This window comes from Erythrolamprus reginae, chromosome 8, assembly GCF_031021105.1.
Source record: "Erythrolamprus reginae isolate rEryReg1 chromosome 8, rEryReg1.hap1, whole genome shotgun sequence".
Classification (NCBI taxonomy): domain Eukaryota; kingdom Metazoa; phylum Chordata; class Lepidosauria; order Squamata; family Dipsadidae; genus Erythrolamprus; species Erythrolamprus reginae.
In genome coordinates this window covers 54998204-55070292 of record NC_091957.1, presented here as the reverse complement: position 1 = coordinate 55070292, position 72089 = coordinate 54998204, and the positions used below count along the sequence as shown (strand labels likewise).

The 72089-nt window shown below is 42.0% G+C and overlaps 1 protein-coding gene across 4 annotated transcripts; it reads left to right on the top strand.

Annotated features, from left to right (window-relative positions):
* The first annotated feature begins 31374 nt into the window (after positions 1-31374).
* FMR1 (fragile X messenger ribonucleoprotein 1) lies at positions 31375-54200 on the top strand. Of its 4 annotated transcripts, none has more exons than XM_070759959.1 (15): positions 31375-31568; positions 35127-35179; positions 36155-36248; positions 38606-38677; positions 39153-39301; positions 39798-39891; positions 39985-40101; positions 41203-41373; positions 41465-41543; positions 42919-43028; positions 45268-45354; positions 46287-46482; positions 47561-47743; positions 49144-49223; positions 51350-54200. In XM_070759959.1, the coding sequence occupies exons 1-15, from the start codon at positions 31518-31520 to the stop codon at positions 51509-51511; spliced, it is 1698 nt and encodes a 565-aa protein (XP_070616060.1). In that variant the 5' UTR covers positions 31375-31517; the 3' UTR covers positions 51512-54200. The 4 variants fall into 4 exon arrangements, with proteins under 4 accessions (XP_070616060.1, XP_070616058.1, XP_070616059.1 ...); XM_070759957.1 differs by having other exon boundaries at positions 31390-31568; positions 51401-54200; XM_070759958.1 differs by having other exon boundaries at positions 31396-31568; positions 47597-47743; positions 51401-54200.
* Positions 54201-72089: the final 17889 nt, after the last annotated feature.

The window sequence follows — 72089 nt, the reverse complement described above, 5'->3', positions numbered from 1 at the left end:
CTATTTGGACCGGGAGTCACTGCTCACAGTCACTCATGCCCTCATCACCTTGAGGCTCGACTACTGTAATGCTCTCTACATGGGGCTACCTTTGAAGAGTGTTCGGAAACTTTAGATCGTGCAGAATGCAGCTGCGAGAGCTATCATGGGCTTTTCCAAAAATGCCCATATAACACCAACACTCCGCAATTTGCATTGGTTGCCGATCAGTTTTCGGTCACAATTCAAAGTGTTGGTCATCACCTATAAAGCCCTTCATGGCACCGGACCAGGGTATCTACGAGACCGCCTCCTGCCGCACGAATCCCAGCGACCAGTTAGGTCCCACAGAGTGGGTCTTCTCCGGGTCCCGTCAACAAAACAATGTCGTTTGGCGGGGCCCAGGGGAAAAGCCTTCTCTGTGGCGGTCCCGGCCTTCTAGAACCAACTCCCCCCGGAGATTAGAATTGCCCCCACCCTCCTTGCCTTTCGTAAGCTCCTCCCCTGGGCCCCGCCAAACGACATTGTTTAGTTGACGGGACCCGGAGAAGGCCAACTCTGTGGGACCTAACCGGTCGCTGGGATTCGTGCGGCAGAAGGCGGTCTCGTAGATACCCTGGTCCGGTGCCATGAAGGGCTTTATAGGTGATAACCAACACTTTGAATTGTGACCAGAAACTGATCGGCAACCAATGCAGACTGCGGAAAGCCCATGATTGCTCTCGCAGCTGCATTCTGCACGATCTGAAGTTTCCGAACACTTTTCAAAGGTAGCCCCATGTAGAGAGCATTACAGTAGTCTGTCTGTCCTTTCCCAGTTGTGCTGGGGAGATGTTTCTCTATTATCTGGGTATCCTTGGCTGCGGCTGGTTGCTCTATTCCGGGAGTTAATGGACCACAGCTGACAAAGTCAACATCCCTGTGGGTTTTGCCCAGCAGAATGTGTCTTCGTTAGAAGTGCCCCAGTCAGCTTAGCACACGATTCCCACCAGTGGCTTGATGCTGCTTGACAGACAGTCAAGGGCCTTGCCATGTCTACTCAACTTCTGTGTCTTTCAGACATCGCTTCTAGTCGCTCAACCAGCACGCTGCTCTTCCTTTGCCGGAAGCAGAAACCCCCATCTTCCTTCATCTTCAGCTGTCTTATATCTTACGTAAGATACGAGAGAAACAACCTAGAAGGAAGAAGAAGTAACCAGCGGAACAGCTTGCCTCCAGAAGCTGTGGGTGCTTCATCACTGGAGGTCTTCAAGAAGAGACTGGACAACCATTTGCCTGGAATGGTATAAGGTCTCCAGCTTGGGCAGGGGGTTGGACTAGATTTAGTCTGGGGGTAGGCAAAGTTGGCTCTTCTATGACATGTTGACTTCAACTCCCAGAATTCCTGAGCCAAACATACTAACTCAGGAAACCTGGGAGTTGAAGTCCACATGTCATAGAAGAGCCTTCTTTCTTTCTTTCTTTCTTTCTTTCTTTCTTTCTTTCTTTCTTTCTTTCTTTCTTTCTTTTTGATTGATTAATTGATTGGATTTGTATGCCGCCCCTCTCTGGAGACTCGGAGTGGCTAACAGCAATAATAAGACAGCGTATAACAATAATCCAATATTAAAAACAATTTAAAACCCATTATAATAAAAAACAAACATACATACAGACATACCATGCATAAAATTGTAAAGGCCTAGGGGCAGAGGTGGGTTTTAAGTAGCTTATGAAAGGCAAGGAGGGTGGGGGCAATTCTAATCTCTGGGGGCAGTTGGTTCCAGAGGGCCGGGGCCGCCACAGAGAAGGCTCTTCCCCTGGGTCCTGCCAAGCGAAATTGCTTAGTCGATGGGACCCGGAGAAGACCCACTCTGTGGGACCTAACTGGTCGCTGGGATTCGTGCAGCAGAAGGCGGTCCCTGAGATAATCTGGTCCGTTGCCATGAAGGGCTTTATAGGTCATAACCAACCAACTTCGCCTAACCCTACACTAGAAGAGCTTCAAGATTCTTTCCAGCTTTATTCTGATTGACTGACTGACTGACTGACTGACTGATTGATTGACTGACTGACTGCTTTTTAAAAAAAAATATTCTGAGAGATTAACAATGAAAGAGCTGGGAACATAATTAGCACCTGGAAAGAAACAGCCTGAGCAAGTAGAGCAATGGAAAAAAACCCTGCAAAGACTTGGAAAACATTCTTCTTTGCAGAGTAACAATGAAAGAGCTTGCAAGACGGTAATAGCTGGGAACATTGTAAACATCTGGTTAGATTGGAAAGAAACTTACTCAGAGCAAGCTAGAGTAATGAAACAAACCCTGCAAAGACTTAGAGCTTGGAAAACATTCTTCACAGAGAGAAACAATGAAAGAGCCTGCAAGGTAAGAGCTGGGAGGATTGTTAGCAGCTAGTTAGGGCTGGAAAAAAGCTACATTTGGAGTATGCTAATTATCAGCCTCTTTTAGGGAGGAAAAAGGTGCATTTTATACACCGAAAAATACGGTAGTTTCCATCTGTTGCTTCTTCTCCTGCTTTGGAGAATAGGTTGACCCCCTCTTCTTTGTGGCAGGCCATCAGATATTGGACGGCTGCTCTCGTATCACCCTTCCATAATTCAGACATGATCCTCGGGTGCAGCAAGGGAACATAGTTGACATGTCACACAACGGCACAACCCTTTGTTAAAGAGGCCCTCTTGAAATTAATGTTTCACATCGAAGCGGAGGAAAATAATTACAGAGAAATAAGCATTACTATGGCAACAAATAATCCCTTCTCTGTATTTTGAAAAGGCTCCTCCATTGATTTCTCCTCTCGTTCTCTCACTTGGGCACAAAGCTGTCTCGGAAATCATGAAGCTAAGAGGGAAAGACGTGAAGCCATTAAGCTCCTTCGCTTCCAGCAGACGCTCAATTTACTTGGGAGTGCACAAAGTTTCCAAGCCAACCGAAAACCTTCGTGATCTTCCCTGGCTCCTTCTTATTCTAGCAGTCCTTAGGGAGAGAAGACCAGAGAGGTCTTCCTTGTCCTTAACCAAGCACGTTGGCACCAGAAATTTTGAATAGAATGAACGGGCTGTGAACAGGGTGTCCAGTGGGAAAGGCATTTTGAAAGTCCCTGACATTTCCCTGTAACTTGCAATCTAGTTAAGGCACGGTCTTAGATGACGTCATACCAAACGGCTAAGCCATGGAGATATATCAGTAGCTGAGGAAGGAAGTTGTTGCCAGTTATGCTCATGTTTGCTTGACTCTGCCAGGCAGCGCGATCCAGGGTTTTTTTCATGATTTTTCCTTGACTTTTAAACATTTTAATACAGTTTGTTCTTTCCCCCCTGATTTATTCCATTTTTTTCATGATTTCCCTGATATTTCCCAAACCGCTGATTTCCCTGATAATTCCCTGATTTCTGTTTTCCAGGTTTGCTGGACACCCTGTGGAAACAGACCTTGGTGTCAGCGGTCCAATTAACATCCGAGAAATAAATCAGAGTCCAAACCCAGAGTCCCCTTGGCTCGATTTAATATGTTTGTGAGTGACATAGGGGAAGGTTTGGTAGGGAAGGTTGCCTATTTGCCGATGACTCTAAAGTGTGCAATAGGGTTGATATTCCTGGAGGCGTCTGTAATATGGTAAATGATTTAGCTTTACTAGATAAATGGTCAAAGCAATGGAAACTGCAGTTTAATGTTTCCAAATGTAAAATAATGCACTTGGGGAAAAGGAATCCTCAATCTGAGTATTGCATTGGCAGTTCTGTATTAGCAAAAACTTCAGAAGAGAAAGATTTAGGGGTCGTGATTTCTGACAGTCTCAAAATGGGTGAACAGTGCAGTCAGGCGGTAGGGAAAGCAAGTAGGATGCTCGCTGCATAGCTAGAGGTATAACAAGCAGGAAGAGGGAGATTGTGATCCCCTTATATAGAGCGCTGGTGAGACCACATTTGGAGTATTGTGTTCAGTTCTGGAGACCTCACCTACAAAAAGATATTGACAAAATTGAACGGGTCCAAAGACGGGCTACAAGAATGGTGGAAGGTCTTAAGTATAAAACGTATCAGGAAAGATTTCATGAACTCAATCTGTATAGTCTGGAGGACAGAAGGAAAAGTGGGAACATGGTCGAAACATTTAAATATGTTAAAGGGTTAAATAAGGTTCAGGAGGGAAGTGTTTTAATAGGAAAGTGAACACAAGAACAAGGGGACACAATCTGAAGTTAGTTGGGGGAAAGATCAAAGGCAACATGAGAAAATATTATTTTACTGAAAGAGTAGTAGATCCTTGGAACAAACTTCCAGCAGACGTGGTTGGTAAATCCACAGTAACTGAATTTAAACATGCCTGGGATAAACATATATCCATTGTAAGATAAAATACAGGAAATAGTATAAGGGCAGACTAGATGGACCATGAGGTCTTTTTCTGCCATCAGTCTTCTATGTTTCTATGTTTCTATAAATCAGAGTCCAAACCCAGAGTCCTCTCGGCTCGATTCTTCGCCTTTAAACTACCCACATTTTTTTTAAAAAAAATCCAGCCAAGACACATGCATGGAATAACTGGGCCGACCATTTCATTCCCCCTACCCCTTCCCACTTTGCAACGTGAGCTGCTTGCCGGGCAATCCCTTCAAGCCACGTCATCGCCCGGCAAGTAGCTCTCGATGGATGAAGAGCTGGTCCTCCTGGCTCCAATGCCATCTCCAGCCGCCATTCAAGCCGCCGACTGGTATTTCTTTCAAAAAATCGGGACTTTTTGAAAACGCCGAGGGACGTGGGACAAATGGCTCAAAAGCGGGACTGTCCCACCCAAAGCAGCACATCTGGTCACTTTATCTATGGCTAGAGAATATTCCTTCCTATTACCTGTTGTGGTTAGCTCTGGCCCAGCTCCTGCCCCAAGGACTGTGGATGTGGGGGAGACATCCACATGCTGCAGGCCTGTTTTGCCCCCGGTGGAATCTGCTGATGAAGGCTCCTCTAACCAAGAAGACATGAGTGACAGGGAGGAGGAGAGTGTGGCAGACAGCTCAGAAGGAGATCAATTCTCTAGCTCCTCCTTGGATTCAGAACAAGAGTTAATGATACAGCCACACATGCAGAGAGCGATGCAGAGGCAGCAACAACTGAGAGATTATTATCAAAGAAAATGAGGCCACCTGTGGTTGGGTGGGGCTGTGGTCATTAGTGAGGCTGCTATAAAGAGCAGCCTGTGGGTTTGGCCATTGTGGAGGATTATCTGATTGTTGTGTTTCGTGACTGCTTTACTGACTTTGACCTTTTGTGTGCTGATTTTTCCCCACTTTGAAACTAAACCAGAGCAAAGTGTGTTTCACTTTGTGAAAGAAGAAAGACTGTGAATTGCCTCACAGCTGCAAGCTAAGTATCTCAGAACTGATAAGGGACTTGTACAAATTACCAGTTTGTTTGGAGACCAGTGCTCTTTGCTATACAAAAAGAGGGCTTAGTTTAAGTGAATTTTCGTTATAAAGAACATTGTTTTGAATTTTCAATTGTGTGTGTGTCTGAAATTTGTATCTGATTTTTCGGGAGCATTCTGCGAGAGAGCTCGACAGAACATTACCGTAGGATAGGGTTGTTGTCTTTTTACCCCGTGGCACACTCAAGATACTTAAGTCATATCTCAGATGAGGGGTTTTTTTTACACCATGCATGAATACAAACATCTAACTCAGCAGATATACTCGAACAAACAACAAAGAAATCTCCCTTGGCAGAGGGAGAAGGCACGCATAGCAACTCCGGACTAACTACATTGGAGAATTCAAATTGGCCCGCAGTTCCATGCAAAATGAAATTTTAAATAGCGCAGAGGAAAACTCTTGCACTTAGAAAACGATCAGAAATCTATAAGAGGGTCTCTCAAATGCCATTTTACAAATTGCCTGTTGCTCCAGCAATTGTCTGGCTTGGGAAGGGGAAAAAAAGTAAATTAAATAAATTCCGCAAACTTGTTTTAGCTTTTTTTCCCTTCCTGATGTGCAGTTTTGGCTCTGTGAACATGAAGGGGGTTTATGATTGGAAGATCGGCTCACTCACCCTTCCCGTCTTTGGTTAACAACTGTTATTTCTTGTGTTGATTAAACTCGCAGTTTTAGTCTTTAATTAAAAGTGGCACGGATCCCTTTGCTTTGTTTGAGGTTTTATTCCTCTTCTACTTCCTAAGTGTTGTGGTTAGAAACAGGCATTTTAAGATGACTGGGCATTACCGGACTCAATTGTGTCAACCCCTAACCCCCAACACTTCTCCCTCAGACTCTCCACGATTGACCTCTCCAGGTTCCTAAGAGGCCAGTAAGGGGCATACATAAGTGCACTGGCGTGCCTTTCATCCCCTGTCCAATTGTCTTTCCTTTCTTTCACCTATCTTAGATATTCTCTTCCTTCCATATATCCTCTCCTCTAAGTCCACTTTTACCCTCTTTTATATTATCACATGTCTATTTTTCTTCCTATGTATTTGTGTATTGGACAAATGAATAAATAAAATAAATAAATAAAGGCTGCTTCCTCCCCTTAGAACAAACAGTGTGGTTCTCCTGATAATCTTCTTCCAAAGACCCACAAGAAGGGTAGATTTTTCTTTTAACACGGACACCAACCAGATACAGTATATGGATCATCATAACCCTTCAGAGAAATGAAAGAGAGAGAAAATGACACAAATGAAACGAAAATTCAGAATATATAAAAATTTAGCTGTCCCTAGGTCCTCTGGACAGGAAGGGGAGGGAGGGAGGAAGGGAAGGAAGAAGAAGGAAGGGAGGTAAAAAGGGGGAAGCGAGGGAAGGGAGGGAGGGAGGAAAAGGAAGAAAGGATGGAATAGGGAGGGAAGGAGGGAAGGAAGGAAGGAAGGAAGGAAGGAGAAGGAAGAATATGATCCGGGATGGCGCAGCAGGTAGAGTGCTGTACTGCAGGCCACTGAAGCTGACTGTAGATCTGAAGGTCAGCGGTTCAAATCTCATCACCGGCTCAAGCTTGACTCAGCCTTCCATCCTTCCGAGGTGGGTAAAATGAGGACCCAGATTGTGGGGGGCAATAGCCTAGCTCTGTTAAGAAAGTGCTACTGCTAACATGTTGTAAGCCTCCCTGAATCTAAGAAGGGCGGCAAAAAAAATCGAATGAATGAATGAGTGAGTGAGTGAGTGAGTGAGTAAGAAAAGGAAGGGAGGGAGGGAGGAAAAGGAAGAAAGGATGGAAGAGGGAGGGAAGGAAGGAAGGAGAAGGAAGAAAAGGAAGAAAGAGGGAGGGAAGGAAGGAAGGAGAGGGAAGAGAGGGAGGGAGGAAAAGGAAGAAGGTAAAAGGGGGAGGGAGGGGAGGGAAGGGAAGGGGAGGGAAGGGGAGGAGGAAGGAAGGAAGGAAGGAAGGAAAGGAAGGAAGGAGAGGGAAGAGAGGGAAGCAAGGAGAGGGTGCTTATGTGGTATTAGCTTTTACCTAAAGCCAGGCGCCTGTTATTTGCTAAACGAGACCTTCCCTTCTTTTCCTCCCTTGCGCTGAGCCCTGATTCTGAAGGGAGTGTTTATACTTAATACTTAAATGGCTTTTTATCTCTGTGTTACTTAATGCTCTTTCTACGCTCTTCTTAGGCGCTGTCATTCATACGATAGGAATTTCTTTTAATTAGCTGCAGTATTTAAAGTGCTTTCTTTTCATTTTTTTAAAAAATATCTTTCATTATAACCATTTAGGACATTTTGAACATTGTAAAGGGGGGGGGAAGCGAATTATTTCAGATACGGCTGAAACGAGAACACGCAGCTTTGCCGCCTTTCAGAACTTCGCACCCGCCTGGTCGTGGGAAACAGAAACGGTTGTGTATTTTTATTTTTTATTTTTTGGGCAATAGCTTAGGGCCAAGACTTTGAAAACGTCTCTTGGAGCACAGCCAGCAGTTCCCAATAACTGCACTTCAGCAACACAACCTGCCATTCAAAAAGCAGATCCAGGAAGAAACATCAATCGCCTTATTTAAAAAAAAAAAAAAAACTAGAGTTCCCAGAAGCTCAATTTGCTCCTCTAAACTGAAATAAAGATATAACTGCTGACTTGCAGAAAAAGTTACAGACATGACAGATTAATGTACAGAAACCACAAAGATGGTGGGGTAGGATGGTTTTTTAAAAAAAATTTAATGACCAACAGTGGTACCTCTACCTAAGAAGGCATCTACTTATGAACTTTTCTAGATAAGAACCAGGTGTTCAATATTTTTTTGCCTCTTCTCAAGAACCATTTTCCACTTGCAAACCTGAGCCTCCAAAACTGTAACCGGAAAAGGCAGGGAGAAGCCTCCGTGGGGCCTCTCTAGGAATCTCCTGGGAGGAAACAGGGCCGGAAAAGGTGAGGAAAAGCCTCTGTGGGGCCTCTCTAGGAATCTCCTGGGAGGAAACAGGGCCGGAAAAGGTGAGGAAAAGCCTCTGTAGGGCCTCTCTAGGAATCTCCTGAGAGGAAACAGGGCCAGAAAAGGTGGGGAGAAGCCTCCGTGGGGCCCCTCTAGGAATCTCCTGAAAGGAAACAGGGCCGGAAAAGGTGAGGAAAAGCCTCCGTGGGGCCTCTCTAGGAATCTCCTGGGAGGAAACAGGGCCGGAAAAGGTGGGGAGAAGCCTCCATGGGGCCTCTCTAGGAATCTCCTGGGAGGAAACAGGGCCAGAAAAGGTGAGGAAAAGCCTCCATGGGGCCTCTCTAGGAATCTCCTGGGAGGAAACAGGGCCTCCACCGTCCCTGTGGTTTCCCCAATCACATGCATTATTTTCTTTTACATTGGGGAAAAAATTGCTTCTTCTTACAAACTTTTCTACTTAAGGACCTGGTCACGGAACGAATTAAGTGCCACTGTATTTTGATGCAGGAGTTAGCAGGGAAGATCTGTGTTATTCTGGGGTTATAAAACGGACCGTGGCCTCATCTCAGATCAGAAATCTAATTGACAGCTGAATAAAATATGATCAATATTTACAAGGACCGGGGTACATACGCTAATCCTCTCGTAGTATGGCGGGTAAGTTAAGAAAAGACTTCTTGTCCCGCATTAAAGCTGCCTTCCTCTGGAGAGACGGAGGGAGGGGAGGGCCATTTACTACGCTTTGTAAAAGGTTATTAAAGACACCACACAGAAACACTCAAAGAAAATAAATTAGAAACCCGAATGAAAAGAAACATCAAAGCGTTGGCGGCGCCGTCTTCAAGGAAGGCAACATTAAAAGGCCCTTTCTTTCTGAGAAATTTCTACTTGCCACCGTGATCCTAAGCAAAAGAGGGAAGACAATATAAAGGGAGACAAATGATTTTCCAAGCCAATTATGCCAAATGCATTCAACCCTTTGTGTCACCTTTAATTTTCAATTCTCTCTTTTAAAAAACACGATATAAAGTATGGATGTTACCCATTTGCATTAACTCTCTCCTGAACTTGGAAGATGAGGAAAAGGAGAGAGGAAGAGAAGGAAAGGGAGGAGGAGGAGAACAGGAGGAAAAGAAGGAGGAGGAAGAAAAGGAGGAGAAAAGGAAAGAGGAAGAGAAGGAAAAGGAAGAGAAGAGGAGGAGGAGGAGGAGGAAAAGGAGAGAGGAAGAGAAGGAAAAGGAGGAGAACAGGAGGAAAAGAAGGAACAGGAGCAGGAGGAAAAGGAGGAGGAGGAGGAAGAAGAGGAGGAGGAACAGGAGCAGGAGGAAAAGGAGGAGGAGGAGGAAGAAGAGGAGGAGGAGGAGGAGGAGGAGGAGGAGGAGGAGGAAAAGGAGAGAGGAAGAGAAGGAAATGGAGGAGAAGAGAAGGAAGAGGAGCAAAAGAAGGAAGAGGAGGAGGAAAAGAAGGAAGAGGAAAAGGACGAGGAGGAAAAAGAGGAGGAGGAGGAGGAGAAAAAGGAGAGTGGAAGAGAAGGAAAAGGAAGAGAAGAGAAGGAAGAGGAGGAGGAGGAAGAGGAGGAGAAAAAGGAGAGAGGAAGAGAAGAAAAAGGAGGACAACAGGAGGAAAAGAAGGAGCAGGAGGAGGAGGAAAAGGAGGAGGAGGAAAAGGAGAGAGGAAGAGAAAGAGAAGAGAAGAGGAGGAAGAGGAGGAGGAGGAGGAAAAGGAGGAGGAGGAAGAGGAGGAGGAAAAGGAGAGAGGAAGAGTTGGATAAAGAAATGTCTGCAACTAAACAACCAAGCTCGGGAAGCACCAAGGGTTTAGATTTATGTTGTAATAATGTTAATGTTACACGCCACCCAAAGTCACTTATGGGCGAGCTGGCCGGCCATATATAAATTCACCAAATAACCAATATTCAATCAATAATTCCCCAAGGATCTACCACATTATTTTCTTCTACAGGATGCCACCAAACTCACCTGTTCGACATACAAGCTCCCTTCTGGAACGAATTAAACTTGTATCTAGAGGTACTACTGTATTTAAAAATCTAGATTACAGTTTTAGATTAAAAAGTCCAAGGCTTGTATTGAAGGATTCCTTGGAGACTTTTGATGCATTCGCTCATGGAATAAAGTTGGCTTCTTCCGGCCAGCTCATCCGATGTGCGACCTTACGAAGCGGACGGTCCGAAGGAAACGGGGAACCAGCTGCCTTTGACATGCGTGTTAACCCGGGGCCACACGGCAGGGAAAGGAGAGCTCCATCTCTGTCCCAGATAAAGGGAACGAGGTTTGACACGTCCTTCGGTTCTGAGATGCAGCACGACCCTCCTGGCCGCGCTTATCATCCGGTCCATCAAACGTTCATTTGACAGGCTTAGACATCTGACATCAGGATAAAGGCGGCCAATGTTTACATGACTTAATGAGCAAACGAGAGGCTGAGTAGGAAGCCGCCAGCCACGAGATTATTTCAATTTTTCTCCAAACCTTTTTGGCAGCCTTCCCCGAAACTAAACACCCAGCCTTAGAATTAAAAAAAGGGAGGTGGGATGGGATGGGATGGGATGCGATGGGTTGGGTTGGGATGGGATGGGATGCGATGAATAGGATAGGATAGGATATTGGAATGAAGAATAGAATAGAATGGAATAGAATAGGATAGGATATTGGAATGAAGAATAGAATAGAATAGAATGGAATGGAATAGGATAGGTTAGGATAGGATATTGGAATGAAGAATAGGATAGAATAGAATAGAATGGAATAGGATAGGATAGGATATTGGAATGAAGAATAGAATAGAATAGGATAGGATAGGATATTGGAATGAAGAATAGAATAGAATAGGATAGGATATTGGAATGAAGAATAGAATAGAATCGAATAGGATAGGATAGGATATTGGAATGAAGAATAGAATAGAATGGAATGGAATGGAATGGGATAGGATAGGATAGGGTAGGTTATGATATTGGAATGAAGAATAGAATAGAATAGAATAGAATTGTTTTTATTGGGTATAGTATTAGAAAAAACGTGATAAGAAAAGTATGTATTTTATATTACATGTTTTAACAGCAACGAGGATTATTTTCCCACAATATTGGAAAAAGGAAGATATACCACGAGGCGAAGAAATAATCAAGAAGGTGCAGAAATGGATCAATCGACATTGAAAATGAAACCGGACGTAGAATATTATCAAACATGGAATTTATTTTAGCAATGGTTAGGGGAGGGGGGGAAGTGGAGATTAAGAATTTAATTTCTAATGTTAAACAATTTAAATACCCAGACTAGACAATGTTTATAAAGCACTAAGAAATGTATTTAATAGAAAATCTTAAAAAAAAAAAAAAAAAAGAACAGAATAGTGAAATCCAGTGGCACAAGGAAGCCGCTGGTGTTTGGGGGTTTGGGGTTTGTTTGTTTTTTTGCAAATTTCTAGGAAACTCTTCCAAGGGGTCAATCCATCCCTTAACAAAGTTCATCTTTTGCAAAATAAAAACGACTACGGAAAAAACCGGATCATTCATTTGAAAAAAAAAAAAATCAGATCGTGCAGAATGCAGCTGCGAGAGCAATCATGGGCTTCCCCAAATATGCCCATGTCACACCAACACTCCGCAGTCTGCATTGGTTGCCGATCAGTTTCCGATCACAATTCAAAGTGTTGGTTATGACCTATAAAGCCCTTCATGGCACCGGACCAGATTATCTCAGGGACCGCCTTCTGCCGCACGAATCCCAGCTGCCAGTTAGGTCCCACAGAGTGGGTCTTCTCCGGGTCCCGTCAACTAAACAATGCCGCTTGGCGATACCCAGGGGAAGAGCCTTCTCTGTGGCGGCCCCGGCCCTCTGGAACCAACTCCCCCCAGAGATTAGAATTGCCCCCACCCTCCTTGCCTTTCGTAAGCTGCTTAAAACCCACCTCTGCCGCCAGGTATGGGGGAATTGCGATATACCTTCCCCCTAGGCCTTTACAATTTTATGCATGGTATGTCTGTATGTATGTTTGGTTTTATAATAAGGGTTCTTAACTGTTTTAGTATTGGATTATTATTATATGCTGTTTTATTGCTGTTGTTAGCCGCCCCGAGTCTGCAGAGAGGGGCGGCATAAAAATCCAATCAATAAATCAATAAATCAATAAATCAATAAATGTCTCACGCATCAAACCATGGATTTTATTTTGCTTTCTTTTTTCTTTTTTCTTTTTGCTGGCTTTGCTTCTTTGTGGACAAAACGCTGACGAGGGACGCAACCTGTATGATCAGCAGAAACAAACCTGAATCCCAAATAAGCCAGAGGAGCTCGAGTTCAGATTCTCAGTGTATCTTCATTTCCTCTCCACCCACCTTTTAAAATTGCAGATCCAAGCAAACTTCTGGTGCCCTCTCCCAGATGTGTCTTTTCTCTCTCTCTCTCTGGGGTTTATTCATTTATTTATTATTAGAGTTGGAAGGGACCTTGCAGGCCATCTAGTCCAACCCCCTGCTGGTGCATGATACCCTACATCACATCTGCCTCCCAAGGACAATTCCATCTGTCCGTCCATAACCCTGGGGGGGGATTATTGACCCCCTCAGAGAGGGTGCGCAACTTGGGCGTCCTCCTCGATCCACAGCTCACATTAGAGAAACATCTTTCTGCTGTGGCGAGGGGGGCGTTTGCCCAGGTTCGCCTGGTGCACCAGTTGCGGCTCTATCTGGACCGGGACTCACTGCTCACAGTCACTCATGCCCTCAACACCTCGAGGTTCGACTACTGTAATGCTCTCTACATGGGGCTACCATTGAAAAGTGTTCGGAAACTCCAGATCGTGCAGAATGCAGCTGCGAGAGCAATCATGGGCTTCCCAAGGTATGGCCATGTCACACCAACACTCCGCAGTCTGCATTGGTTGCCGATCAGTTTCCGGTCATAATTCAAAGTGTTGGTTATGACCTCTAACGCCCTTCATGGCACCGGACCAGGATATCTGCGAGGCCGCCTTCTGCCGCACAAATCCCAGCGACCGATTAGGTCCCAGAGTTGGCCTTCTCCGGGTCAAGTTGACTAAACAAAGTCTTTGGCGGGACCCAGGGGAAGAGCCTTCTCTGTGGCGGCCCTGACCCTTTGTAACCAACTCCCCCCAGATATCAGAGTTGCCCCCACCCTCCTAGCCTTTCATAAGCTCTTTAAAACCCACCTCTGTCGTCAGGCATGGGGGAATTGACATGTTCCCTCCCCCTAGGCTTATAAAATTTATGCATGGTATGCTAGTATGTATGATTGGTTTTAATTTGTGGTGTTTTTTAAATTAACTTAAATATTAGATTTGTTTTACATTGTATTGTGTTGCTGTGAGCCGCCCCGAGTCTGCGGAGAGGGGCGGCATACAAATCTGATTAAACTCAAACTCAAACTCAAAAATAATATAACAGTGAGACAAATCTAATATTAAAATAAAACATATTTAAAACCCCAACAATTTAAAACCATACAACACATACATACCAAACGTAAAATATAAAAGCCTGGGGGAGGATGTCTCAGTTCCCCCATGCCTGGCGATAAAGGTGGGTCTTGAGTAATTGGTGAAAGACAAGGAGTGTGGGGGCCGTTCTAATCTCCGGGGGGAGTTGATTCCACAGGGCCGGGGCCGCCACAGAGAAGGCTCTTCCCATGGGGCCCGCCAGACGGCATTGTTTGGTCGACGGGACCTGGAGAAGGCCAACTCTGTGGGACCTAACCGGTTGCTGGGATTCATGCGGTGGAAGGCGGTTCCGGATGTATTCTGGTCCAATGCCATGTAGGGCTTTAAAGGTCATGACCAACACTTTGAATTGTGACCGGAAACCGATCGGCAGCCAGTGAGTCCTTCCTTCTCATATTATGTGGCCAAACAAAATGGTTAACCCACCTCAATCAAAACAACTAAGTTACTTGAAGTTTATGGACTTCAAATGAGTTTGTAACTTCAAGCGAAAAGTATTATTTCAAAGGAAATGCTATATAGGTTTGTGTCCCTGGCTTAAATGCAAGAAAAAAATCAGAGGCAGTAGGAAATTAAGCAAGATGATGTAAAAGAGAGATGTTTTGCAAAATAAAGAAAAGGACAAGTGGTTTTTGAATTTACTGAATTTCTGGTGATGAAAAAGAGATCATTTGCAATGGAATAGCACCTCCACGTGGCTAATAAGCTAAGCTTTAAAAGAAAAACCTGCCAGAGAAGATGGGTCAGCAATAAATTGGATAAATGATTTAAATTTAGCCCTTTTGGGAATCCCGTCCTCGCCTCTTCTTTTTCACAACACAACTTTGAAAGGGCTAAAGAGGAATAGGAAATATATATATATATATAATTTTCGGCTATCAATAAAATTAACTGCCTTGGAAATGGCCCTGGGTTGGGCCGAGAGGCAAATAAGGAGCTGTGATGTTCCCTCAATACACCAGGGTGATTCGACACAAAAATATGTAACCCTTCCCTGGTGCAGAGCTGAAGGGATTGGATACTGTGGCCTAGAGGACAATTCTCTGCCTTACAAGGCAAAGGTTGCAGGTTCAAGTCCCAGTAGGTATGGCTAGTGGATGAGGCCAAAATAAGGCCGAAATAGATCTATCCTAGTCTCCCTTAATTTTCAAATTCAGCAAAAAAAACCCCACACATGTGACACATACAGATAGAATTGTCGGCTATCAATAAAATTAACTGCCTTGGAAATGGTTCTGGGTTGGGCCGAGAGGCAAATAAGGAGCTGTGATGTTCCTTCAATACACCAGGGTGATTCGACACAAAATATGTAACCCTTCCCTGGTGCAGAGCTGAAGGGATTGGATACTGTAGCCTAGAGGATAATTCTCTGCCTTACAAGGCAAAGGTTGCAGGTTCAAGTCCCAGTGGGTATGGCTAGCGGATGAGGCCAAAATAGTCTCCCTTAATTTTCAAATTCACCAAAAAAACATATGACATATATATATGGAGTGATTCTGTGGGGGGGTTTTTATTGCGAGAGCTGAAGGATTCAACACAATTGCCTCAAACTCCAAAGCAGCCAGAAGAAAATTGACCTGGCATTAATAACTATAGAGTGGCTAAGATGCGAGGCTTGTCAATCAGAAAGGTCAGCAGTTTGGCGGTTCAAATCCATAGCACTAAGTAACAGAGTGAGCTCCCGTTACTTCTCCCAGCTTCTGCCAACCTAGCAGTTCAAAAGTATGTAAAAATTGCAAATAGAAAATTAAGGATCACCTTTGGTGGGAAGGTAACAGCGCTCCATACACCTTTGGTGTTTAGTCATGCCAGCCACATGACTACGGATACATCTGGGCTCTTTGGATTTGAAAGGGGGATGAGCACCGCCCCCTAGAGTCAGGAACGACTAGCAAGTATGTACGAAGAGGCGAGTACAAGTGGACTAGAGTGCCTTCTGCCCCTGTCCTATTGCTCTCCTATACCTTTCTTCTACTCCTATATCTCTTCTTCTATTCTTTCATTGATATGTTCTATTACTATATCTTCTTTTCTATTATTTCTTAGATATATTTTACTATGAGTATCTCCTCTACAACCTTCATCATGTATTTTACTATGTGTATATATATATATACAGTATATATGTGAATGATGAGGCAGCAGCCATCTCGATCACCGGAACATAAAACTTTAATAAAACAACTTAGCTTTCGTTAGCGTGCTGCTAACTTCGTCAGAGTATTAAAATGCCATGGGAGACAATCACATTTATAAAGCATTACTCAGTCTGCTCATAGCCCGCGTCACTGGGCCACACCCTTCCCTCCCCTCTGCAGCAAGCCTAATTGTAGGCTTAATCATGCTGGTTAAAGGGGGAACTACCGCTTTTACTCGTGTCTGTTGCCTATTTCCCTCCCCAAGGGAGGAGGTGGAGTTACAAGGCAATGCTTTGGAGGTATTTGATATTTCTTTCTTCCCCCAATTATCGTTGTTACTTTCTATGGTGGTACATGTCTGCTCTTGCAATTTTTTTGCCCATGCCCTCGTCCTAGGTCTGCACTGTTCTAATCCCCCCTTGTCCCCTGCGTTAAACCTGCATTGTGCCCCTCCCCCTCTACCTCCGTGTTGCTCCAGTATGTTCCCTTGTTTCCCACTAGGGGTTGCTCCACCCTCATTTAGCTGGTTTCTATGCCTGACCTGGAGAATTCTGTTAGGGGCTTTATCCAATCCTAATGACCTATCTCCTTTAAGTCGTTGTTGGTGCCTTAAAGCCTGGTATGCTGATGGCATATCAATATGTCTATTTAAAGAATTTTCGTTGGAGAACCAGGCTTCTTTTAGGAGGCGACCTCCCTTGGTTTCATCTCGCGCCAGAATCTGGGGATTAGAACAGTATATATATATATATACAGCCAAATGAGGGTGGGATAACCCCCCACGAGAAACAAGGGAACATACTGGAGCAATACGGAGGTAGAGGTGGAGGGGCACAATTTAAGTCTAACATAGAGGACAAGGGGGGATTAGAACAGTGTAGACCTAGGACGAGGACATGGGTAAAAAAATTGCAAGAGCAGACATGTACCATTATAAAAAGTAACAACGACAATGGGGGGAAGAAAGGAATACCAAACACCTCCGAAGCATTGCCTCACAACTCCACCCCCTCCCTTGGGGAGGGAAAAAGGCAACAGACACGAGTAAAAGCGGCAGGTCTCCCTACAGCCAGCAGGATTAAGCCTCACAATTCCACCCCCTCCCTTGGGGAGGGAAAAAGGCAACAAACACGAGCAAAAGAGGTAGATCTCCCTTCAGCCAGCATGATTAAGCCCACAATTAGGCTTACCGCAGGGGGGAGGGAAGGGTGTGGCCCCATGACGCGGGCAATGAGCAGACTGAGTAATGCTTTATAAAGATGTTTGTCTCCCACGGCATTTTAAAAACTCTGACGAAGTTAGCAGCACGCTAACGAAAGCTAAGTGATTTTATTAAAGTTTCTATGTTCCGGTGATCGAGATGGCTGCTGCCTCATCATTCACGTATGTACCTGGAACTCGCATTTTTAGGACTATTCTTGATACAGTATATATATATACCCACTAAAAACCTCATTGTGTATTGGACAAAATAAATAAATAAATAAAATAGAGATAATTTTATAGGAAATAGGAAAATAGGAAAGTGAACACAAGAACAAGGGGACACAATATGAAGTTAGTTGGGGGAAAGATCAAAAGCAACATGAGAAAATATTATTTTACTGAAAGAGTAGTAGATCCTTGGAACAAACTTCCAGCAGACGTGGTAGATAAATCCACAGTAACTGAATTTAAACATGCCTGGGATAAACATATATCCATCCTAAGATAAAATACAGAAAATAGTATAAGGGCAGACTAGATGGACCATGAGGTCTTTTTCTGCCGTCAGACTTCTATGTTTCTATGTTTCTAACCTTTACCTTTAACTAATAACTATATAAAACATAATTTAGGAAATAGCCGGATCTGAAAAGTTGTGATATATTTTAATTATAAGGAGAAAAAATTACTTCAACAGAAGACTTCCTGATTTATAAATCGGTTTGGTTCTTGGTGTGCTGATTTTCTATCTGTTCAAAGATTTTTACTTAAGGCATTGGTTCTCAACCTCAGGGTCGGGACCGCTTTGGAGGGTTGAATGACCGTTTCACAGGGGTCACCTAAGACAAAAAGACAAATTTCACAGGAACTAAAGCTTCTATTCTGGCACCTTGGAACATATTTTTGCAATCCGACCAATAGGTGTTTACAGTGGGGGTGTCCCTCTGACCTTCCTGCCAATCAGCTTCAAACTCTGTTGGGAGAATTTGCACTAGATTTATGGTTGGGGGTCACAACATGAGGAACTGTAATATAATAATAATAATAATAATAATAATAATAATAATAATAATAATATTCGGTCAGACTTCAGACTGACCGAATTCTGAAGCATAACACACCAGACATTGTGATTGTGGAGAAAAAAAAAAGTATGGATCATCGACATCGCAATCCCAGGAGACAGCAGAATTGAGGAGAAGCAGCTGGAGAAATTAGTGAAATACGAAGATCTAAAAATCGAGCTGCCACGACTCTGGCATAAGCCCGTGAAAGTGGTCCCCAGTGATCCTTGGCACGCTGGGCGCAGTGCCAAAGGATCTCAGCAGACATTTGAAAACCATCGGAATTGACAAAATCTCCATCTGTCAATTGCAAAAGGCCGCTTTACTGGGATCGTCAAACATAATTCGCTGCTACATCACACAGTCCTAGGTGCTTGGAAGCGCCCGACTGGGGATGAAATACGAAATCCAGCAGAGTGATCTCGTTTGCTGTGTTTTACGGACACAATAATAATAATAATAATAATAATAATAATAATAATAATAATAATGATGATAACAATAATAATAATAATAATAATAATAATAATAATAATAATAATAATAATAATTTATTAGATTTGTATGCCACCCCTCTCCGAAGACTCGGGGCGGCTCACAACATTATAAAGCTTGAGAACCACTGACTTAAGGGAACATTTTTTTGAAAAAGCGTCAGCTTCTACCTCAAGATTAAGATTAGATGGTCTGAGTTCTTAGGGTTGTCGAGGGATTTATAGTTTTTATTCTGCTGTCTCTGCAAGTTTCAGACGTGATCTGCTTCTGAGCAAACATGCACCAGGACTTGAAATTTTGAACACAAAATTTAGAAACATAGAAACATAGAAGACTGACGGCAGAAAAAGACCTCATGGCCCATCTAGTCTGCCCTTATACTATTTTCTGTATTTTATCTTAGGATGGATCTATGTTTATCCCAGGCATGTTTAAATTCGGTTACTGTGGATTTATCTACCATGTCTGGCTGGAAGTTTGTTCCAAGGATCTACTACTCTTTCAGTAAAATAATATTTTCTCACGTTGCTTTTGATCTTTCCCCCAACTAACTTCAGATTGTGTCCCCTTGTTCTTGTGTTCACTTTCCTATTAAAACACTTCCCTCCTGGACCTTATTTAACCCTTTGACATGTTTAAATGTTTCAATCATGTCCCCCCCTTTTCCTTCTGTCCTCCAGACTATACAGATTGAGTTCATTAAGTCTTTCCTGATACGTTTTATGCTTAAGACCTTCCACCATTCTTGTAGCCCGTCTTTGGACCCGTTCAATTTTGTCAATATCTTTTTGTAGGTGAGGTCTCCAGAACTGGACACAGTACTCCAAATTTCCACTAAAGACCTCAAATATTAGCCTGAGACAAAAAGGAAGGGGAAATAATGAGCTCATCCATCATTATTTTCAGGGGGGAAACAGAAGCCCCATCAACAGAGCAAATGGCTGGTTTAAAAAATAAATAAAAATCTTCCAGTGTTCTTCCATCAAGTCACATGGAACCTGAATAGGAATTGGGGTCTCATCCTTTCGGTCTTCTCCTTGTTTATTTGCACCTTCTCGGAGGAAAGAAATTAAGCATGAAATTAACTAATCATGTTGCTTCCATGCTCCGTATAAATCAACACTGTCACCACTGCCCTTGGTGTCCAAGGATGGTGAGCGGAAGGAAGCTTTATGTCCTTCAAAAATGTTCTGTCGGGCTCTCTGGTAGAATCCTCCCCAAAATTCACAGGTACAAATTTCAGACACACACACGTTTGAAAATTCAAAACAATGTTCTTTATAATGAAAATTCACTTAACCTAAGCCCTCTTTTGGTATAGCAAAGAGCACTGGTCTCCAAACAAACTGGTAATTTGTACAAGTCCCTTATCAGTTCTGTGATACTTAGCTTGCAGCTGTGAGGCAATTCACAGTCCTTCTTCTTTCACAAAGTGAAACACACTTTGCTCTGGTTTAGTTTCAAAGCGGGGGAAAATCAGCACACAAAAAGTCAAAGTCAGTAACGCAGTCATGAAACACAACGATCAGATAATCCTCCACAATGGCCAAACCCACAGGCTGTTATTTATAGCAGCCTCATAATGACCACAGCCCCACCCAACCACAGGTGGCCTCATTTTCTTTGATAATAATCTCTCAGTTGTTGCTGCCTATGCATCGCTCTCCGCATGCGTGGCTGTATCATTAACTCTTGTTCTGAATCCAAGGAGGAGCTAGAGAATTGATCTCCTTCTGAGCTGTCTGCCCCACTCTCCTCCTCCCTGTCACTCATGTCTTCTTGGTCAGAGGAGCCTTCATCATCAGATTCCACCGGGGGCAAAAAAGGCCTGCAGCATGTGGATGTCTCCCCCACATCCACAGTCCTTGGGGCAGGAGATGGGCCAGAGCTAACCACAACAAAAAACGAACGGCGAGCTTCTCTCTGGGTTGCCACAAGTCTACGCCTGGAATGTTTGACGAAACATCTGGTGAAGGTGATGTCAACAGTCTGGCTCCATCAATGGATTTGAGATACTGACTACCAGTAACGGTTTGCAGCCTGTGCAGTCCAATGTGGCGTCAGGTAGCGTTACGCGGTGATGACCTTTCTGATTGACAAGCTCACCTTACCCACTATATCAGTGATGGTGAATGTTTTTTCCCTCGGGTGCCGAAAGAGCGTGGGCGTGCTTGTTGTTTAGCTTGTCATTGTAATTTAGCTCATTTTAACCCCAGTTGTGTTGTGGTTGGCTCTGGCCCAGCTCCTGCCCCAGGGAATGGGGAGGTGGATGCAGGGGAAACTTCACCATGTCACAGGCCTGTGTTATTGCCGACAGAGTCAGTTCAGAGTTTAGTTTCCTCGGACGAAGAAGAAGGTGGGAGTGACTCAGCAGAGGAAGGCTTGGCACACAGCCAAGGCAGTCAATCTCCCTTATCTTCCGTTGATTCAGATGATGACGTTTTGGACCCACGCAAGCGCAGAATTATGCGTAGAAGAGACCAAGTAAGAACATATTGCAGGAAATAAGGGAGGCCACCTGTGTTTGGGTGGGGCTCCAGTAATTAGGGCTGCTGCTATAAATAGCAGCATGTGGGTTTGGCCGTTTTGGAAGAATATCTGATCGGAGTTCGTCAGGAATCTTGTGTTGCTGGACTTTGTTGCTTTTTCACGCCTTTGAAACCAAAGCAGAGCAACGTGTGTGTGTGTGTGTCTCACTTCGTTGGAAGAAGAAGGGGTGTGAAGTTTCTTCACAGCTGCTACGGTAGCTAAGTACTTAATGACTGCTTAAGGGAAATTGTACAGACTACCCGGCTGTTTTGGGAAGAGTGCTCTTTGCAATACAAAAAGAGTGCTTTGTTTATTTTGACTTTTGGGATAAAGAACATTGTTTTGAATTTTCAAACGTGTGTGTGTGTGTCTGAAATTTGTACCCTTGAATTTTCGGGAGGCTCCTATCAGAGAGCCCGGCAGAACAAGTTGAAAGGAGCTTCAAAGCTATTGAGAAGAGAACGTCATGCAAATGGACTACCCTAAGTACCACCAGTACCAAACGCAATTATCTCGGGAAATTCATGGCCATCGAAGAAAGCAATAAAAGTCCCACTGGAAGTTCTTCGGAGAGGCCGTGTATGTCTTCATTTAAGTTAAGAGCATTTGTGGAAATAAGCATCATGGCTTTCCGTGCCTTTTCCCAAGAGACACAATAAAGCACAAGATGAGTATTTCTTCGCAAAGCTCTCCTAATAGAGAGAGATAAGCCTTTTTTGGCATACAGTACTTCAAAGCCAAGTCAATAATCCAATAAATATTTTTGTGTTAAGCGCGTGGACATGTGCCTGTGTGCGCCTGCATGTGTGATTGTGAAGGGCAGAGCGTCTGAGTCTCTTATGGAGAAAAAATTAACAGCCCAGGTTCGCCTGGTGCACCAGTTGCGGCCCTATTTGGACCGGGACTCACTGCTCACAGTCACTCATGCCCTCATCACCTCGAGGTTCGACTACTGTAATGCTCTCTACATGGGGCTACCTTTGAAAAGTGTTCGGAAACTCCAGATCATGCAGAATGCAGCTGCGAGAGCAGTCATGGGCTTACCTAGGTATGCCCATGTTTCACCATCACTCCGCAGTCTGCATTGGCTGCCGATCAATTTCCGGTCACAATTCAAAGTGTTGGTTATGACCTTTAAAGCCCTTCATGGCACTGGACCAGAATATCTCCGAGACCGCCTGCTGCCACACGAATCCCAGCGATCGATTAGGTCCCACAAAGTGGGCCTTCTCCGGGTCCCGTCAACTAAACAATGTCGGTTGGCGGGCCTCAGGGGAAGAGCTTTCTCTGTGGCGGCCCCGACCCTCTGGAACCAACTCCCCCCGGAGATTAGAACTGCCCCTACTCTCCTTGCCTTTCGTAAGCTCCTTAAGACCCACCTTTGTCGTCAGGCATGGGGGAACTGAGACATCTCCCCCGGGCCTATACAATTTATGAATGGTATGTCTGTATGTATGTTTGTTTAGAAAATGGGTTTTTTAAAATATTTTTTAAACTGTAATTTAGATTTGTTGTAAACTGTTTTCACTTGTTGTGAGCCGCCCCGAGTCTGCGGAGAGGGGCGGCATACAAGTCTAAATAATAAATAAATAATAATAATAAACAGAAGTTTAAGGCCTGAAAGAGAAATTCGTACCGGTTTATGTCTCCTTTACAAATTTGCACTTGGGCAATAAAGACAATTGTCTACCAGAAATCCATTAATATTATTGCCGTTTTTATTAGTGAATTTTTACCATGGGAGACATGATGTTATTCTTTCTAATCTCAAATATGAGGTTTAATAGGATCATTCCAAACACGTCCCCGCTGGTAGATATTTTATTACATTTGTAGCAGATGATGCAATACTCAATTATCTTCCTTCCTGTTGCTACTCCGGGCCCTTCTCTAGAAGCCAAAACCGTACTTACTGGAATAAGCTGATTTTACGACTTATATTATCTTCGACGGAGTTTAAAAGACATTCACAACCGTAGCCTTACTACCACAGTTCACAGGTGCACCGTGAATAATTTCTCTAAGCCCTTAAAAGGAGGAATGGTACAATTAATTAGTAGGATAACTTCACGGAGCTATTTTGACTACCATGGATCGCTTGGAAAAAACCTAACTCACCGTGTTCTGAAATCTTACCAAACTCACTGGTTTCATGGCACAGACAAAAAGAATCGGTTTGCACAAAACAAACAAACATACATACATACATACATACAAACATGCTTATTTGTTTGTTTGTTTGTTTATTTATTTATTCATTCATTCATTCATTCATTCATTCATTCAATTTTTATGCCGCCCTTCTCCTTAGACCCAGGGCGGCTTACAACATGTTAGCAATAGCACTTTTTTAAGAGAGCTAGGCTATTGCCCACACAATCCAGGTCCCCATTTGACCCACCTCGGAAGGATGGAAGGCTGAGTCAATCTTGAGCCGGTGATGAGATTTGAACCGCTGACCTTCAGATCTACAAGTCAGCTTCATTGGCATATTTGCATCTAGAAAATTATGAATACTCCTGAAGGGGTCTAGAATGAAAAAGGGAAGTCTTCAGAAGGCTTTTAAACTTTCTTATGTCCTTGATTTTTATGGGGAAGGAAGGAAGGAAGGAAGGAAGGAAGGAAGGAAGGAAGGAAGGAAGGATGGAATTTGTGTTCACATTGCTTTAAACATCATTCATTGGCCAAGATTCTGTATGTATTTATGGCGGACGAGGGAGGGAGGGAGGGAGGGTGGAAGGAAAGGAAGGAGGGAATGATGGATGGATGGAAGGAAGGAAGGAAGGAGAAGGAAGGAGAAGGGAAGGAAGGAGGGAATGATGGATGGAAAGAAGGAAGGAAAGGAAGGAGGGAATGATGGATGGATGGAAGGAAGGAAGGAGAAGGAAGGAAGGAGAAGGGAAGGAAGGAGGGAATGATGGATGGAAGGAAGAAAGGAAAGAAGGAAGAAAGGAAGGAAGGAATTTGTGTTCCCATTGCTTTTGCTATACCAAAAGAGGGCTTGGTTTAAGTGACTTTTCATTATAAAGAACATTGTTTTGAATTTTCAAACGTGTGTGTGTCTGAAATTTGTACCTGTGAATTTTTGGGAGGAGTCTACCAGAGAGCCCGACAGAACAGTAAAGAAGTCCCTGGGGACAATCAAATTCATTTTAAGATGCTTCACCATCCAAAGACATTTCTTGAGATGGGGAAGCCGTAGCAATGAATAAATAAAAGTTGGCCACATCTCAGCTAAGGATATATTTTGAGATGGGACCCCTTTCTTTCTTTCTCCCCACCGCCACCTTCCCCTGGATCCAGGAGAAGACCTCATTATCACTCTTTTCAAGAACAAATTCAAATGATGTGATAACATTATTGCGAGCAAAGTCAAGCTTACCAAGAAAACCTGTTTCCTTTGAATGAGCATTTGAAATGGGATTGGACTGAAGTATTTCAGCCAGATGCAATTAAAGTAAATGCCATAAATATAGATATGCAAAAATCCAACCTCATTCCTAACAGAGCATGATAACAAAAAAGACCATGGTTGCAACAGGACGCAGGTGAGAATGAAGTGCTGTACAATACATTCATATATACTGTATATACAAAGATTAACTAGTAGAGGAGGGGGATAGCTGAATGGATAATCTACGACCAGTCACAAAAGGGAGGGAGGAAGGGAGGGAGGGAGGAAGGAAGGAAGGAGGAATAGTGGAGGGAAAAAAATGAAGGCCGGAAAAACGAAAGAAGGGAAAAATGAAGGCAGGGAGGCAGGAAGTAAGGAAAAAGGGAGGGAGGTGGGAAGAAGGAAGGAAAAAGGGAGGAAGGAAAAATGAAGGAAGGACAACACGAAGGAAGAAATGAAAAAGGAGGGAGGGAGGGAGGGAATAAGTGAGGAAGAAATGAAGGAAGGAAAAAGAGAAGAAGGAAAAAGTAAGGAGGAAATACTAAGGAAAGAATGAAAAAGAGAGGGAGGGAAGAAAGAAAGGAAGAAGGGAGGAAAAAAGGAAGGAAGGAAGGAAGGAAGGAAGGAAGGAAAAAAATTAGGCCGGAAAAAGGAAGAAGGAAAAAATGAAGGCAGGGAGGCAGGAAGTAAGGAAAAAGTGAGGGAGGTGGGAAGAAGGAAGGAAAAAGGGAGGAAGGAAAAATGAAGGAAGGACAACACGAAGGAAGAAATGAAAAAGGAGGGAGGGAGGAAAGAAGTGAGGAAGAAATGAAGGAAGGAAAAAGAGAAGGAAAAGGTAAGGAAGAAATACGAAGGAAAGAATGAAAAAGGGAGGGAGGGAACAAAGGAAGAAGGGAGGAAAAAAGGAAGAAAGGAAAGAAGGAAGGAAGGAAGGAAGGAAGGAAGGAAGGACTAATGGCTTTGTACATTCAGAGGATTTTTAATCTGTTTGCAAAGAAGAGCCACTGCAAGAACTTCTGATTTGCACCTACTGTCGACTAACACAACTTCCCTTCTCCAAATTTAACACTAATTCTGCTTTGGTGTTTGTGTTAATACATTTGCTAAGTCTGGAAGCAACCAGCCATGCATCTTGGGGGGAAAACAATACTTTTTCTTGACCCTAGGAGCCTTCTAACTTCCTACCTTATCTGGCAGAGTCATCTTGTGGTCCAACGTAGCATTACATTCCGTGGCTTGTACACCTTTGCACCCCGGACCCTATTGTGTCCACGGTTTTGACTCCTTCCGGAAAGCAAAATTCCTTTCAGGTGTGTGTGTGTGTGTGTGTGTGTGTGTTTGTGCAAAGTCCCTTTGCAATCCTCCCATAGCATTACAACCGTTAAAACCCAACTTGGGGTTTCTTGTTCCTTAAACAAGATCTAAGTACTGTATTGCCAACAAGATCATATGCTGCAATGTCCTGCCTGTCGGCGACTACTTCAGCTTCAACCACAACAACACAAGAGCACACGACAGATTTAAACTTAATATTAACCGCTCCAAACTTGACTGTAAAAAATATGACTTCAGTAACCGAGTTGTCGAAGCGTGGAACTCATTACCGGACTCCATAGTGTCATCCCCAAACCCCCAACACTTTACCCTTAGATTATCTACGGTTGACCTATCCAGATTCCTAAGAGGTCAGTAAGGGGCGAGTACAAGTGCACTAGAGTGCCTTCCGTCCCCTGTTCTATTGCTCTCCTATACCTTTCTTCTATTCCTATATCTCTTCTATTCTTTCATTGATATGTTCTATTACTATACCTTCTTTTCTATTATTTCTTAGATTTTACTATGAGTATCTAAAGGCATGCAGCCCTCCTTCAGTGGGTCGACCTCTAGGGAGGCACAGCATGCCATGATTGCCACATCAGAATGAAGTGACAGAGAGAGTTTTCTCGATGAGGCGACCTCGAATGTATCAAGATCTCTCCTTTTATTGTATTTTACTTTTCCTGACATGTGGTACAGAATAACCAATTCGCGAACGCCACATACATTAAGCCATCCTCCAACTACAATTCACTCTTGCACCATATAAGGCTTCTTCTCATGACTTCCCTATAGATAATTAACGGAAGCTCCATTCTTTGCCTTTTCCTGGATTGTGTGTTTACTGGTGATTAGCAAAGGAATGAGAGTAAGGCATATATTTCCTTATATGGAAGTTAGCTATAGGTTTTCTTCATGTTGTATATCAAGTTAATTATTGCCCAATATGGTCATGGATTCTGCAGCTTGCTTACTCAGCCTAGACTTTGCTGCCCCTTCATAGAGGAAGAATAAGGTTTTATTCAGCACCCATTTGGCTAGAATATCACTCTTCAGCAATATTCCATTCCAGATTTCAGTGCCTATAAACCTATGATTACAAGTATCTCCTCTATAACCTTCATCATGTATTTTACTACAGTAGAACCCCGACTTACGAGACTAATTGGTTCCGGAAGGAGGCTCGTAAGTCGGAACGCTCGTATGACGAAACATTGTTTCCCATAGGAAACAATGTAAAGTCAATTAATCCGTGCAACAACAAAAAAACCCGCTGCCGCCGAACGCGGAAGTTAGCGTTCAGAGACAGCTGCGAAGCGGCGCGCGTGTTTTAAAACGTGGCAGCCGGCCTGGGGGGCTCGGGGGGAAGCCCCCGAGCCCCCCAGGCCGGCTGCCACGTTTTAAAACACCCGCGCCGCTTCCCAGCTCTCTGCTGAATCCGAACGCGGAAGTTAGCTGCGAAGCGGCGCACGTGTTTTAAAAGGTTGCAGCCGGCCTGGGGGGCTTGCCAGCACCCCCCCGAGCCCCCCAGGCTGGCTGCAACCTTTTAAAACACGCGGGATACGAGCGCCAAGGAGCTGTCTCCTGAAGCCGAAAGCGGAAGTTATCCCGAATGTGAGCTCGGGAGGCGAACAAAAATGTCGCTCCCCTCCCAGCTCTTATCTCGAGTAGCTCGTAAGTAGAGCTGCTTGTATGTCGAGGTTCCACTGTATGTGTATATAGATATATATAGAATAGAATAGAATTTTTATTGGCCAAGTGTGATTGGACACACAAGGAATTTGTCTTGGTGCATATGCTCTCAACGTACATAAAATAAAATATACATTTGTCAAGAATCATGTGGTACAACACTTAATGATTGTCATAGGGGTCAAATAAGCAATGAAGAAGCAATATTAATAAAAATCTTAGGATATACGCAACAAGTTACAGTCATACAGTCAACATGGGAGGAATGGGTGATAGGAACGATGAGAAAAACTAGTAGAATGGAAGTGCAGATTTAGTAGTAATGAAAGCATTCCGCCCTCCCCCGGTGGGTCGTCCTCTTGGGAAGGCACAGCATGCCATAATTGTCACATCAGAATGAAATGACAGAGATAATGTTTTCTCGATGGGAGGACGACTTTGAATGGATCCAACTCCCCAACTCTGGACACCTTCAAGAGGAGATTGGACTTCCATTTGGCTGGGGTGCTGTAGGGTTTCCTGCTCAGGCAGGGGTTTGGACTCGATGACCTAACGGTCCCTTTCAACTCTATTAATTAATTAATTAATTAATTAATTAATTAATTAATTAATTAATAAATAAATAAAAGGTCTCTCCTATTTATTGTGTATTCACAGTTCTGACATGTGGTACAGAATAACCAATTGCGAACGCCACATACATTTAAATCATTCTCCAGCAACTATTTACTTTTGTACCTTATAAGGCAAGCTTCTCTTTAAGTAATAAACAAAGGCTACATTCCTTGCTTTTTCCCATAGATTGTGTGATTGCAAAGGAATGTCAGTAATGCATCCTTATATGGAAGTTCTATGGATTTAATTGCTTTGTGGTCATGGATTCTGCAGAACGCTTGCTCAGCCTGGGCTGCCTTTCCAGAGGAAGAATTAAGATTTTAATCAGCACATAATTTAGGCTTAAAACATCACTCTCCAGCAATATTTTATTTCCAAATTCCAGTGCTTAAAAATCTATGATTACAACATATATACCCACTAAAACCCTCATTGTGTATTAGACCAGTGATTTTCAACCTTTTTTGAGCCGCGGCACATTTTTTACATTTACAAAACCATGGGGCACATTGAGGGGGGGGGGGGGGCGCTAAAAAAAGTTTGGACAAAAAAATTCTCTCTTCCTCCCTTTCACTCTACAGTATTTCTCTCTCCCTCTTTCTCTCCCTCTTTTTTTCTCTCTCTCCATCCCTCTTTCTCTCTTCCTTCTTTCCTCTTTTTTGCTCCCTTTCTCTCTCCCTCCCTACTTCCCTCTATGTCTTTCTCTCCCACCTTCCCTCTCTCTCTCTCTCTTGCTTGCTTTCTTTCTCTCTCTTGCTCTCTCTCTTGCTTTCTTTCTCTCTTGTTCTCTTTCTCTCTTGCTTTCTTTCTTTCTCTCTCTCACTTTCTTTCTCTCTCTTGCTTGCTTTCTCCCTTGTTTTCTTTCTCTCTCTTGCTCTTTCTTTTTCTCTCTCTTTCTCTTGTTTTCTTTCTCTCTCTGAGCTTCGCGGCACACCTGACCATGTCTCGCGGCACACTAGTGTGCCACGGCACACTGGTTGAAAAACACTGTATTAGACAAAATAAATTAAATAAATAAATAAGCCCAAGCCGTCCAAGCCACGACATCGATGAGTGAAAACAATTTATTGATCGATTATCATTGGACTTATAGGGTTGCCCAACCACCCAAAGTGATTCTGGGTGGCTTATAATTGAAGCATTTAAAAAAAGATGAACTAAAAGATGAATAAAAGGGCCAAAAAAAACCCATCTTCCCCCCCCCCCCAAAAATTAAAAGTTAACGAAATCACAATATTATTTTTCTTAATATCTTTAATATGGTTCTTCACATCGTCTGCTAGGTGTTTAGACTGGACCTGATATTTTTTCTCCACCTATCAAATCATTTCCAAGGATCTGATGTGGATGGTTTGAGGTTTATTAACGCAATTAATTATTTGAGAATTATTAATGGAATTAATAATTTACCTGGTGTGGGTAGATCGATCATCATTGGACTTGTAGGGCTGCCCAACTCCTAAAAGTGATTCTGGGTGGCTTAGGTATTGAAGCATTTTTTACAAAATAGAAAAAATAAAAGGATCAAGGAAAGTTACCAATAAGTACAAGAAGCTTAATAGATTTGTTCAGTTTGATCAAAATTTTATTCCCAATTTTTATTCTGATTTCAGCTTAAACCGGTCACTATGGTTGCATTAAATCAAAAGTGCCTTTATTTTTATTTTATTTATTTTATTATTAGAGTTGGAAGTTTTACTTGCAGAAGTGTGCTATTTTGCTCAAAAAATAAAGGGAACACTCAAATAACACATCCTAGATCTGATTTCACAGAAGTTTGATTTACTTGGGTTATATTGTGTTGTTTAAGTGTTCCCTTTATTGTTTGAGCAGTGTGTATTTGATATGCTTGGTCAATATATTTTGAAAGAGGCACATATTCCACCACCACATGCATTTTAAACCGTCCAATTTATTTCCTTGGGGAAATACATCCACGTTTTAATTCACCTTAGCTCCACTGCCACCGCCACCACTCTCCTCCAGCAAAATTGACGGCCATTTCCGGCGCCTTCTACTTTTTATAGGACCCAGGACAACCCCCGCCCCCTTCTCAGCTTCCCCCCGGCTCCCGCATTGGTTCATCCGCTCGTTCCCCGGTTGTCATTGGAAGAGAATGGCCGTCACTCCAAGAATGAAACGAGCGGGAGTCGCCGTTTGAGAAGCAACGAGGATGACAAAGGAGGAGCCTGATGATGTCCCGAACGCGCGTGTGCGTAAAACAGCCAAGGAAAAAAAAGAAAAAACCGGAGAGGAACTCTCCCGCCCGTTCAAAACCGCGCGAGATCTCGCGGGTAATCACCCCTGCTGGAACCGGCGGGAGTTCTCGCGCGAACAAAAAAAAGGAGGGAGGGAAAACGAGAGAGCGAGAAGCGACGAGAAAAAAGGGCGCTCAAAAAAAAAAAGCCAAGTCTGCCGGCCGCGCAGGCGCAGTGCGCGCCGCGTGCGCAGAGAGGAGGCTTGGCGCGTGCGCGCACACACAGGGTGCGTGCGCAGAGGCGGCTTGCCGCGCGCGGGCACACACGGCGCGTGCGCAGAGGGGGTCTCCACGCGCGCACACACACGGCGCGTGCGCAGAGCCGTCCCCGCGCGCGCACCCACACACGGCGCGTGCGCAGAGCCGTCCCCGCGCGCGCGCCCACACACGGCGCGTGCGCTGCTCGCGGCGGCTCTGTTTCGCTCGCTCCTCCCTTCCCCCCTCCTCCTCCCCTCCGCGGCCCCTCCCACCCGGTCGCTTTTTCTCCCGCCGCCGCCGTCGCGTTAGCCGCCTGAGGGAAGCGGAAAAAAAAAAAGAAAAAGGGAGGGGGGAGGAGGAAGAGGAGGAGGAGGGGAGCCTCCCCGCCGCGTCACGTGACGCCGCCAGGCTTTTAATGTTTACATTTGAGGCGGGCGGCCCGCGGCGCCGCCCCTCCCCCGCGCTCCGTCGCCTCAGCCGCCGTCGCCTCAGCCTCCTCGGCCCGCTCGCCCGGGCGACCGTTTGGCCCCCGCTCGCGCCTCCGGGGCCGCGACGCCCGCCTCCGCCGCCGCCATCACGACGAGCCGTGAGGAGAGGGCTCAGAAGGAGCCGCCGCCGCCGCCGCCGCTCGGCCTAGAGCGCCCGCGACGACGCCGGCCCGCGCCGCCCGGACGGGGAGCCGAGGCCGCCGGCGCCCTCCTCCTCCTCCCCAAGGCCGCCGGCGGCAGCAGCAGCGCGACGGGACGCTCGGGCCGCGGAGGGGCTGCAGCCGCTGCCGCCGCCTCGGCCGCCGCCCTGGCCATGGAGGAGCTGGTGGTGGAGGTGCGCGGCTCCAACGGGGCCTTCTATAAGGTGAGGCCCGCCCCGCCTGCCTGGGGGTTGGCTTAGGCCCGCGGAAGGGGCGCTTGAGGGGAAGAGGTCATTCATTCGATCCCGACCGCACCTGCGGCCCCCTCGCCTCAAGAACCGGCCGCCCCGAAATCGAAAGTTTGCGCCTTTCGCGCCGGCCTTTCCTCTTTTTTCCCCTTTTGGGTGGGGAGTGGGGCCTGGAGGAGTTTGGGGAGGGAAGAGAGGGCAAGATTTGGTTTCTGAGGAAAGGCTTTCAAAGAGGTAAATGGGGGATTCCTCTCTCACACACCCACACACCAGAGTTTGGGTTTCCCCGGGATTTCCTTCTCCATCTTTATCGCGTTAGACCTAAGGAAAATTGGGGGGGGGGGCAACACATATACAATACTGTACATCCACACAGCCCCCCCCCCTCTCCTCCACTTTGAAGAAGCCCCTGTAGAGGTGTTTTTGGGATGGAGCTTTGGCTTCCAAGAATAGGGTTTATAGGGATGTGTGTGTGTGTCTATGTAATGTATGCATGCATATATATGTATGTGTGTTTGTATATGTGTGTGTATGTGCAAACATGCATATACATACATGTATACACGTATGTGTGTGTGTGTGACATTTTTGCTTATAATGAAAATGAAGGGAGACTAGTATAGGTGTATATATTCGTGAGAATGTGTACATATGCATACACACACACACACACTGTTTCCCCCAAAATAAGACATCTGATAATAAGCTCACTTGGGCTTTTTACAGACATACACACACCCACACAGTTTTGCTGATAATGAAAATGAAACTAGTATAGATCTATTCCAAGGTATTTAGTTCTCAGCAGCTAGTCATGTCCTTAATGGGATTTGAAGCTGGGCAGTTTTAACAGCAAAAACATACATACATACATACATACATACATACATACATACATACATACATATATATATATACACATACATATATGTCTGTGTGAAAATGTGTGCATAGTGTGTGTGTATTTGTGTGAAAATGTGGATATACACATGTATTTTATATATGTATGTATACACATGCACGCATATATACTGGGACACACATATATATGTACACACATACATATATACATGTATAAATAATATATATATTTGCCAGTCTATAACGAAAGTGGATGCATTGTTCCCACTATTGGTTCTCAAGTTGGTGGGCTGGGATTTTCCAATTTGTTGTTTTTCAAGATTGGATGGTAAATCACTTTGATTTTTGCAGATAATTGGAAAGGGTGTTGGGGGATCTTCCCACCCTCCTTTCCCAGGTCCTGGGAAACTGCCTTGAGCACAAGTATACAGCATCTTGGTGGGGACAAAAAAAGTGGGGTGGGTCGTCTGAAGGAAGGTAACAGGTTGCAAGTTGAGAAAAAACTTGGGAAGAGCCATTTGAAGAATCTAAATTGAATGAATAGTGATAATGATAATAATGAATAAAGTAAATTAAATACCCTATTAGTGGTTGGTTAGCCACATCCATCATGCTTTTGAGAGGGACAGCAGTGCAAATAAAAAAATAAATAAAATACTAAGAACAACGAAAACAGGTTGTGTGATAGTCCATCTGAATTGCTTTCAGTTAGCTGAAAGCTTTTAAAAAGGATCACCAAAGCTAGGGATGCAGTATTTTGTTACCTGTGGTTCATATTAGAAACGTACCTTTAGTTACGTGCCACCAAGTCTCTGTTGAGTCTTAGCAACCACACGGCTTATATTAGGTCTAGCTTATTTTCTGATGAGGCATTGGATTATAATGAGCATACTTTGGTGATTTTTTACAAATTTTGATCATTTTTTCACTTATTCTACCATACTTTAAGATATGTTCTCAAGCTTGTTGTTCATTAAGCAGGCCTATATAACCTAAGAGATAGAGTTAAGATATAATGTAAAAAGTAAATGCATTTGACTAGTCCAAGTATAATTTGCAGTCTAAATCAGTAATGGAGACTATTATAATAAGCAAATAATTACATTAACGAAGAAATGAATGCATGAAGAAGGGAATAAAGCATTATTTGTGTTGATTCAAATTCATGCATAGTTCACAATAATCTTGATTTGTTCTTTCAGAGATGTGAATTTTAATTTTTAACCTGCTACATTTGTACATACTTCACAACATCAAGTTTTAGTGTTGAAAATAGTTTTCCACTCTTAGTATAACTGGAACATAAAGAACAGCTCCTTCTGTAGTGCGTATTTGTTACTTGAGCATTGCATGATATTTCTATCCTTATATCTTGGGAACCTTATTTTCAGATTTTGCCCTAAATTTGCAATACTTACCTTTTTAAATGGTTTTATGTTTATTTTTAGGTTTTAGAGTTTAACATCTGACCTAACAAGCAGTTCAGAATAAAATAGCACAACCTACTGAATTTTCCATTAAAACAGGGGTTCTCAAACTTTGTGATACTACAACTGCCACCAGAGGATTATGCAAGCAAAGCAAAAATGTCTGGAACAGGTTTTGACAACTTTCCCGCTGTCCTTCTAAGGTTTTTAAGTGTGATCTGCCAACACTGAGCTGCTTGAAATCTCTCTGGGGGTCCTAATCCACAGTTTGAGAAACCCTGAATGAAAGAATGAACTAAAGAGAAATCACTTCTGTTGCTGTTTGCATGTAACACTGTTCACATATATTAAGACAGTTGTGTTTTGTTAGTTAGACAGTGAATCCTATCAGACTTAACAGCTGGTGACTTTCTTTTTACTGCTTAGGACTGGAGCAGCTACTTTGATTACCGTACATTTTTTGAGTCAGATTTAAATGCAATACACATGCACATCAATAGAGTAACATGGTTGGATCTTAATTTTCAAGATAACGCATTTAATGTCAGGATTTGAAAAAAATGCCAGCATAGCCAAGCCTCACCTCAAAAAGATATGCATTTTAATTTGTAGTAGCTACCATTAAACCTGGTGTGGTTTTGTACCGTGAAGCAGCACAATAATTTTAGTACAAAGAGAATAGCATAGCAGTATTTTACATTCAAAGATGTGTATTGAAAACTTTTTATCCTATATTGTAGCTCCCTGTGTGAATTTTGAATTATTTTTTTTACCCAGCCAGTGTGAAATCATCAGAATGTGATAGTTGCTTCATTGCAAAATCTACACTTCCACTTGATCAGTCTAGTACTATTGAAGAAAATATATATTAGGGCTATTTCATCAAAATATTTTGCCTAGTGATTTAAACTTGGCTCAAATGTAGTGTATTTGAGTGTATTTTTTTCTAGCACCTCACAATCCAATTTCAATCTTTACTTGCTTATGATGAGCATAGTTCCGTGACTGACAGCAGGCCTAGATTTTCAGGTAACAGCTGGCACATCCATGTCCATGACACACATGTTTTTTGAAACCTTCAGTCTGTCCCATAAGTAGGCAGTTGGATTATATGGCTGGATCACTCCTCTCCCCATCGTGCTTTGCCAATATAGTATACTTAGAATGAATATTCAAATTGGCCCTTTGAAATATCAATAATAGATTAATATATAATTTGTGATTAAATCTTATTTCTTGGTTTCAGGCATTTGTGAAAGATGTCCATGAAGATTCAATAACTGTTTCATTTGAGAACAAGTAAGTATTATCCTGGAATTGACCTTACAAAGATTTAGTCATCTAAAAGTGCTGAACAAATTTAGATTTTGAGTATAATGTCAATCTTGCATATTTCCACCCACCCCTAAACAGGTTGCTTGATAAAAGAATCCTTTCTTTGATTCTTGGAAGCAATCTGGTCAGGACAGTGTTGAGAATAAATGCATAATTATTTCCTTTCTACCTTCTCCATCCTTGTGGAGTCATCCTGATGAGCTGCATACATAGAATATCTTTCTATATTTCTATAGAATATGTTTCTATGTTTCTATCTCCTCTCCTTGTAGTCATTTTCCATTAATGTTGTGCCTACCAAAACTTGCCTAAGCTTCTGTATCTTAGCTATTCCTGGGATGAGCAACCTACATGTTATATTTATATCCCAAAGAATAACCAGAAAGTTTCACATAGGGCGAAAGTGCAGTGAACAGCAGTTCTTTTTCAAGAGAGCTGACTTCAGTACTTATCCTGTAAATCTTTATATTGTTAAAACACTGTCCCCATCTTAATAATAAACTCAGGTTGCAACTTAGTTCTTCCTTGGAAAAGATACTCTGGTTTCTTTTTATTTTTGTAACAATATATTGCATCGTTTCTCTGCTGGGCACTGAGGAAAGTATAATTTCCTTTGCAAGTCCCATTTTTATTTGTGCTAAGCACAAAGGACTGATGGGGTTCTCCATTCTTTTCCCCACCTTCTGACTCACTTAACTATACAGAATTCCACACATTCACTTGTATGCCATTGTGATTACCGAGGAAGGGGGGCTGTAAATCCAAGACTGACTTAGCTGTGTGTTTATTCAGTTTCACCCAGTTGTCTGCACTTTGTCTCGGGGGGGGGGGGGGGGGGAATTAGATTGTCCATCTTTCCTGAATTGGTGTGCTTTTTTTTTTTTGCCTTACACATGTTACTTTTTAATAGCTTAGGGGTTTTTTTATTGTGTATTTTAGCTGGCAGCCAGAGAGACAGATTCCATTCCATGATGTCAGGTTCCCTCCACCTACAGGGTACAATAAAGATATAAATGAAAGTGATGAAGTTGAGGTAAGACCCATTTTAATCTTATATTTCGGACAAAGTGAAGCAACAATAAGATTTGCCTTTCAGGAGAAAATATTGGCAGTAGTCTTCAGGTGCTGTTTTCTCTTTCTTATTCCCCAAGCATTTTCTTGTATACCCTTGTTCAATCACAGGGGACAAATATTTAGCATTGGATATTGATTTGGACTCAGATACATCATCACAACTTACAGAATGAATATGTGTAGCACAGTATGGCACTGGCTACACAAAAAATTGCATCTGAATCATGCAGTCTAAATAGGTGTGGTGCCAGTATTAAAGTCCCTTAATTTCATTATACTTGAATTCTCTAATGGCAATGAATGCGATGGGCTATCATGTTTAATAAGTAAGCTTGAAATTCTTAAGCAAGAATATAATTCTCTAGAATAATTATAAAGGTACTCTAAAGGATTCATTTTTAAAAATCACTTAGCTTTGCTGAGAACCTCTTGGACAAAAATTTCAGCTGATTGTAATAGTCTGTATATTTTTGTATATTTTTGTAACCAGACATGATGGCATGAAAATCAAAGTGGTTGGAAATTCTTTCCCCCTCTCCCCTTAATTTCTCTGACATCTGGCCAGGTTCCCTTTTTGCAAGGACTTAATACTTAGACTAATTATTGCCATTAGCAATTACAATACCACCCACATTCTGAGTTGGCCAACCACTTATTAGTGGAGTTCTTGATCTCATGAGGAGCCTCGCACAAATGCTTCTTAAATATTCTTTTTGCACTGGTTTTAATCATAGATTAGCCATTATGCTGAGCATGGAGAAATTGGGGAGGGAGGAAGGATAGGATAGGACAGAAGAGAATAGAATAGCAAAGTTTGAAAGGACCTTGGAGGTCTTCTAGTCCAACTTCCTGCTTAGGCAGGAAACCCCTATATATACCATGTCAGACAAATGGTTGTCCAATCTCTTCTTAAAAACTTCCAATGTTGGAGCATTTACAACTTCTGGAGGCAAGTTGTTCCACTGATTAATTGTTCTAACTGTCAGGAAATTTCTCCTTGGTTCTAAGTTGCTTCTCCTTGATTAGTTTCCACCCATTGATGGAGTGGGTGAATTCCATGTTGAACTGGAATGTCTTTGTTGTCCACATTTTGTACCCAATTTAACAAACCCATTTAGTTTATGTATATTGAACTGAAACTTGTATAAATCTTTCAAGCTTCTAATGGACAAAATCATTTGGATTTTAACATTTGATTTGGAAAATTGCAATAAATGTATTCTCTATATATTACCATCTCTTTTTAAAAAATGAATATTTGGTGGCAATTATGGTCCAATCTTAACAATTTCACTTTCTCCGTGTTTTCGTTGAGCATAAGTAAAGAAGTTGAATATACCAACTGACATGGTTTTGAATTGGCCCAGTGTTGCAAATCAGAGTAGACAAATATATGGAAGGCAAGGGGTAATTGATGTATCCCCTTTTTGGCTAGTAAGATTTATGTGTGGTTATGATTGGGTAGTATTGACTGTTTTTAAATGATAGTGGGTTTTTAGCTATAGTTTTAATTATTGGATTTGTACTGCATTGTTTATTGTTGTTGTGAGCCGCTCCGAGTCTTCAGAGAGGGGCGGCATACAAATCTAATAAATTTAATTTAATTTTTAATTTTTTTATAAGGCTGGGATAGCAGTAGGAAACTGCCAACTTCCTTTTTTGCCATGTACCACGGCCAATAGAAAAAGGACTTGCCAGACTAGATTGTTCCAGGTTAGCAGAAGAGTGCCTTTCTAATAATAACAACAACAACAAGGGACCTTGGAGGTCTTCTAGTCCAGCCCTCTGCTTAGGCAGGAAACCCTACACTACTTCATACAGATGGCTATCCAACATCTAGCTTAAAAACTTCCAGTGTTGTGACAGTCACAACTTCTGAAGGCAGTTATTAAAATTTACTGCATGTGGTGTGCATTCAAGGAGCAATTTAAAGAAGGTTAAAATTATTGACACTCTAGGCACCCCTTTTCATTTATTTTCTGCCTTCTGAAGAACTCGAGGTATACTCTGATATACTTTGGTGTCTCTCCTCATTTTAGCTTCACAATCCTAAGGAAAATTGAATAGCCCAAAGCCAAGTGAACTCCATGGTCGTGTGATTTGAATCAACACTTGACCCCACTAGTGGTATATTAAGATCTGGGCCTGTGAAATGTAACAAATCAAGATTATTGCTGGATGTTTCATTTTAAAACAAACTTTTTAGTGTGATAATGGCATTTGAATTGCACTGTGCTCTTTCTCCACCAGTTGACAACATTTTATTGGGTAACAATGCAATGTTTTATACTGTGATTTATTCATTTATTTATTTAGGTTTATTCCAGGGCTAACGAAAAGGAACCATGTTGCTGGTGGCTGGCTAAAGTGAGAATGATAAAGGGTGAGGTAGGAATATATATATATATTTAATACTTCGCTCTTCTTCATAGCATCTCTGTTTTAAATTGCTATGGGTCTCTCTTTTAGTTTACTGGATTTTTAATATATAGTTAAACCTTCAGTATAAGAAACCTTTAATTTAGTAGATTTTGGATGCAATGTGGAAATCTTTCCGTATGCTCTGCGCATCTGTATCTGTAAAATCCGTTTCCACTTTTTAATGTATGTGAAACTCAGGAAATATATGTGACTATAATTCCATTTGCCATTTCATATATGGGTAAAATCCTGTTTGGATTTAATGGAGTAAGCGGCTTTCATAAACCCCTCTTTCTTTAATTAGCCAATAAAATCAGGGTTTTACTGTAACAAATATTTGAAACGAAAAGTAAGCAGTGGGGGTTTTAAATATGAAATGTAATCTTTAAAACATCACTACCTACTTATACAGTGTCTTGGACAATTTGTTCTTTTCCATTAGTTTTATGTAATAGAATATGCTGCTTGTGATGCTACCTACAATGAAATTGTCACAATTGAGCGTTTGAGATCTGTCAATCCTAACAAACCTGCAACCAAGGATACTTTTCATAAGATTAAGCTTGATGTACCTGAAGATTTAAGGCAGATGTAAGTGCAACATTCTGTGTTATTCTGCGTATAAAGTCTTAATCAGTATTCTTAAGATGAATATTACATTTTTTTCCAAACAAGATACTTACAAACTATTTAGTTCTTTACAATGCATTACAACTGTGCATAGCTATTTAGCATTTAATTAAAATATTTTAAAGATAATAATAATAATAATTTATTAGATTTGTATGCCGCCCCTCTCCGAAGACGCCAAAGATGATGTTTTTCAGTGTGAAAAAGTAGAATTGATCTACAATTTAATTGTTATGTGGTTACCTGAATGAAACCAAATGAAAATATATAAGTATAAATGCTAATTCCCAGAAGCAGTTTATGAATCAGTTCAGTGTGATTCAGCTTGATATGTGTCACAGTAGTGAAGGGCCAGCATGACTTTCTAAACTACATGGGATTGTGTTTGTTATTGTTGTGATTCTGTGGACAAAGTAGCAGCACATTCTCTAATCATGGCTCTAAATGGTTGTTTTAGGTGCGCTAAAGAATCTGCACACAAAGATTTCAAAAAGGCAGTTGGGGGATTTTCTGTAACATACGATCCTGAGGCCCATCAACTTATCATTTTGGTAAGTTCCTTTTGGATAGATTGGGTTAAATTCAAACGTTCTGCTTTGCAATATTATTAATCAAGATTTTTCTTCTTCTTTCTAATTTTTTAGTCTATTAACGAAGTAACAACAAAACGTGCAAATATGTTAATTGATATGCATTTTCGAAGTCTTCGAACCAAGTTATCCTTGATAATGAGAAATGAAGAAGCAAGCAAACAACTAGAGGTAAAAGTTGTGGTTTCCAATACGTTGAGGAAAGTTAGAGATTTTTGTTCTGATAGATTGTTTTAACCTGCAGTTTGATATTTTGTTTATCAGGAAGACTATGAGTGTTTTAGAAAACTAACTTCTAACTTGGACATTGATCTAATTTCACCCTTACCCTAACTTTTCAGATGAATTTATAAGGTTTCCTTAACCTAGGCGCTTTCTAAAGAATCAGCATTCCTAGATTTCTGAACAATAATTACATTACCTAGGCAATTTGGGGGATTAAATTCACATATCTGGTGGGCACCTATGTTAGGGAAGGTGTTGCTGTCCAAGAATCCATATAATTTCCACCCCAGGTGAATATTTGAAATAAATTCAGTGCACTAGTGAAAGTATTAGTTGTGAACAATGATTATACTAATCCGTGTCATTTATGTAATTGTTAAAGAAGGTGAGGACAAATTAAGGAAAATATTTCTTCAACCAGAGGGTCACTGGTTTGTGGAATTCACTTCCAGAAGAGGTCGTGACAGCTGTCAGCCTTGATAGCTTCAAGGCAGGATTAGACAGATTCATGGATGTCAAGTGTATTGGTGGTTATTGAAAGGGATGTCCAAGTGCCGCCTCTATGTGGGCTTAGGCAGGCAGGGTTCCCTTGGGTACCATTTGTTGGGGGTCAGGGGAAAGGGAGAGTTTTGTCTTCTCTTTCTGCTCAAAATCCCCATGGACAATTGGTGGGCCACTGTGTGACACAGAATGCTGGACTCGATGGGCTTTGGCCTGATTCAGCATGGTTCTTCTTATGTTCTTTTAAAAATTCCAAATTATTATTATTGTTATTGTTGTTGTTATTATTATTATTATTATTATTATTTCAACGTATGTTGCTCAGGGCAGCTTACAACAGTGATAAAAATACAATGAAATAGATACAAAGATAAAAGAAGTCAAACATTTAAACTAAAACATTGTGAAACGAAACCCCATAAAGATAAAAACACTCATAAGCAAATAAGCAGGAGAGAACAACCTATTCTCTTTCTTTTTTAAGTGACTCTTTGTGCCTTCATATCCAACATTTATGGGTAACCCAGAATGTCCTCTTCCTTCCAGAGCTCAAGGCAGCTTGCTTCAAGATTTCATGAGCAGTTTGTTGTACGAGAAGATCTGATGGGTCTGGCTATTGGCACTCACGGAGCTAACATCCAGCAAGCCCGGAAGGTACCAGGAGTGACAGCAATCGATCTTGATGAAGACACTTGTACATTCCATATTTATGGGGAGGTGAGTTGCCTTTCCGGGGCTACTTTCATTGAAATAACCCCAACTCTTGAGTCACTTGCAGTGATTCCAAACTCACTTACATTCTCCGTAGGATCAAGATGCAGTGAAGAAAGCCAGAAGTTACCTTGAATTTGCTGAAGATGTCATCCAGGTCCCAAGAAACTTAGTAGGTAAGTCAGTCAGAAGGTGTGTTTGAAACCTGATTGTTTTAGAAATAAAGATCAGGGGAGAGTTCCACAGTGTGCTTAATCTTATCTTTTTTTTTCTAACATAAATAGCAATTCTGATCATTTGGGCTGACTTAAAATGAAGCTGTAGCTTAATAGAACTCCTTTATTGGTGGTCCTGCTCTAAAATTCAAAAAATCTGGGAAACCATTCACAATTGGCTCAAGGAAATTACAAAGGAAGAAATAGAATATTCACCCGAGGGCATGCTTCTTGGAATTTGGAAAAGATCATACTCTAAGCAAACACTTTTCTTATTGACACATATAAACACAGCTACTAGAATTGCGATAGCGCAAACATGGAGAAATGAACAGACTCCCAATACCTGTACAAACTTAATAATAGACAAGATATACTCATGTGCAGAAATGGACAAGATGACAAACTTACTTAAGGGAAATAGAATTAATGAATTTAAAAGTATGTGGTGTAATTGGCACGAATGGATTCAGAAGAAATTTCTTGTATAATATGATACAAAATTGCAGTACAAATCGTAAACAACAAATATCTTTTGAATGCTTTTATTCTGTTCTTTATTGCATAGTATTAAGATAGAGTTACTTATAAGACCTAACATAACTAAGAACGATTGTAACAGGTAAAAAAGTTGGACAAGATCTGTAAACTGAATAAACAAAATGTGATATATGTATTTATGAAAACAATAAAAAGAAATTAAAAAAAATAGAACTCTTTTAATATTGATTTACAATCATATGTCAAACTGGCTGCAGGGAACTGTTGGCCCAGGATAATTGCTACTCCGTTTCCTATCCTGCAAGTCTGAATTTAATCATTTTTTCTAATGAATTGCCATACTTCACAAAATAAGTTTATTTTCAATCATGAAAACAAGGATTTGATTTGAATGTCATCCTTGTTTCATAACATCAATTGAGTAAAATCTTTTGACAAGTGAAGTGACTGCAGTAATTGGACACAGATTTCTCCTTGCAATATTGACACTGGAGGTTATTGTCAGACTTAATTAAATCTCATCTTAAGGGGCATATTTAGTAATTGGTTGTAATCCATTTTAATAAATATTTCCTGCAATTACAGATGTTATCTCTGCATATAGGAAAATAAAACCTTCAAAGTTGAATCCTTTTTCAAATAAGTAGTGGAGTGTTTTTAAAGAGGCCTATCAAAGGGACATGAGCGTCTGATGTCCTTGTGGCAACAGACTTCCTTTATTGATACAGATATTTGAGCATATGTGGAAGCATTTTTGGCAGAAGTAACTTGTCAGCCCTTTTTTCCTCTAATGTTTCTGATGTGAAGAAATGTTTTCCTGTTTTCTTCTTTCTAGGAAAGGTTATAGGAAAAAATGGAAAGCTCATTCAAGAGATAGTGGATAAATCTGGAGTGGTGAGAGTGCGAATCGAGGCTGAAAATGATAAAAATATTCCCCAGGAAGAGGTACGTGGCATTTGTAATATTTCACATTAAAGCAGAAAAGCACATTTTCCACAACCGTCTACATTTTTATTACAACCCACTTCCGGGAGCTGCTTTATTTATTTATTTATTTATTGGATTTGTATGCCGCCCCTCTCCGGAGACTCGGGGTGGCTAACAGCAACAAAAAAGCAGTGTACAATAGTAGTCTGATGTTAGAAACAATTAAAAACCCATTAATATAAAAAAAAAACCCCAAACATACATACATACATACCATGCATAGAATTGTAAAGGCCTAGGGGGAATAGGGTCTCAATTCCCCCATGCCTGGTGGCAGAGGTGGGTTTTAAGCAGCTTACAAAAGGCAAGGAGGGTGGGGGCAATTCTAATCTTTGGGGGGAGTTGGTTCCAAAGGACCAGGGCCGCCACAGAGAAGACTCTTCCCCTGGGTCCCGCCAAGCGGCATTGTTTTGCCTTGTGTAATATTAGCTAAATAGCTAGACCTCTTGGATCTTAAAGCAGCTAAACTGATCCTGTTCCTCAACAGGTTAAGGGATGTTCTCTAATATTCAGATGTGCCACTTCAAAAAGTCCGTCCATTGTCTCCATGCATGTTATGCATAAAAATGTTATATTAACTGCAGTTTATCATGGATTAATGCAGGATTGCATCTTAGCCAGTATCAATTAAAATGTAGGCTGGATTGCTTGGCTGTCACATGTAAGAAAGATCCTGAGGACTGGAGGTGATCCGGTTTTGAGCTCTGATGAAGTGAAGAGGTTGCATTTGCCTGCTTACTTAAAACATTGCCCTTAAATGTTCAGTGAGATTACAAGTAGTCCTCAATTTACAATCCCCAAATTTATGTTGCTAAGTGAGAAATTTGTTGTGAGCTTCGTGTCCCATTTTACGACTTTCCTTTCTACATTTATTTATCCATTCATTTATTTGTGGTATTTCTATGCCACTCAATCCAAAGCCGATTCAGAGCGGCTAACAAGTGGAATAAATACAATAGCATTAAAATACAATCAAAATTGCACAATTAAGTCAGTAATATAATAACAATAAAATAATATTTTTAAAAGAACCATGCGCACACAGCATTCAATCTAATTCCAGGCCTGCCGGAAAAGCCAGGTCTTAAGAACAGTAGGGAGGAGATCTGGGGGCAGTTGATTCCACAGGGTCGGGGCCACCACAGAGAAGGCTCTTCCCCGAGGCCCCACCAACCTATGATGCCAAGCTTGGGGTTAATAGATTCTGCCCCCTGGTCAATGAATGTATAATGAATTTGTTTGAATGTTTGAACAGATATGTGTGTATTTTTAATAGGTTTTTTAGCTTTTAAATGTAACTTTTAATCTAATGTTAACCGTATCTCAATGTATACCACTTTATATATGTTGTAAGCCGCTGCGAGTCCTCGGAGAGGGACAGCATATAAATCTAATTAATAATAATAATAATAATAATAATAATAATAATAATAATAATAATAATAAATAACCGGCATTGCTTGGCAGACGGGACCTGGAGAAGGCTGATTCTGTGGGCCCTTACTGGCCACAATGAGGTCGGAGGCGGTCCTGTAAATATTTATTTTATTTATTGGATTTGTATGCCGCCCTTCTCCGCAGACTCGGGGCGGCTAACAACAGTAACAAAACAGTATAATCCAATACTAAAAAACAGTTAAAACCCATTATATAAAAACCAAACATACGTACAGACATACCATGCATAAAATTTTAAAGGCCTAGGGGGAAAGTGTATCTCAGTTCCCCCATGCCTGGCGGCAGAGGTGGGTTTTAAGCAGCTTACGAAAGGCTGAGCCATTTAGGGCTTTAAAGGTAATAACCAACACCTTGAATTGGGTTCGGAGACCGACTGGAATCCAGTGCAGTTCGCGTAAGTTAAGTGAATTGCTTTCATTCTTAAATTGGCAACACGGTGGTTAAGTGAATGGCTTTCCATTGACTTGGCTTGTCGGAAGGTCGCAAAAGGGCATCATGTGACCCCTGGACACTGCGAACATCATCAATACAAGTCAGTTGCCAAGCACCTGAATGTAAACTCCATGGCGGTGGGAATGCTGCAGTGGTCATAAATGAAAAAAGATCCCTTTTTTCCCAGTGCCTTTGAGTGGTCACTAAACGAGATGTTGTAAGTCGGGCCACCTGTACATTTAGGGCTGACCCTAGAGTGGCAGGGATGGTGTCATCGAAGCCATTTGATTCTGGATTTGCTTTCTAGGGAATGGTCCCGTTTGTCTTCGTGGGAACCAAGGACAGCATCACAAACGCCACCGTTCTTTTGGATTACCACCTCAATTATTTAAAGGTGAGCATTGTACCGGCTTACCTGGCTTCCAGGTGTCATGCAACATCATTTAACTCTTTCATTCTTTCAGCCTTGAGTGTGGCCTCGAAGTGGAGCTCTTGCCTCACAATCAGGAGGTTGTGAGTTCGATCGTAGGGTAAAGGTAGATGTAGGATCCCCTGCATGGGCAGGGGGTCGGACTAGATGACCTGCAAGGTCCCTTCCAACTCTGTTAATCTGTTAAATTGATTAGAGTGGTGCAGTGGCCTAGAGGTAGAGGCCTTGCCTCACAATCACAGGGTGTCCAGCAAACCTGGAAAATGGAATTATCTGGAAATTAGTGAAAAAAACCTGAATAAATCAGGTGAAAAAAACCAAACTCTATTAAAATGTTTAAAAGTCAGGGTAAAATCATGGTAAAAAACCCCAGATCGTGCTGCCTGGCAGAGTCAAACAAAAATGAGCATAACTCTGGCAACAACAACAACCTCAGCTATTGATATTTCTGCACGGCTAAGCCATTTGGTATGACTTCATCTATGACCGCGCCTTAACTAGATCGCAAGTTAAAGAGGAATGTCAGGGAATTTCAAAATGCTTTCCCCCTGGGCACCCTGCAATCAGGAGGCTGTGAGTTCGATCCTAGTTAGAGGCAGATATCTCTATCTCTGGGAACGTTGAGATTATATCTGCTGAATATAACTCCGCATTGGCAACAGGAAGGGCATCGGGCCATTAAAGCGCTCTGCTTAGCTCCACTCAGTTGCCCAGACTCCATGTCACAAGGGATTATGGAGTCCTTAAAAAGATGGTGTTTTTTTTCTACTAGTTCTCACTGTTTGTATTCACTCCTAAATGAAGTCCTGTGCCTTAAAACAAAACAAGACACATGACAATCCTTAGTATAACCGCAGCTTCTGGCCAATTGCCTCTTCTCTCTTCCCCCACCCCAGGAAGTAGATCAGCTCTGTTTGGAGAGGTTGCAGATTGACGAACAGCTTCGACAGATCGGGGCCACATCAAGACCACCTCCGAATCGCCCTGATAAAGAAAAGGTGTATATGGCTGACGACGGTCCCGGTCTCGGAAGGGGTGGCCGACCTTACAGGAACCGAGGCCACAGCAGGCGCGGCCCAGGCTACGCTTCAGGTGGGTAGCACGGAAGACTTTGTTTTGGAGTTCTGGAATGTTGGAGTGACGTTTTGCAGAAGCTAGCCCACCCAGGTAGCCTAAGCAGCTAAGCAGCCTGCCTCAGACCAGGATATCAGGGGCCTCTGTCTTGAAGATAATTGAAGACAAGTACTGCAGAGTTTCTTAGGAAAATATTTACTTCCTTCATAGCAAACCTATTATAAAATATTATTTCACTGAAAGAGTAGTAGATCCTTGGAACAAACTTCCAGCAGACGTGGTTGGTAAATCCACAGTAACTGAATTTAAACATGCCTGGGATAAACATATATCCATTGTAAGATAAAATACAGGAAATAGTATAAGGACCAGGAGGTCTTTTTATGCCGTCAGTCTTCTATGTTTCTATGTTTCTATTTACACTGTAGCTACCCCTCTGGCACTTACTACACAAAGTACTCACAATTCTCTAGCTACTATTCAACTACAAGTCTTCAGCCACCACGAGCGAGCCACACTAATTCACAAGCCACTTTAAGCCACAATACCTTCAAGCCAAGCCACAGGCCGCACCAATGCAAAGGTGCATTATGTAAATGTACTTTTGTCAGCCAATCGGATTACATTACAAACTGCATATTCATCATGACTAAGCAGTTTTACGTGGTTGACGTTGCTACAGTTCTTCTCTTTGCAATTTGGAATATTGCAATCAGGTGCGCCCCGATCCTGACATGAAATTTTTAAAAATGGGGAGGCTGAGCCGATCTGAAGATGCAAATGACCTATAAAGATGAAAAGTGATTTCTGCCCAGAAGTGGGGCTCCCTCCATGCTTGCCACCTGGCTCATTTAATTTTAGTTTATCCCATATATCCCATGAATCTTTGCTGCCCGTGATGGTTTTCAACCCGAAGTGCTAAAACTTTCAAACACAATATTTCAGTGATAACAATACCAAATTTTCCCCCCTTCCACTGTAAAACATTACAACAGGAAACCAGTTTCACCTGGTAGTTGTTTTGGGGTGGTTTTTCTAAAAAAACCTCATAAAAATGGCCTGTGGTATGTCTTGGTTTTTTCAAACTCTTCGATAGGAACTAACTCTGAAGCATCCAATGCTTCTGAAACAGAGTCTGATCACAGAGATGAGCTCAGCGACTGGTCCTTAGCGCCGGCAGAAGAAGAGCGAGACAGCTACCTGCGCAGAGGGGATGGGCGAAGGCGCAGAGGAGGCGGCGCGCGTGGCCAAGGAGGAAGAGGCCGGGGAGGGTTCAAAGGTAAGCTCTCTCTCCTGCAGGTGGTTTTTATTATTATTATTTATTATTTATTAGATTTGTATGCCGCCCCTCTCCGAAGACTCGGGGCAGCTAACAACAATATAAAAAGACAATGTAAACAAATCTAATATTAAAAACAATCTAAAAACCCCCAATTTAAAGAACCACTCATACATACAAACATACCATGTATAAATTCTATAAGCCTAGAGGGAAGGGAAAAAATTTCAATTCCCCCATGCCTGACGACAGAGGTGGATTTTAAGGAGCTTGCGAAAGGCAAGGAGGGTGGGGGCAACTCTGATATCTGGGGGGAGCTGGTTCCAGAGGGTCGGGGCCGCCACAGAGAAGACTCTTCTCCTGGGTCCCACCAAACGACATTGCTTAGTCGACGGGACCCGGAGAAGGCCCACTCTGTGGGACCTAACCAGTTGCTGGGATTTGTGGGGCAAAAGGTGGTCCCGGAGATAATCTGGTCCGGTGCCATGAAGAGCTTTATAGGTCATAACCAACACTTTGAATTGTGACCGGAAATTGATCGGCAACCAATGCAGACTGCGGAGTGTTGGTGTAACATGGGCATACCTTGGGAAGCCCATGATTGCTCTCGCAGCTGCATTCTGCACGATCTGAAGTTTTTGTAGAGACCTTTTGGGATCCCTCTGAAACAAGACCCCCGCCTGTTCTGAGATTGCCAGCAATGTTTAATTTAAAGCCCTTTTAAACAGGATGATGTAGGAGGAGATAGAATTCTCAGTCACCTGCCACAGACCAGGCAGGTCTTCTCAGCAAAGGGGAGGAGGGGTGGCAAGAAAAATTGCTTATCTGCAAAACAGCCGTTGAAGCGAAAACATCCAATAATTATGCATTAATAACACTTACAGGCTTATAAGTAAGGATTTAGTAAATAAGTTGTACTGACAAATATATAGAGGAAATGGATACTGAAATGAATTAGAAATGTAAATATCTACAATAAATGTATATAATTAATAATAATAATTTATTAGACTTGTATGCCGCCCCTCTCTGAAGACTCTGAAATTTTGTACTGATCTTTAACTATCATTAAAATAGGAAGTTGGATTCCTAAGGTTATATGTTTGTATGTTATGTCATGTCAAGTTTTTGTGTATATAAAATATTTTTTTTTTTAAACAACACTTACAGGTTGACACGTAATTGGGTATTTCCCAGGCAGCTTCAAATGCAACGTATTGATGAAAAGGGGGGGGGGGAGGGAGAATTCCATAGATGATAGTAATATTTGTGTTAACTTGTATACTACAATAGTGCCCAGAGAATATTGATCAAATGGCCAACAAAAAAAAAAACCCAGCCAAAGATTGAGAGACAGCCTAACTCTTGTCACCTTTCTAAAATCCAAATTTGACATGCAGGAAATGAGGACCAGTCAAGGACAGACAACCGTCAACGCAACTCAAGAGATGCTAAAGGGAGAACAGATGGCTCACTTCAGGTAAGTTTTGTCTCTTTACTGATACATAAATGAAACTTGTTTACCTGCAGTGTGTGTTCTGTGGGGGGGGGGGGGGGTTCCCCTTCCTTGCAGTCTGTTGTCCCTACATCACTCTTTAGCTGTCTTTATTCTAATTCTGTTCAGGTTTTTAATTTGCCCACTTCCCAGAACATTAAAAGCAATATTTTGGAATATAGATAGTCCTCGAATTATGACCCTGATGTGAGCCCAAAATTTATGTTGGCAAACCTGACATTTCTTAAGTGAGTTTTTCCCCCCTTTGCGGCTTTTCTGGTCACGGTCGTTAACTGAATCACATGACCAGAACACTGCAACCATCAGAAATAGACGAATCAGTTGCAAATATATGGGTGGAAAGCAATCATAAGTCACTTCAGTACCATTGTAACTTTAAACGGTCATTAAACAAACTGTTATCTGTATTTTGGGCAAAGGCAGGGTGTCCAGCATACCTGGAAAACGAAAATCAGGGAAATCGGCAGTTCAGGAAATATCAGGAATTATCAGGGAATTCAAGAAAAAATAGAATAAATCAGGGGAAAAAACCTATTAAAATGTTTAAAAGTCAGAGAAAAATCATGTTAAGAAAAAAAAACGCCTGGCAGAGACAAGCAAAAATGAGCATAACTGTGGCAGCTACTGATATTTCTCCATGGCTTAGCCGTTTGGTATGATGTCATCTACCACCATGCCTTAACTAGATCGCAAGTTACAGGGAAATAGCAGGGAATTACAAAATGCTTCCCCCCTGGACACCCTGGAAGGGGATCAGTTGAAGTCCTACATATTCAGATAAAGCCCAGCCCATCATTTATTTTAAAGTTAATTGTTCCTGTTTATATTGAGCAAAATAATAACTTACACAATGTACATTGTATATCTGTTATATTGTGTATAATCCAGCAATTTCTCCATAGTGAGTGGAACTATCATCCAGGACAGGTTGACCTCGTCCAGTCAGATGAGGACTGAGTCTCTTAATTGCAATTTAAGTGCTCCGCCTTTCCTGGAGTCCCAGTTACGACTCAGTACTCAGAGTGGACGAACATAGTCATTCACCCTGGCCACAGTTCGAGCAGGGACAGCTAGAAATCATGGTGTGACCGTTTGCTTCCTGAGTTTATGTGACAGGCTCTCCCTCATCGTCTGCAGAGCTGACCGCAATGTGAGAAGAGAGCTCCAGCTCAACTGTGAAATGGCACTTCATAAGATTCAAGTGGCAGGCCCCTTAATGAGTATATATTTTTCCAGAGTCTACTTCACTCGGAGGAGGAGAAAACTGTTATTATTGCTTTATTAATTTTTAAGTCCCCTGTAGCAGCTCTGGGTGGGCGTTCCCCAGTGGTTCCAAGGTGTTCTGTCGGGCTCTCTGGTAGACTCCTCCCAAAAATTCACAGGTACAAATTTCAGACACACACACGTTTGAAAATTCAAAACAATGTTCTTTATAAGGAAAATTCACTTAAACCAAGCCCTCTTTTGGTATAGCAAAGAGCACTCATCTCCAAACAAACTGGTAATTTGTACAAGTCCCTTATCAGTTCTGTGATACTTAGCTTGCAGCTGTGAGGCAATTCACAGTCCTTCTTCTTTCACAAAGTGAAACACACTTTGCTCTGGTTTAGTTTCAAAGCGGGGAAAAATCAGCATACAAAGGTCGAAGTCAGCAAAGCAGTCACGAAACACAACGATCAGATAATCCTCCACAATGGCCAAACCCACAGGCTGCTATTTATAGCAGCCTCACTAATGACCACAGCCCCACCCAAGCACAGGTGGCCTCATTTTCTTTGATAATAATATCTCAGTTGTTGTTGCCTATGCGTCGCTCTCCGCATGCGTGGCTGTATCATTAACTCTTGTTCTGAATCCAAGGAGGAACTAGATAATTGATCTCCTTCTGAGCTGTCTGCCCCACTCTCCTCCCTGTCACTCATGTCTTCTTGGTCAGAGGAGCCTTCATCAGCAGATTCCACCAGGGGGGGCAAAACAGGCCTGCGGCATGTGGATGTCTCCCCCACATCCACAGTCCTTGGGGCAGGAGCTGGGCCAGAGCTAACCACAACACAAGGGGTATGCTTTTATGTAACTGTAACTTATTTCAGATCAGAATTGACTGCAATAATGAAAGGAGTGTCCACACTAAAACCTTACAGAATACCTCCAGCGAAGCTAGCCGGCTGCGGACGGGTAAGGATCGTAACCAGAAGAAAGAAAAACCGGACAGCGGAGAAAGCCAGCAACCGTTGGTGAATGGCGTGCCCTAAACTGCATAGCTCCAGAAGTCGTATTTCCTAAACTGTTCCAGTAAATCTTATTCCACATTAGAGAAACTTTTGTTAGGCCAAAGACAAATAGTAGGCAAGAGGGCGGCAGGGCATGAAATATTAAAAAACAAAAAAACACACAAAAAAAACAAAAAAAAAGTTCTGTTAGCCTTTTTTTAACATCAGCAGTATGCAGTTTTCTTTTTTTTTTAAAAAAAATAAGACATTATACTTGCATTAAAATTACCTTGAACTTCTGAAAAAAACCAAGACAAAACAAAATGCTTTTAAGTACATATTGCACTTCAAACAATGAAATAATTCCTCTTGTTTGTTTGTTTTTTTTTTAAAAAAAATACTGAACTGTGCATTGGTATTTCTGTTCAGTTGTACCATTTTAACGCATCTGGTCAAAATCACTGCTAAATTTCAATTTTCAGAATAAAATAAGTGTTTGCGGTAATCAAATTGGGCTTCTGTTTTCAATCTATTAAAACCACCTCACTTTAAATAAATAAATAAACAGAAAAGTAAAATTGACGCTATGCTTTTTACGTCCTGGGTCAGTTCACACATACTTTTCGGTTCACCTCCCCCCCCCCCCTCCAGTATTTCGGTGAACCCGGATTCTCAGTGTAACGTAACTAAATTGTCATTTCCATTAGCAAAAAAAAAAAAAGTTGTACGGTATGTGCCTTTTTTATATCTTGGCAGGTAGGAATATTCTCTTTTGGAAGCAGAAATCAGGGAAGATTTATTGGAAATGCTGAACTCTTGTTTAACGTTCAGGTGGCTAGACCTGCTCAAGGGCGCAGGAATCCTCCTTAAGAGCTCGGCTCCAGGTCTTCACAGGTACCTGCCCCAAACCTCTCAGCACCCAGTTTTCTCTGGGTTGAGCAGGGAGACCTGAACTCTGGGTCACCTCACCTGGAAAAAAGCCCACGGTGGGCTCCCCCACCTGTACCCTCTTCAGGCAGAGACATCTGAATAGGAACTGTAAATGTACAATATATATGTAGCAAAACCTCTCCAACAGTTAGTACTTTATTAGAAGAAGAATGCATGCTTTCCATAACTTTTTTTCCTCGCAGCGACATTGTTAGGCTGTTTATAGGATAGAAACCTATTTTGCACTGAAGATAAAGGCAGATCATGTTCCTGGTGGCTTCCCCCCCCCCCCCCTTTATTTGTTTATGTTTTCCCCTTTTTAGTCAGGGAGGGGGTTTGGGGGTTTTTGTTTTGTTTGTTTTTTTAAAAAATGCATACTCCCAATAGTGACAATACAGTTTAATGGTTACCGAAGGAACAAAGCAGAACCTGTTCATAATGCGTGCCAGCTCTGTGGCCAGAGGACCAATTTAAAAAGGGTGGGTTTTTTGTTGTTCTCATTGTCGTTGTTGTTAAACTTCCCCTACGGTTTTGATATTTAAATTCAGATGGGATAGGAAAATGATGGTGTTTTATGCGGATCTTCGTAAAATTCAGGGATATACTGTACTTTGAACAGCATTGGATATAGATCAATTTTTTAAGATCTCGTTCACAAGTAGTTTAAAAACTTGTAATCGAAGTTGGTGTAAGGTTTAGTGTGTCCGTAATTGGGGGTGAGGCATGCTTTTTATTTCCGATCATGAATGAAATTTTACATGCAAAAATAAAAACACAGTAGGACATTTCATTTTAAGCTATTCTGTTCTTATTAAAATTACTCCAATTGGGAACGTTGCTGATTGTGTACAGAATTGCACAAACCGCAGCCCCAGTCTGTGTTGGGTTTTTGTTCGTTTTTGTGCTTTTTCGTTTTACCTGCATATAAAAATGGCAACAAACTGCACACAACTTAACAAATATTTTTTAAAAAGTCTTAAATATTGCCAAGCATTAAATGTTGATTTCTAATTATTTATTTTGGGGGAATGTATAATATTTGAAAACTGAAATTGGTACCTTACACACATCATCTGTAAGCTGTTTGGTTTAAAATACTGTAGATAATTAACCAAGGTAGAATGACCTTGTAATGTAACTGCTCTTGGGCAATATTCTCTGTACATATTAGCTACAACAGATTGGATTTTATGTTGACATTTGTTTGGTTATAGTGCAATATATTTTGTATGCAAGCAGTTTCAATAAAGTTGGATCTTCCTCTGCTAATTGATGTTGATGCAATCTTTATAAATGATTGCTTTAAACAAATCAACTTGAAGCAGGAACCTGTTTTTTTTTTTCCTTGTGTTGAAATTGGAAACATTGTTTATTCCAGAAGTGTGAAAACTGAAATATTTTCAATTTCAAGAATGGGGCTACTGGTCAAAACGTACATGTTTGCTATTATATGCACTAATTTTACACTCAAGACTGACTTCAGTAAGGTGCTAACTAGATTTGACTTAACTAAAACTGTTAACAGATTAATCACCATTTTCAAATGACATTTTTGCAGTATTTTTGTGCTTTAAATGTGTATCCCTTTCAATTTAAAAAAAATTCGCTGTTTTTAAGTATTGGTACATTTTAAAAACAAATTGTAAATCCAAATGTAAGACTCATTTTGAGAATCATGCGTGTTACAAAGGGTTTGAAAGTGCAGCAAATGTCTGATGTTTGGGCTCACTTCCTTAATGGTAACCTCACATATGGTCTAATAAATTACAATTATTTTGAAAACAAAAACAAAAAAATAAAAGGTTTTTTTTTTAAGATTGAAAGATATCTTTGAATGGCCACGAGATTCAAGTCAAGTACAAATTAGACATCGCACTTTTCCAGGCACACAACTGAATTGGCTGGTTTGTTTCCTATTTTTTCACTAGCACTAGAGAAAAGATAATTGTGAGGAGAGAGAAAAGGGGTGACCATATTGTGATTGTGCTAATTTGTTCCAAGTTCTAAAACACGACATCAGTAAGCATATTTTACACCGAAGTAAGACAATCCTGCATTGTGTTGGTGACTGCTAATTTCTTTTCTTTTTTTAATATTTTTATTATTTTCAAAAAAGGACAAACAGAGACATACAACATTGAACATTTAAGGAGCTGCCATTGCTCCGCTTGTCGTAGAAGTCTAACTAATACAGAATATAAAAACCCTAACTATTACCAGATCCATGCAGAAATACCACACATGTGAATTACATTCTTATTGAATTTAATTCTATATTTTTAATATTAAACTTATTAATTGAATTTCTTTATGTTTTAAAATGTTATATACTTATATATATAAAAGGAGATAGATAAAATATTAGTAATACAGAAAAAAGAAGGTAAACACTTCTAAGTTAGTTATAATATAAACTATTTCATTCTATCTTATAATTCTTCAAATATTTATTCTTATTTATTTAATTTTTAATTCTAATTTGGTGACTCCTAATTTCTAGTAGGCTCTACGACTAATGGTAAATAGTATCTATAGCCATTTTCTATACTCCACCGAGTATCACCCAACAGATTTAAAGGCTGCCTTTAATAGTGGCATAGCATTGTTTGAATCATGATGGAAAAGTGGCCTCTATCTCCTTGTTTAAAATTTTTGCAGTCTTGAAAGAGGCTGCAGAGAAGAAATAGATTCAAATCCATGCAAATTTTCTGTGAGCCGCTCCGAGTTTTTGGAGAAGGGCGGCGTACAAATCTAATAAAATAAAATGAATAAATTCAGGGTCTTCCATCTTATTGAAGGAATTTGATGGACCTTCTGAATTGTTTGTTACACTTGACATTTCAAAGGAAATTTTGAGAATTGCCATTCTGTTGTGCATCTATGGAGTTTCTCAATCAACCAGATCAGGATTGTCCCAAAGATGTTTTTCCAAGAGGCAAACTGGTACCTTCTTGGGATTTTTTCAAAATGACCAAGAAAGTGCCCATTGCCTTTCGGAAAAAATACCTTTGGGACAACCACTCTGTTGTAGTAGCTCTTTAGAATATTCCAGTTGTTCGGGGTAAGTTGTTACTTACTCTGTACTTCTTTTCCTTCGTATTTATGTTGTCTAATGCAGACTGAATGCCTAATTGGTGTTTCCTTCCAGAATGAAGGGTGCTAACCCTATGGGACCAAACAAATCCCCTTGTAGCTCCCCCTAACCAGTTGTCTTCCAGGTATGGCTACCTAGAATTTCCAATCAGTCAGAAATTGTGGTCTGGCCCATTTGGAACTGCCTCAGCTTGCCCCTAGTCTTATGACAATTCAACACTTTCAGCCCCTCCTTTCCCAAGGAGTAAGTCACAATAAGGATCCCCATAGTGATGGATCTTTCATAGTTCCCCCATGCCTCTTTATTGGGCACGTGGTTACAAAGGCTGGAGAAAAATACCAGGTGGGTTGAAGTGTGAATCTGAAGGTAGGGATAGAGCAGGTTACCTCACAATAGACAACAGTATTGGCATTTATATTAGTGGGGTTGGTTTTTTAAATGGTGATCTCTCAAAACCTTGAATTAAAGTAGACCTTTGTTCTTCATTTCATTGTTAACTTTGTACCTTGGAGAAATACTAGACTGTCGTAATTGATGAGTGCCAAAGTCCCCACCACAAGTTTAATGTGACCTGACATTACAACCCTGTCTGTAGGAATTGTAGAAACTTTTACGTTCGCTAGAAGTTACTAAAGGCTATATTGTTGGGGAATGGCTACCCAACTCAATCTGTCATAGAACAGAAAAACAAGAAATTGATTCTTTGGGTCAATTCTTTGTGATACTAAAAATCTAACTCCTGTTGTCTATTTTTATTTCCTAATGCATGTTTATGGGCCTGGGGATGGGGTGGGGGTGTTTCGCTGTCGTTTCAGGAATGATACCAATAATGAGGGTTGCACTCCAGCTTTTAGCCAAATATTTGTGCGTATTATTTCAGGCAGTCAATCTAAGTGAGTATTACAAAGCTGACTTTGTAAGCAAAACTTAATGAATTTGGTCACCCGTTGCTTCCCTGAAACCTTTCCATCTTCAGAATAGAATTAGAATTCTTTATTGGTGATTGGACACACAAGGAATTTGTCCTTGGAGCATATGCTCTTAGTATACATAAAAGAAAAATAAAACATAGTTGAAATTTGCAGTGCTGCTGAAAAGTAAGGACCTTAAACAATTTGCACAGTGTTCTGATGTGCACCAGCGTAGTTAAAAATGTGGCTTAAGAGGGATGAGATATCTTGAACATGTGTCCATTACATGAAACTGACCCTTCCCTATTCTACTTAATTTTAATAACTTGGTCCACAACTTTTTAAAGTCACACAACGGGTGACTTTAACTCTGTATGGCAGGAGTTATGTCTCAAAAGTTGTGATTGTGACCATACGATTGGTCACATAGGTCTGGCTGCCCTATTGACTTTTTTGACTTCTCTAGATCCCTCAACGTGCCATAAGGTCCTTAAATGTAGTCAAAGCAAACTTTTAACAGATCTGAAAATCAATATTTCTCTGTGCTTTTTCAAATCCCCCCACATTAACAAATTCAGGATTGCAATTCATATCAAACCTCATAGCAAGCATTCTATCAGAATTGTGCTTTCAGTAATTTGAATGTGCTGCGAAGTTTGGATTTAGATCTACTGCTGTTACTTTACACTGGTTTTCACAAAAGGATTACACCCTGCACAAATCTAAACACACCACAGGATTTACCTAAGAACTCCCATCTTGTTTCGTTCACGTCTTTAGTCAGCAAAAATGGAAATCTTGATGGCTAAAGTCGTTAGGTCCTAGATTAGGCCAGGCTTAAATTCAAATAGATGCAAAAGTTTGATGTAGACCAGGGATAAGCAAAGTTGGTTCTTCCATGATTTGTGGACTTCAACTCCCAGAATTCCTGAGACAATCGTGCTAGCTCAGGAATTCTGGGAGTTGAAGTCCACATGTCATAGAGGAGCCAACTTTGCCTACTCCTGATGTAGACAAATGGCACACTTTACAATTTCTTGAACTCCCAATTCTTCAGGTTTTTCATTGCCAGCGTTAGAAGTTCGAAATGAATCCTACGTGGTTCCTACTGAGCCGAGGACAAAAGCAGAAACCATATCTCAAAAGGTGGAGAACTTCTTCAATCCTCTGAGTAAGTGCGCCTCGAGGTTACTCCTTCGCCAAACTTGGGTTTGTGACTCTTGAAAGATACACAGACTATCTGTAAAGAATTCAGGTTTCAGAGCAGAAAATAAGACTGATCCACAAGAATTTGCTCTCATAGAAACAGAAGATTGATGGCAGAAAAAGACCTCAGGGTCCATCTAGTCTGCCCTTAATTTCCTGTATTTTATCTTAGGATGGATAGATGTTTATCCCAGGCAGGTTTAAATTCAGTTACTGTGGATTTACCAACCACGTCTGCTCGAGGTTTGTTCCACGCATCTATTACTCTTTCAGCCAAATAATATTTTCTCATGTCACTTCTGATCTTTCCCCCAACTGAAGTCAGATTGGGCCCCCTTGTTGTTGTGTCCACTTTCCTATTAAAAACACTTCCCCCCCTGAACCTTATTGAACCATTTAACATTAAAATGCTTCGACCATGTCCCCCCTTTCCCTTCTGTCCTCCAGACTCTACAGATTGAGTTCATGAAGTCTCTCCTGATAAGTTTGATGCTTAAGACCTTGCACCATTTTTGTAGCCCGTCTTTGGACCCGTTCAATTTTACTCCTTCTCCTTAACCCAGTCTCTTGGCCTCGTGTCAAACAGAAAGCAGTTCGCCCTGAATGCCAAGTCTCCTTGGATACACACAACAAGTTTGAAGTGTGTTTTGGAGCCTGGCTGAAGCTGGGCCTTGCTTCCTCCTCCTTCCCAGCCAACTTGGTTAAGACCCCTGAGAAGATTCTCCTTGACACTGCAGTGGATAATTCTGAAAAGGGAATTTATCCACGGTGGTAAAAGCCAATAGAAAGGCAATGAATGATGAATGGCTTCTGCTCCCATGGGGTGTTTCAAAGTGAGAATGAATTCAGTCTTCATTGTGCTAAACTTTTGGCAACAGAAATTCATTCGAGCCAGCAATAGATGGCTTTGCCAAGTGAGAATTAATTCAGCCTCTCCCTGTAAAGAGAGAACTTATGCAGCTGCACTTGTTCTTCGACGTCCAGTTATCAGGGCGCAAAATTACTACAAATTGTTCCTTCACTTCTTGGGTGTGTTGCCTAAAGGAAGCAGTAGATCCCCACTTGCTGCTTAAGAATTATACAGTGGTCCCTCTACTTACGAACTTCATTCGTTCCGTGACCAGGTTCTTAAGTAGCAAAGTTTGTAAGAAGAAGCAATTTTTCCCATAGGAATCAATGTAAAAGCAAATAATGTGTGCGATTGGGGAAACCACAGGGAGGGTGGAGGCCCTGTTTTCTAGAGAGCCACCAAGGAGGCTTATCCCCCACCTTTTCCAGCCCTGTTTCCTCCCAGGAGATTCCTATAGAGGCGCCACGGAGGCTTATCCCCCCACCTTTTCCAGCCCTGTTTCCTACCAGGAGATTCTTAGGCCCCACAGAGGCTTCTCCCCGCCTTTTCCAGCCCTGTTTCCTCCCAGGAGATTCCTAGAGAGGCCCCACAGAGGCTTCTCCCCACCTTTTCCAGCCCTGTTTCCTACCAGGAGATTCTTAGGCCCCACAGAGGCTTCTCCCCACCTTTTCCAGCCCTGTTTCCTACCAGGAGATTCTTAGAGAGGCCCCACAGAGGCTTCTCCCCACCTTTTCTGCCCCTGTTTCCTCCCAGGAGATTCCTAGAGAGGCCCCACGGAGGCTTCTCACTGCCTTTTCCGGTTACAGTTTCGGAGGCTCGGGTTTGTAAGTGGAAAATGGTTCTTGAGAAGAGACAAAAAAATCTTGAACACCCAATTCTTATCTAGAAAACTAACCGGAAAATGCAGGGAGAATCCTCCATGGGGCCTCTCTAGGAATCTCCTGGGAGGAAACAGGGCCAGAAAAGGCAGGGAGAAGCCTCCTTGGGGCCTCTCTAGGAATCCCCTGGGAGGAAACAGGGCCTCCACCCTCCCTGTGGTTTCCCTAATCGCACGCATTATTTCCTTTCACATTGATTCCTATAGGAAAAATTGCTTCTTCCAAACTTTTCTACTTAAGAACCTGGTCACGGAACAAATTAAGTTCATAAGTAGAGGTACCACTGTAATGTATATCTAAAGTTTTGCCTTCGTACCATTACTGTAGGCTGAGAAATAAAAATGTGGTGCATTACTTTCTGGGTGACCCTCGTAACAATTCCACACACATTGTTTCAAGAGATATGGGTTTACGGGAGGCTAATGCATAACATTGTCTGGACTGGATGTGAGAGAGATCCAAATCTTACAACTCCTGTTGTCTTTCTGAAAGCATGCTGGCCCAGAGGAAGTCAGAAAGCCATGGCTTGTAAAGCTGGAGAACGCATCAACCAGACATTGTGCCTAGAACACAAATGTTGTGTTTCTTCCAGAAAATTCATTCAATTAGACTGCTATACTCCATTTGAAGACCGTAAGTGGCCTTTTGTCCCATGTATCTTCTTTATCGACTTAAATATGCTCTGTAGGGATAAGTCAAAGACTCAAATTATCGTTTAAAGAAGGACTTAACGGATCCAAATGTTATACCTCTAGCTTTAATAAATTTCAAGGTGAGGTACAGAATGTCTTGCATACAGGACTAATACAGTGGTACCTCGTGATACGAACCCCTCGTGATACGAACATCTCGAGATACGAACCCGGGATTCGGAAATTTTTTGCCTCTTGTTACGAACTTTTTCCGGCTTACAAACCCACCGCAGACTGCAAAATGGCGCTCCACTGGGCACTGCTGCCCGGCTGTCACCTTTTAAAACAGCCGGGGGCATAGTTCCCTCTAAGCTGAGCAGTGAGCAATCGCTCACTTAAAAATCATCATCAACTCAGAGTTTTCCAAACCTGCCCAGAAGCCGAGAGGGAACGAGTGAGAGGGAAGGAGAGAGAGAGGAAGAGAAACAGATAGAAAAAAGAGAGGAAGGAAAAGAGAAAGAAAAAGAATGGGAGTAAGGAAGAGAGAAAGAAAATCAAAATCTAGTTTGAAACTAGCTCAACTATTTAAGTGGTATTTTGATATTGATAGAGTTGCCCTATTATGAGCTCACTGTTATAGACACACAGTACAGTATTTTATTTTGAAATTCTCTGAGGCAAAACAGGGTGGGTTTTTTGTTTGTTTGTTTGTTTATTTATTTATTTATTATTTCTGTGCCGCCCAGTCCCAAAGGGACTGCCGCTCAGACACTATACTTTTCTACCCACCCTCCCAAAAAATTAGAGGGAACACTGGCCGGGGGGCTTCTCGGCGTTCTCCCGAACCCGAACTTTTGCCAAACTTCCGGGTTCGGCATTCAGGAGAACGCTGAGAAGCCCCCCGGTTGTTTCAGAAGGTGACAGCTGGGCGGCGGTGCTTCTCGGCGGCCTCCCGAACCCGAAAAGTTCGGGTTCAGGAGAACCCCGAGAAGCCCCCTGGCTGTTTTAAAAGGTGACAGCCGGGCAGCGGCGCTTCTCGGCGGCCTCCCGAACCCGAACCCGAAAAGTTCGGGTTCAGGAGAACCCCGAGAAGCCCCCTGGCTGTTTTAAAAGGTGACAGTCGGGCGGCTGCGCCCAGTGGAGTGCCATTTTGTGTTTTTTTTTCCCCCTTGCACGCATTAATTGCTTTTACATTGTTCCCTATGGGAAACATTGTTTCGTCTTACGAACTTTTCGCCTTACGAACCACCTTCCGGCACCAATTAAGTTCATAAGACAAGGTATTGCTGTACTTGTACGCAACAGGTATTATATTTGGTACCAGTCACCCCTTAGTTAAAAAACAACAACAACAACCTTGTCGCTGAGATCTTGTATATCAGGAGTGTTCAATTTTGGTCTTCTACATCATGATGTCCAATTTTGGCCAATTTAAGATCTGTGTGGATTTCAACTTCCAGAATCCAAAAAATAATATGGTATTTTTTTCATCCCAGAAGAAGGAACAATGACTCTTAAGGGCTGTTTGTAACTTTCCTAAGTAAAAATTAAATTGACCTCTTAGGAATAGGAACCCAGGTGGATTTGAGATTAGCGTATCCTTCTTAGTTTTCTGTTGAAATGGCTAGCATAGAATATCATCAAAGCCAATCCATAGGCTGTTAGGATCTCCAGTTGGTCTGTTTTCCTCTACAATATCCTCCCTCGGTTCTTATGATCCTTCTAGAAATTACTAAATTCTCTGACACCTTGAGATAGGATAGTTGTAAAGCAACTTAGTACAAATCCTGCAAAGGGTATGGCAAGCTAGATAATTTAAATGAAGGGAGATTAGTCTAGATCTATTTCAAGTTAATTAGCTCTCATCAGCTAGCCATACCCTTTCCAGGATTTGATATATGCTTTTTTCCCTCCATTATTGTATATGCAAATCACCCAGTCATTAAGTATCTTTGCTAAATAAATCCAATGCTTCACTGTTTTTTGAACCCAAGACTGAAGAGCTTCAAGTACAGTTAAGGGCTAGTGGTGGCGCCGTGGTTAGAATGTAGTATTGCAGGCTATTTCTGCTGACTGTTAGCAGTTTGACCCTGATGGGCTCAAGGTTGACTCAGCCTTCCATCCTTCCTTCAAATAAAGCCTCAGGTTTTTGGGAGCAATAGGATGACTGTAAACTGCTTAAAGAATCATAAACCACCATGAAGTGGTTATAAGTCTTAAATGCTATTTCTATGTTCTGGATGGGTGTCAACAGACTCAAACTCAACCCTGATAAGACGGAGTGGCTGTGGGTTTTGCCTCCCAAGGGCAATTCCATCTGTCCGTCCATTACCCTGGGGGGGGGGAATTATTGACCCCCCTCAGAGAGGGTCCGCAACTTGGGCGTCCTCCTCAATCCACAGCTCACATTAGAGAACCATCTTTCAGCTGTGGCGAGGGGGGCGTTTGTCCATGTTCGCCTGGTGCACCAGTTGCGGCCCTATTTGGACCGGGACTCACTGCTCACAGTCACTCATGCCCTCATCACTTCGAGGTTTGACTACTGTAACGCTCTCTACATGGGGCTACCTTTGAAAAGTGTTCAGAAACTTCAGATCGTGCAGAATGCAGCTGCGAGAGCAATCATGGGCTTCCCTAAATATGCCCATGTTACACCAACACTCCGCAGTCTGCATTGGTTGCCGATCAGTTTCCGGTCACAATTCAAAGTGTTGGTTATGACCTATAAAGCCCTTCATGGCATCGGACCAGAATATCTCCGAGACCGCCTTCTGCTGCACGAATCCCAACGACCAGTTAGGTCCCACAGAGTTGGCCTTCTCCAGGTCCCGTCAACTAAACAATGTCGGTTGGCGAGCCCCAGCGAAGAGCCTTCTCTGTGGTGGCCCCGACCCTCTGGAACCAGCTCCCCCCAGAGATTAGAACTGCCCCTACCCTCCTTGCCTTTTTATAAACTTCTCAAAACCCACCTTTGTTGTCAGGCATGGGGGGACTGAGATATCTCCCCCGGGCCTATATAATTTATGTATGGTATGTTTGTATGTATGTCTTTTTCATAATGGGGTTTTTAACTATTTTAAATTGTAAATTATTAGATTTGTCATGAACTGTTTTATTGTATTGTGAGCCGCCCCGAGTCTACGGAGAGGGGTGGCATACAAATCTAATTATTAATAATAATAATAATAATAATAATAATAATAATAATAATAATAATAATAATAATAATATTGTGACGAGGTCTTTATAAAGACCTCTCCAGTTTGTCTAAAGTTGACTTTTTCGGCTACAGATTAGATGCCAGCCATGTTTGTGTTGATTAAACCACAATAGGCCCTGTACAGATTTTGAGAATATTTGCTATTGGCGTTGGAGGAATGTTGGTTATTGTCTGTCTTCCATTTTGCTGCTTCATAGTAGAGAGAAGGTAAGAAAAGGAGGTAAGAGGTATCGTAGCAAGTTAAAAACTTTCCAAAAATTTTCAACCATCCCATAAGTCAAATTTCCCTGCAGAAAGGCATCCGAAGGTCAGAAGAGACATTAACCTTCATGGGGTGGGGGTGGGGGTTCGGGGGGTTCGGTTGTTCAGGAAAGTAGACTTCCTTGTTTTTTAACTTTGAAAACATTTCGCTTCTCATCCAAAAAGCTTCTTCAGTTCGTCAGTTCTGAAGAAGCTCCTTGAATGAGAAGCGAAATATTTTCAAAAGCAAAGAGCCACAAAGAAAATGCAGTTGTCTTTTGGAAAAGCACCTTTGGGGCAGTGGTGAATTTTTTTTTTTTACTACTGGTGCATTGGGTGGGGCTTGGTGTGGCAGGGGAAGGTTTCTGTAAAAACTCCATTCCCTCCCCACCTCTGGGGAAAGGATACTACAAAATCCCCATTCCCTCTCCACTCCGGGGGAAGGGTACTACAAAATCCCCCTTTCCACTCGAGGGGAAGGATATTGCAAAATCCCCATTCCCTCTTCACTCCAGGGGAAGGATACTGCAAAATCTCCATTCCCTCTTCACTCCTAGGAGAAGGATACTGCAAAATCTCCACTCCCTCTTCACTCCTAGGGGAAGGATACTGCAAAATCCCCATTCCCTCTCCACTCCAGGGGAAGGATACTGCAAAATCCCTCTTCCCTCTCCACTCCAGGGGAAGGATACTGCAAAATCTCCATTCCCTCTTCACTCCTGGGGGGAGGATACTACAAAATCTCCATTCCCTCTCCACTCCTGGGGGAAGGATACTACAAAATCCCCATTCCCTCTCCACTCCAGGGGAAGGATACTGCAAAATCCCCCTTTCCACTCCAGGGGAAGGATATCGCAAAATCCCCATTCCCTCTCCACTCCGGGGGAAGGGTACTACAAAATCCCAATTCACTCCAGGGAAAGGATACTGCAAAATCTCCCTTCCCTCTTCACTCCAGGGGAAGGATACTTCAAAATCTCCATTCCCTCTCCACTCCAGGGGAAGGATACTGCAAAATCCCCATTCCCTCTCCACTCCAGGGGAAGGATACTGCAAAATCCCTCTTCCCTCTCCACTCCAGGGGAAGGATACTGCAAAATCTCCATTCCCTCTTCACTCCTGGGGGGAGGATACTACAAAATCTCCATTCCCTCTCCACTCCTGGGGGAAGGATACTACAAAATCCCCATTCCCTCTCCACTCCAGGGGAAGGATACTGCAAAATCCCCCTTTCCACTCCAGGGGAAGGATATCGCAAAATCCCCATTCCCTCTCCACTCCGGGGGAAGGGTACTACAAAATCCCAATTCACTCCAGGGAAAGGATACTGCAAAATCTCCCTTCCCTCTTCACTCCAGGGGAAGGATACTGCAAAATCTCCCTTCCCTCTTCACTCCAGGGGAAGGATACTGCAAAATCCCCATTCCCTCTCCACTCCAGGGGGAAAGATACTGCAAAATCCCTATTCCCTCTCCACTCCAGGGGAAGGATACTGCAAAATCTCCCTTCCCTCTCCACTCCAGGGGAAGGATATTGCAAAATCCCCATTCCCTCTCCACTCCAGGGGGAAAGATACTGCAAAATCCCTATTCCCTCTCCACTCCAGGGGAAGGATACTGCAAAATCCCCATTCCCTCTCCACTCCAGGGGAAGGATACTGCAAAATCCCCATTCCCTCTCCACTCCAGGGGAAGGATACTGCAAAATCCCCATTCCCTCTCCACTCCAGGGGAAGGATATTGCAAAATCCCCATTCCCTCTTCACTCCTAGGAGAAAGATACTGCAAAATCTCCACTCCCTCTTCACTCCTAGGGGAAGGATACTGCAAAATCTCCATTCCTTCTCCACTCGAGGGGAAGGATACTGCAAACTGCCTTCCTTTTCCACTCCAGGAGAAGGATATTGCAAACTCTCCCTTCCCTCTTCATCCGTGGGGGAAAGATACTACGAAATCCCAATTCCCTCTGCACTCGAGGGGAAGGATACTGCAAAATCTCCATTCCCTCTCCACTCGAGGGGAAGGATACTGCAAAATCCCTCTTCCCTCTCCACTCCAGGGGAAGGATATTGCAAAATCTCCATTCCCACCCCACTCTGGGCCCAGCCAGAGGTGGTATTTGCTGGTTCTGCGAACGTTCAAAATTTATTCTACCAGTTCTCCAGAACCTTTCAGAACCTGCAGGGTTTCACCCCTGCTTTGGGGACTTCCTTGTAAAGGCCCTGCCATTCTTCCCTAACCCGGTATCCTCCTGGCTGATTGGGACCCCATCTTGCAGACGTTATATCTTTGTTCTCAATGGTGTTGCAGCCCGTGTGCCAACCCTTTGCGCCGCGCCCCCAAAGAAGATGACTCCGAAGAAGGAAGTGAGGACAGTGACGAGAGCAGCGACAGCTAATCTGCAGAATGAATTCAAAACTATGTTGAGGAAGTTATAAAAGATAACTAAATGTTCACACCATGATATGCCTAAACTATATGGAGTTATTGATTTGATTTCGGGAGATGGGGACGTGTCAACTGTTCATTTTCAGAGCTGAAGCAATGACGTTGCTAGAAAAGACATTTGTCAAGAATCATGTGGTCCAGCGCTTAATGATTGTCCTATGGGTCAAATAAGCAACAAGGAAACAAATATTAATAAAAATCTTTTTTTTAATTTTTATTGATTATAAAAAAAGAAAAAACAAACAAACATAACACATAGGACATAACAAAACATAAATTTTTATTTTATTTATTTATTTATTTATTTATTTTTATTTATTGTTAGAGTTGGAAGGGACCATGCGGGTCAAGTCCAACCCCCTGCCTAAGCAGGAACCCTATAGCATCCCAGCCAAATGGCAGTCCAATTTTTTCTTAAAAATGTCCAGAGTATTGGAGTTCACAACGTCCGCTGGTAGGTTGTTCCACTGGTTGATCGTTCTGACCATCAGGAAGTTCTTCCTTATTTCCAGGTTGAATCTCTCCTTGGTCAGCTTCCAGCCGTTGTTCCTCATCTGGCCCTCCGGTGCCCTGGAGAATAAAGTGATCCCCTCCTCTCTGTGACATCCCCTCGTATACCTGTACACTGCCATCATGTCCGCTCTGGCCCTCCTTTTCTCTAGGCTATCCATGCCCAGTTCCCTCAGTCTCTCTTTGTAAGTCTTGGTTTCCAATCCCTTAATCATCTTGGTTGCTCTTTTCTGCACCTTCTCCAGAGTTTCAATGTCTTTTTTGAAGTGTGGTGGCCAGAACTGAACACAGTACTCCAGGTGTGGTCTGACCAGGGCGTAGTAGAGTGGTATTAAGACTTCCCTGGTCTTGGAGTGTATTCCCCTGTTGACGCAGCTACATCAACAGGGGCATTTCCAAAATGTGAACTGTAGGTGATACACATCACAAAAGTAAAAACCTAATGCTGTGACTATAAAAAGTGACTTTCATGAATATATCAAGTTAATATATAGTAATTTATCACCAAGTAGAGATAACATATATAAATTGAGATTAACATAATTTACATTTTCATTCTTATTTTGCTTATATTTGGGTCTTATATAGTCAAATTTGAACTCCATAGAATTGTAATGATACCATCTGAAGATCTTTACCATTGATTTGTCAACTGTATTGTTGACTGCTAAATTGCAACTTTAAAGATTTAGTTCAGATTATTTCTAGCCGTTTTAGTTTATAATGTTCCTAATAGTTTTTGGATAGCCATCTATCTTAAGGATACAAGCAACAAAGTTTGTTTGTTTGTTTGTTTGTTTATTGATTGATTGATTGATTGATTGATTGATTGGATTTGTATGCCACCCCTCTCTGTAGACTCGGGGTGGCTAACAACACTAATAAAAAACATATAAATCCAATACTAAAACAACTAAAAAACTAAGTTACAGTCACATAGTCGTAAGTGGGAGAAAATAAGTGATAGGAATGATGAGAAAAAACAAGTAGTAATAGTAGTGCAGACTTAGTAAATAGTTTGACAGTGACAAGAGCTTTTTGAAGTGATCATGGAAGTGCAAACTCCCTAATTTTTATAACTTTGTACTTAAGGTGCCACGACACAAGATAGTTGGGGTTTGGCCAAACGCTTTTGCGAATTTGGGAAAGTTTTCAGAATTTTGATATCATAGCCACAAGATGGTGGTATAAGCAAATAATCTTAGTCTCTTCAAACAGCAGTGAGTACAAATTCTCTTCTGAGCTTTTTTAGTTTTTAAGTGATTTTCTTTAGGATCTTTGGTATGTCTATGCCTGGAAGGGGCTACATAACAAGCTTGGTTTCTGATGAAATGAAATGAAATGAAATAATGAAGAGCCCTTCATTCCTCCACTCGAAACAGAACACCCTACAAAACTAGACTTACAATCCTGGGTCTTGAAAAGCTTAGAACTACGACGCCTTAGACATGATCTAAGTATTGCCCCCAAGATCATATGTTGCAATGTCCTGCCTGTCAAAGACTACTTCAGCTTCAACCACAACCACACAAGAGCACACAACAGATTCAAGCTTAACATTAACCACTCCAAACTAGACTGTAAAAAATATGACTTTAGTCATTGGGTTGTTGAAGCGTGGAACTCATTACCGGACTCCATAGTATCATTCCCTAACCCCCAACATTTTACCCTTAGACTGTCCACGATTGACCTCTCCAGATTCCTAAGAGGTCAGTAAGGGGCCTACATAAGCGCACTAGAGTGCCTTCTGTCCTTTGTCCTATAGTCTCTCCTATATCTCGTATTTCTTCTCTACTATATCCTCTATAACCTTCATTGTGTATTATTGTGTATTGGACAAAATAAATAAATAAATAAATAAATTATGGCCTTGGTGGCACAGTGGTTAGAGTGCAGTACTGGAAGCTGCTTCTGCTGACGGCTGGGTGTCGTTCACCAGTTCAAATCTCACCACCGGCTCAAGGTTGACTCAGCCTTCCGTCCTTCCGAGGTCAGTGTTCCTTCTAATTTTTTGGGGGGGTGGGCAGAAAAGTATAGTGTCTGAGCGGCAGTCCCTTTGGGACTGGGCGGCACAGAAATAATAAATAAATAAATAAATAAATAAATAAATAAACAAACAAACAAACAAACAAACAAAACCCCCACCCTGTTTTGCCTCAGAGAATTTCAAAATAAAATACTGTACTGTGTGTCTATAACAGTGAGCTCATAATAGGGCAACTCTATCAATATCAAAATGCCACTTAAATAGTTGAGCTAGTTTCAAACTAGATTTTGATTTTCTTTCTCTCTTCCTTACTCCCATTCTTTTTCTTTCTCTTTTCCTTCCTCTCTTTTTTCTATCTGTTTCTCTCTCTTCCTCTCTTCCTCTCTCTCTCCTTCCCGCTCACTCTTTCCCCCTCGGCTTCTGGGCAGGTTTGGAAAACTCTGAGTTGATGATGATTTTTAAGTGAGCGATTGCTCAGCTGCTCAGCTTAGAGGGAACTATGTCCGAGGTGGGTAAAATGAGGACCCAGATTGTTGGAGGGAAGTATGCTGACTCTGTAAACCGCTTAGAGGGGGCTGTGAAGCCCTGTGAAGCGGTATATAAATCTAAGTGATATTGCTAAATGGCAAAATGTTATCATTTGCGTTATTGAGAAATGGGCTAATGGAAGCAACAAAAATAATTGGTGGGTCTGGAGGCAAAGCCCTATGATGAAAGGTTAATGGGACTAGGTATGTTAATTAATAATTAATAATGAATTAATAATAGTTAACACTAATTCATAATAATTAATAACAGGTAATAATTTATAATTTTTATTTATTTATTATTAGAGTTGAAAGGGACCTTACAGGTCATCAAGTTCAACCCCCTGCCTGCGCAGGAAATCCTACATCACCCCAGTCAAAGGGCAGTCCAATCTCCTCTTGAAAATGTCCAAAGTTGGGGAGTCCACAACCTCCGCTGGCAGGCCATTCCACTGGTTGATCGCTCTCCCTGTCAGGAAATTCTTTCTTATCTCCAGGTTGAATCTTTCCTTGGTCAGTTTCCAACCGGTGTTCCTCCTCTGGCCCTCTGGTGCCCTGGAAAACAGTGTGTCCCCCTAAACTCTGTGGCAACCCCTCAAGTACCTGTATACAGCTATCATGTCCCCCCCTAGCCCTTTTTTTTACTAGACTATCCATGCCCGGTTCCAGCAACCTTTCCTCGTATGACCTGGTCTCTAGTCCCTTAATCATCTTGGTTGCTCTTTTCTGCATCCTCTCTAGAGTCTCTATATCTTTTTTGAAGTGTTGTGACCAAAACTGGATGCAATACTCCAGGTGCGGTCTGACCAGGGCCTTATAGAGTGGTATTATTATAGAGTATTATTATAGAGTATTATTAAGTGGTCTTGGAGTGTATCCCCCTGTTCATGCAGCTTAGCCAACACACACACACACACACACACACACGCCGAACACGTCAACTCTGCTAGTTTGGACCAGCTAGGCAGATCCTATGGACTACAGGCTTGGGTTTTTTTGCCACCCTAGGTAATTGATTTATCAAAGGCACGATAGTTAGATATAGTGAAAATCGGAGGCACACTGAGAACATATTTCCTATTTTAATTTTTGCAGTTTAAACACAAAAAAAAAAGCATAATTCTATTGTCTGTGTTGCTTTGGTTCGTTTAGCTGACTTAGGGGAAAGCCGAGATAATTATATAACCTTACCTGAATCCTAAGCCTTGGTGGGATTGGGCAGATGGTGGGTTTAGCAGGTATTAGTGTAGGCTGCTGTGAGACGAGCTCAGAGCTATAAAATGGGGCGATTTTATCCACGTGGCTCTCTTGGCAAAAGTACAGAGGTGTTTTTTCATGGCTTGCTTCCTCCATCTATTTTTTCTTTTCCAATTTGGCAGTCTATTCATCGGTCCTAGGATTTCCTCCTATTCTCCAAGCTCTATGCAGGTGCAGCCCCGTTTAGCTTCTGACCCCCACACAAGGTGAGCTATTGGCACCTGCTGAAAAGTTAGCCATGATGATGTCTCATATAGAAAATAGAATAATTTTGGCAGCCCATCACTGAATGGGGTATATGTGTCTTAAAGGCTATACATTGAAACAGTGGCTTACTAATCAATAATATACAGCTCAAAAAAATAAGGGGAACACTCAAAAGAACACATCCTGGAGCTTTAATGAATAAAATATTCACCTTGAATACTTTGTTCTGCACAAAGTTGAATGTGCACAACAGCCGGTGAAATTGATGGTCAATCGGTGTTGCTTCCTAAGTGGACAGTCTGATTTCACAGGAGTTTGATTTAGAAACATAGAAGACTGACGGCAGAAAAAGACCTCATGGTCCATCTAGTCTGCCCTTATACTATTTCCTGTATTTTATCTTACAATGGATATATGTTTATCCCAGGCATGTTTAAATTCAGTTACTGTGGATTTACCAACTACGTCTGCTGGAAGTTTGTTCCAAGGATCTACTACTCTTTCAGTGAAATAATATTTTCTCACGTTGCTTTTGATCTTTCCCCCAACTCACCTCAGATTGTGTCCCCTTGTTCTTGTGCTCACTTTCCTATTAAAAACACTTCCCTCCTGAACCTTATTTAACCCTTTGACATATTTAAATGTTTCAATCATGTCCCTCCTTTTCCTTCTGTCCTCCAGACTATACAGATTGAGTTCATGAAGTCTTTCCTGATATGTTTTATGCTTAAGACCTTCCACCGTTTTTGTAGCCCGTCTTTGGACCCGTTCAATTTTGTCAATATCTTTTTGTAGGTGAGGTCTCCAAAACTGAACACAGTATTCCAAATGTGGTCTCACCAGCGCTCTATATAAGGGGATCACAATCTCACTCTTCCTGCTTGTTATACCTCTAGCTATGCAGCCAAGCATCCTACTTGCTTTTCCTACGGCCCGACCACACTGCTCACCCATTTTGAGACTGTCAGAAATCACTACCCCCAAATCCTTCTCTTCTGAAGTTTTTGCTAGCACAGAACTGCCATTGCAATACTCAGATTGAGGATTCCTTTTCCCCAAGTGCATTATTTTACATTTGGAAACATTAAACTGCAGTTTCCATTGCTTTGACCATTTATCTAGTAAAGCTAAATCATTTACCATATTACAGACCCCTCCAGGAATATCAACCCTATTGCACACTTTAGAGTCATCGGCAAATAGGCAAACCTTCCCTACCAAACCTTCCCCTATGTCACAAACATATTAAAAAGAATAGGACCCAGAACAGACCGTTGTGGCACACCGCTTTACTTGGAGTTATATTGTGTTGTTTAAGTGTTCCCTTTATTTTATTTTATTTAGCAGTGTAGAAAGGTGAAGAAAATATTTTCCCTTTAAGCAGGAGAAAAAGTCTTCTTCTGGATAGAAACCCCATCCATGAAACAGATGTGTTTCATTTTTCAGCCCTCTGAAATATGATAGGATGAAAAAAGTTGGCGAACGTCTTTATAGATTAATGACAATTGCTCCATGCTTGTGGTTGCGTTATATTAGTTTCTGAGCTGCTGCTTGATTAAAGTAAGCAAATGACCTTTTTTTCAAATTTATCATGTGATTTAGTGAACACATCCATTTTCTACTTTGTAGGAGACAGAAACTGCGTTCCAACAAGAAGTAAGAGTTCCTTGGGTTGTTTTTAAAAAAATAATATGTTCATGTTGGAACATAGCTTACTCGTG

Coding starts and splice junctions, on each gene's coding strand:
- FMR1 (XM_070759959.1), top strand. CDS start 31,518: ATGGAGGAGCTGGTGGTGGAGGTGCGCGGCTCCAACGGGGCCTTCTAT. Junction 39,302..39,797: donor CCTGAAGATTTAAGGCAGAT/GTAAGTGCAACA, acceptor TGGTTGTTTTAG/GTGCGCTAAAGAATCTGCAC. Junction 47,744..49,143: donor AGGCCGGGGAGGGTTCAAAG/GTAAGCTCTCTC, acceptor TTTGACATGCAG/GAAATGAGGACCAGTCAAGG.